Raw genomic sequence first — 50,653 nt, forward strand, 5'->3', positions numbered from 1 at the left:
AGTAGAGTCGTGGAAACACTTGTTTATTCCATATTTTTGACCTTAGCTCCATGGACCAATATGCTACTACTGAAACATGGAAGAATTTAAATCTTAGATCAAAACACTATGTATGGATGATATGAACTGCCTAAACAAGAATTCTTGAATGGCGAACAACCAGAGCCTATTACTCACTATATCCAAAAATTTCCATTAATGAAACTATGTAAATCCATCGGAAAAAAATACGCATGTCCGATGAAATGTGCTATCTGCTCCAATAACGAATCATTGGTTTAACTGAATCATTAAAGAAAATAGATAGACCTTTCTCTTCGTCTCAGGTCGATGCATCTTCTCAATTGGAAGATCTCCCATATGGATAATACACATTCCAGTTGACTGAGCCTAATTCTAATTGTTATGTTCCGAAGGAAAGATATCCGCGGGGGAGGAAGCAGAACCAAGTCAAGATGATACGGATCAACCCGTTCTTATTGCGCCAAAGATCTTACCATTTCCGAAGGAACTGTAGCTACATCTCTTTTCAATTTCCATTCAAGAGTTCTATGTATTTCCACACCCTTTTTTGAAACCTCACACAAAAATGAAATGGACTAATTCCTTTTCTTAGGAACACATACAAGATTCGTCACTACAAAAAAAGGATAATAGTAACCCCACCATTAAATTAACTACTTCATTTATGAATTTAATAGTAATATAAATACATGTCTTACCGAGACAGAATTTTTAAGTTGTTATCCTCTTGCCTAGCAGGCAAAAATAGACTTCCGTGGAAAGACTGATTAATTCAGATCGACATGGGGTCCAACTCCATTGCATTGCTAGAATCCATGTTGTATATTTTAAACAGGTTGACCTCCTTGCTTCTCTTCATGGTACAACCCTCTGCGGAGCCCCCTTTATCTTCGGTCCACAGAGAAAGAATATAGAACTGGTCCCAACAGTTCATCACGAAAAAAAGGACCCACCGAGCCGGGGTAACTAACTAATACTAATATAATAGAAAAGAATAGAAAAGAACTGTCTTTTCTGTATACTTTGCCCGGTTCCGTTGCTACCGTCCCGCGGGCCTTACGCAATGGATCGGATCATATAGATATCCCTTCAACACAACATAGGTCATCGAAAAGATCTCGGACGACTCACCAAAGCACGAAAGCCAGAATCTGTCAGAAAATGGATTCCTATTTGAAGAGTGCATAACCGCATGGATAAGCTCACACCAACCCGTTCATTTTTTTGGATCCAATTTGGGATTTTCCTTGGAAGGTATCGGGAAAGAATTGGAATGTAATAATATCGATTCATACAGAACAGAAGAAAAGGTTCTCTATTGATTCAAACGCTGTACCTATGGGATAGGGATAGAGGAAGAGTAAAAAAAACCGAAGATTTCACAAAGGTTCTGCAAGAACATTGCAGAACCTCCGGCTTCAAACAATTCAAAAAAATCTCAGGAAGACTGGTCAGTCAGGAAAAGGGGGCCAAGGACAAGGCGACTGGGATCAACTATGGCGGCGCAGCAGCTACGGATTGGGAATCCATGGATTCGGAACCATTAGGAGACTCAAACCTTTCCGGAAGCATAGTGCAGCACCTCGGGAATACTTATCTTTCAGATAACCTCCGGGTCAGGAGGCCGGGGCAAAGAAAGATTGCTATCCCAAGTCGGTACTGGAAAAACCCTTCTTTTAGATGGGGTAAAAGCGCGTCCCCTTAGGGCACATCAGCCACCCGACCTTGTGTAGCGCACCTCAATCTTCTACGTCTATGTCAAGATCAGGGGACGTATGTGCAAACTCATCATAGATAGCGGGAGCTGCAACAATGCAGTCTCCGAAGACACCGCGACCAAACTTGGCCTTGCTCTTACGCCACATCCAGCTCCATATAGCATCTAGCAGGTCAAGGAGCTCTTGGCCAAGGGCCTTATTCGAGAGAGTCTCAGCCTGTGCGTCATTCTCGCGTTACTCGCGCCGAAGGACAGCACCTGGCGCATGTGTTGCGATTCACGTGCCATTAAAAAGTTTACGATGAAATGCTGTTTTCTCATACCACGAGTGCACGACTTATTCAACCAAATGGCTACTACGACTATATTCTCGAAGATTGACTTGCGCAGTGGATACCATCAGGTTTGCATCCGACCAGGAGATGAGTGGAAAATGGCTTTCAAGATCAAGGATGGCTTGTACGAATGGAACGTCATGCCATTCGGGCTTTCCAATGCCCCGAGTACATTCCAGCGATTGATGAACGAAGTTTTACGCCCGTTCATTGGCAGATTTGTCATCGTCTACTTCGACGACATCCTCATCTTTAGTGGCTCCCGCGGGGACCACCTACAACATTTCTATGAGGTGTGCGCGGCATTACAACAGGAGAAAATCTACGCACACCCGAAGAAGTGCAGCTTCTTCATGATAGAGGTCTCCTTCCTTGGCTTTATCATATCCGCTCATGGAGTCTCCGCCGATATGGCCAAGAACGCGGCCATTAAGTCGTGGCCACAACCCAAGGACATTCACAAAGTACGAAGTTTCATAGGTTTAGCAACCTTTTACAAGAGATTCGTCCCCGGATTCAGCGGCATCACTGCCCCCATCAATGATCTCAGCGGACTGGACAAGTTCGAATGGACAAAGACGCCCGACAGGCCTTTAAAGAAGTCAAGCGATGCATGACCATAGCTCCCATGTTAACTTGACTTCAACAAAGTCTTTGAAGTCGCGTGCAATGCCTCAGGCGTAGGAATCGATGGCATCCTCAATCAGGACGGACACCCTGTAGAATATTTTAGTGAGAAACTCAAGGATACGAGATGTTGATATGACAACTACAATCGCAAACTCTATGCCCTAGTGTAGTCTCTATGCCACTGGCGCCACTATCTCCTACCCAAGGAATTCGTCCTCTTCTCCGACCATAGCGCGCTACGACACTTGCACAATCAGCAAAAAGTTAGCGACCGGCATGTTCGTTGGATCGCATATCTCCAGGACTACATATTTTTCATCTGGCACAAGAAGGGAAAACATAACGATGTCCCTGATGCTCTTAGCCGGAGACCAGCTGTCCTCGCCGTGATGAAGACTCACGTTTTGGGGTTTGAACAAGTCCCATAGGACTATGCTGATTGTCCCGACTTCGAAAAGATCTCCAATGCCATTCGTGATGGACCAAGGGCCGAGTATCGAGATTATTATTTCTCTGATGGTTACCTCTTCTATGGAAAGAGGCTTTGTGTACCCCGCACCTCGCTGCGGGATTTTCTTATTTAGGAGACGTACGTGGGTGGTCTAAGTGGACACTTCAGTGTTAATAAGACCATCCTATCTATAGAGCACCAATTTTACTGGCCGTCCTTGGAGAGAGACGTGGGGAAGATTATCTCCCGCTGCTTGGCAGGCTCCGAGGCTAAGATAACCAAGTAGAATGTGGGGCTCTATACACCATTACCGATGTCAACACACCCTTGGGATGATGTTAGTATTGATTTCGTACTTGGACTACCGAAGACCACCCAGCGACACGACTCCATCATGGTAGTCGACGACAGATTCTCCAAGATGGCTCATTTTATACCATGTTTGAAGACGTTTGATGCCATGCGAGTAGCGCGCCTATTCTTCGACAAGATTGTCCGCTTGCATGGAGTACCGCAGTCAATTGTGTCAGACCGTGAGATACGCTTCAGTAGTTATTTCTGGAAGACCTTATGGGTCCTCATTGGAATGAAACTTAAATTCTCTATGGCCTACCATCCGCAGACGGACGGACAGACAGAGGTAGTGAACCAGAATTTAGGAAATCTGCTCTACTCTATCGTGGGTGAAAACATCACCACCTAGGATTGTATCCTTCCTCGCGTAGAGTTAGCCTTCAACTCCTCCATGAATCGCACCACCAGCCACACTCCATTCGAGATCATATATAGCCAGGTACCTCGTAAAACCATAGATCTCATCATAGTGGAACCGCATTCTAGAGCATCCAAAGATGGAATCGCATTTGCTTAGCATATTAGGGACATACATCGTGACATTCATAATCACATCATCATGCAAAATGAGAAATACAAAGTTTCCGTTGATGTGGGTCGTAGGTCAGTTAGCTACACTGAGGGTGATCTAGTCATGGTCAGGTTGAGGCCCGAGTGATATTCGCCTGGGGTCGCTACGAAGCTTCACGCTCATAGTGCTGGCCTTTCCCGATAGTCTGTGTGGTCGACGAGAATGCTTACGTCGTGGGTACCCCCCCTAATTGGGGGATCTGTCCTACCTTCAACGTTAGGGATGTGGTCCGACACCATCCTATGTCACCCATTGTTGAGCCTCCCAGCCCCTCAAGCCTTCATAGTAATGTGAGAGAGAGTTCCCATCTACCCCCACCCGTATTGTCCCCAGAGAGGCATGAGCATGTCGAGTCGATACTGGAAGAATTAATTAACACTAGAGGGGATTTGGACATCTTCGAGGGGTTGGACGAGCTCTGGCCTTAATCGAAGAAGCTCCACCTCTGATATCCACGTGTCGTCGGACAATGGTCAACCCTGCCAATGCATAAGAAACTTCCGGTCCATCCACTCCTGACTCCTCCCGGTCGGGCCGCGGCCATTGACCCGGAGCGACATGCCTGATAAGTCCAAATTTAAGGAGTTTTATGTCGTTGTTTTGATTCAGACTTAGCCAACAATATTTATGAAAATTTCCACTTAAATACTCTATAATTAATATAGGGCAAGTAAGGGGTCAATCCACGGAGAGGCAGAAATTTAATTTCAGAATTCTTTCTCAAGCTTGGGATGAAGAAAATGATTTTAAACGTGAAAAATACTATATTTTTTTTTAGATTAAGAGATGTTTCTAGATTTGTTGGTAATTTTCAGAATTCCCTATGTTTTTAATTAAGCCAAAGTACAAGGAGAAACACAAAATTCAAATTTCTAAATTAATTTTTCTATTTTATCTTAGCAAATTAATCAGAAATAAATATTTTTAGAATTTTCTGGGATTAATTCACATAAAAAACACAACTATTAGCATTAAAATGAGAAATAGAGATTTTTTTTTTGAAATGTTTTAGGTGTTAAAATGACTTTAAATAGCTTATATTAATTTTCTAGATTTTTTTCAAATTTTTTCGGATTTTTTTAATGTAGAAGAAAAATTTTCCGATTTTGTAATTAATTTTAAATATGAAAAATGTGAAATTTACCTACTCCGGCGATCGCCGGAGTGGTGGCGGCGGCGGCGGCGACGGAGCGGCAGAATGGGCCGGTGGGCCTGGATTGGCCCGTAGAGGGCTGGCCTCCTTAGTCGGTCAGCCCACTAGGGTTAGCCCAATTTGGCTAAGTCAAGACTTCGCCAAATTGGGCTTAAGCTTATTGGGTTAACCCAATGGCCAGGACTTAGCCGAATTTGGCTAAGTCCTGCACAAGACAACCCTGTGTCCTGCGGTCTTGTGCGCTGGCTGCGCGCGGACCGGCGGGCAGAGGGCGGTCTCTGCCGCACAGGCACTGCACGGCGCCGCACGGCACCGCACGATGGCAGCTAGAGGACAAAAAATAAGTGCTTTGAGAGGATAAGAAATGATATTTCAATGCAATTTTTTTTGGGATTCGAAGTAGGGAATGCAAGAGGATCTAGAGAGATAAAGGGAGAAATTTTATAGTGAGAGACAAATGTTTCTAGAGAGATAAAAGGTCGAAATAAGAGGATAGAGAGAGAAAATGAAGAGATAGAGAGAGAAAATGAAGAGATAGTGTAGAGAGAGTTTGAGAGGGAATTTGAAGGTGTAGATGAAGGAGATTTTTTTTTGAAATTTTGTGGTGATGAACTGTGGATATGTATGGACGTCTAGAGAGAGAAATAAAAGATTCTAGAGAGAGAAAGGGCCGAAATGAGGAGATAGAGAGAGAAAATTAAGAGAGAGTGTAGAAGGAGTTTGAGATAGAATTTGGATGAGCAAATGAAGAAGATTTTTTATGAAATTTTTAGGGGAGTAACTATGGATATAGATGAAGGTCTAGTGAGAGAAAAAACCTATTTTAGAGAGATAAAGTGGAGAAAATTAGTGTTTAGAGTGAGAAAGTGATGGATTTTAAGGGTAAATGGATGGGAAATGATGGAGAGGGTAGAAATCTAAGATCCTAAAGCCTCAATGCAAGTTTACTGAGCCCTCAATGCTTCCTCTCAAGTATGGATCCTTATATTTTGCCAGGATCAGGCATTTTTCAATGCAAACAAGAGACGAGATTAAGAGAAAACTTCAATAAACTTACATTAAGCAGGTTGAACAACCTGGATTCTGAAAAATGCCTTGTCCTGCTGGCCAGCCACTTGCTAGAGTACATCCAGAATGAGGGAAAATGAGGGAGAAAAAGTCTATTTATACATTGTGAGAATTACTAAAAACACCCCTTTGGGCATTATCTATTCTCTTTTCTTGCCATTTTGCCTCTTTTTCTCCATGGGTTGAGAGCTTTGCCTTGTAATTTCCAGTTTGTTTCTTTTGTAATGTGTTTGCAGGCCCAATATGTAGGTCAGGTTGTGGTCCAAGCCCCTCTGGTCTCTCCTTTAAAATCCCACAATTGTGTTTCATCATTTGCAGCCCATTTTGATAATCACTAAGCTCCCAAAATCCTCCAATTTTTCTCATAATGATATCTTCTAATTCCTGTAAATTTCTGCACATTTGGAACTACAAAATACTCGTCAGAAATAAAACTGATTGACTTCATAGAAGTCAATGAAGTTAGTGAAAAATAATCATAATGTGCAAAAGTTGGAATTATTAGCTAATGCATAAATATTTGGTTAATTCAAACAATAACATGATAAATTATAAATTACTAATACTAAAAACATCTAAAATGTATGCAAATATAGGTTCATTTATCATGTTATCAATGCCCTTGTTGAATAAGCTAGCTGCTTGTCCCTCAGGATGTTTCCTTTCTGCTGACCAGGCTGACCTAGCATCTTCCTCCAGATTGATCCCTACCGCCATCAGCCATGCCTCCCAGACTCTTCTTCTCTATTGGATATCGCGAGCGTTCTGTTGTTGACCCAGCCTCGTGGGAGCACAGATAGTGTGAACCTGACACTATTTGTGCCCAAGCCTTCCAATAGCACCTATACCTACTGATACGATTTGCACCTGTCCGGCGACCTTGGCTGGAGACACCGATACTGATTCCTCCACCCTCTCCATCGATGGTCGATGAACAGCTAGGACGAACGGCCAACTTGTCGATTCTGGGTTGGTCGCGCTTCGTCGACGAGACCTAGGACACTGCCTTTCACAGGTCCTTTCCTTTCCCTCCTCCACTCCATTTTATTTCGCAGTATCATTACTCCCTCTAGTGCAATCTTTGTATGCTCCCCTGCCTTGAGAGATCCGTTGTCACGATATAGGACTAGCTCTCATCTTGTGTTAGATATCTTCTTGATGGCGTCAGACTAGTTTATTAACGACGACGGTGCGAACGTCGTCGGATGGTGAGCTGACCCTTGCTTCGTCGGTCTTTGAACTGATCTAACGGGTCATTGGGAGCATGGACAAGGCTCGACACCTCCCAACGTCGTCACCTGAATATCGCTCTAGATCAGTCGAGTGCAGCGTTTTCTCGTTGACGTTTTTCCATTAAATTTGCATACATTTTATGACATTGGTGTTTTGTTCAAAGTAAACCTTCCTAGTGGTGCGACACGACGGTTTGGCCCCGTCATGTTACATCAGAAAGTGTATCCATTTAATAGGATAATCACTAATACATGTTTATAGAGTAGATATCGCTATATTATGATCCCATCATAATTCACTAAGTCATTCCACATACTCATGGACTTCATTATAAACATCACATGAGAATATTAATAACTAAATAATTAATTTAGTGAAGTTAAAAGGACATGAAAGTATGATTGGATTGCTGGCCACATAAGAATGATTGGATTGATAGCCACATGATGTACGTTAGATTGAAGCCTAACTCTCACCACGCCTGATAGTATAATTCTTGAATTTTATCACTTCACTCAATAGAAGGCTTCCGATTACACGCAAATTACCATGTACATAGCATGCAAAATTAAGTAAATATTTTCATCAGATTGACTTTAGTTGCATCTTATCAAAGCTTAAATTTATGAAACTGGTTTCTAATGTGATTTTATGATTTATGATTTTTCCTAATTTTAGTGTGATTGGTATTTTACACATCTTTCTGACTTAAGATCCATTAAGAAATTAAGTTTATACGTCATAGAATAATATCAACGTTGAGGAGCGCAGCAAGTCGGGCTATCAAGCAGAAGGATGAGCTCTCCCACCTATAGCGCTCCATGCAATCCGCCACTTCCTCAGTCGCTCCTTTGATATTGTGCGACACGTGCGAAGCGTCGGCAAGCCAAGGTGTTCAACACGACAGCATCCATGAGTTGTTGAAGAGAGTTCCTGCCAAGAAAGGAAAAAGGAGGTAGGGATTCATGAGTGTAGCGCGTGATTGGCAAGGGCATCTGCTGTCTGATTTCCCTCGCGTAGCTGATGATGAACACTAGTTGTGCGAGGGGGCACCGCACGATGTCCTATCACACGTGCTCAAGCCACCACTCGGAGCATTTGCCTGCACGAAGCATGTCAACTAATACATGTGAGTTTGATTCTAAGACAATATTGTGAGGGTTTTGTTCCTCGTAGAAGAGTAAACCATCACGTATCGCCATAGCCTCGGATATTGTATTAGTCTGAATGTCATAAAAAACCGAAAATGCAAAGATAATACTCCATGTATGGTCAAGGAGGATACCACCTCCCTGGGCTGGCCCTAGGTTCCCTTTGGTCGCACCATCCACATTGAGTTTGAGGGTGCCGATTGGCAGTGGATGCCAACGAACAACCTGTAGCCAAATGTGAATGGAGGCAAGGGTCACCGCAATGCCCCAAGAGCGAAGAGGTCGCATGCGAGGGCTGAGCTGTGGGCATGAAGTGGTAGAAGATAGTGGGTGTGCAGTGTCCATTGCTTGACTCGTTGCATGATATCCAAGGCGTGCATGGGAGTTCCTACAAAACAAGATGAATTTTGCCCTTTCCATATCTTCCATAGTAAGTAAGCTATGATGACATGGAGGAAGGGGTTCCATTTAGAGCGTGTTGGCGAGAGATACATCTCCATGTAGAACGATGTCAGAGTAGAGGAGGTACCGAGGAGTGGATGCCAATGGTGTGTGATTTGGCGCCAATAGTCTAGGGCTATCTCACTACGGAAGAAAAGGTGGTCCATAGTCTCAACCGGGGGAAATGCGGGGCAACAATGATAGCGCGAACTGAGGGAGTGACGGATACGGGTCACTCGATCATCAGTTGGGAGGCCACAATGCAAGAGTCTCCAAAGAAAGAAGGTGACACAAGTATTGATCGTCGGATGCTAGATGCGGTCACCCCAGGGCTGGATGGGGGATTTCTCACAGAAATGCTCCCAAGAAGATCTACAAGAGTAGGACCCATCGAGGGTAAGCGTCCAATAGCACAATTGTGAGTGGTCCCAATGGGAGTACGTTGAGCCTAGGATAACATGTCTATTGGGAGGCCATGCTGCTCCTAGAGGTGGTGTGTGTTGCCCGTGAGCAACTACGTCACGGCTAGTCGCAGGTGATGTGATACAAAGTGGGGCTGATGGGCTAAAGGCTCGTCTACAAGCCATGTCATACCAGGCGCTAACCGCACCTCGGCCAAGATGCCAACGTGTGACCTAGCTATCTCTAGCCAATGTCGTTGCCAAGTCCGCCATCTGCTATGGCCACGGATATCCATCTCTCTACGAGCCCACTTGCCATACTTGGCTGAGATGAAACTTTCCAATGGGGAGTGCGTGGTACGTATACGCCACACGAGCTTCTTCTAAAGCATGTCTTGGACGTCCTGAAGGTGCCTGATCCCTAGACCCCCTCTTCCGTCGGCCGACAAGCTTTCTCCAAAGAAACCTAGTCATGGAGACTCTCTCCCTCGAGATGACCTGACCATAAGAAACGTGCACAAAGTCGCCCCACAGAGCGGAGGACTATGACCAATAGTGAATGAACCGCTAGGGTATGCAACGGGATACTCCTAAGGACATGTCGAATAAGTTGGATGCGTCCTCCAGGGGATAGAAAAGGAAGTTTACATCCCTCTAGTTTCTTTCTCATTTTTGCCAACAAGGCATCAAAATAATGATGCCTAGCCCGTCCGAGAAAGATAGGGCATCCAAGATAATCGAAAGGAAGGCATCCTCGTGTATATCAGGTATAGTGTTGGATAATCTGAGAGCGCTTTACATTGGTGGATGGACCGACTATAAAACTGGCTGAGGCATTGACGAGCTGGCCAGAAGACCTCTCGTACGTTGTGAGAACACTCATGAGTTCCTTAATTGATTTTTTAGATCCGTTAAGGAAAAAGATGGTGTCATCTGCTAATAAGGAGTACGAGAGGATCAGGCATCCCCTTTTTGTAAAATATGCTTGGATGAGGCCGCGGGCGATCGCTCGTGTGAGTGATCAGCTAAAGACCTCCTCCATCAATATTAAAAGGGTGGGTGAGATGGGATCACCTCGCCGTAGACCCCTCGTGGCCGTGAGGAAGCCAGTGGAGTTTTCGCCCACCAAGAGAGAGAAGTGATTCTCTCTAATGCATGCATCGATGAGAGCAATGAATGCATCGGTGAACCCAAAGTAACGTAACACTCCGGTAAGGAAACTTCACTCGACTCGATCAAAAGCCTTTTCCATATCCAATTTGATGATGACATTCGAACCTCGAATGTGAGTGTTTAAGGACTGGGCTAACTCATGAACTAGCATGATCCTGCCATGGATCTGTCAATCCTTGACAAAACCGCACTGTTCAGGTGAGATAAGTCTATCAAGGAAGGTCCCTAGTCGATTTGTAATGATCTTAGATGCAACTTTATGGCATACATTATAAAGACTGAAAGGACGAAAGTCTCTAAATGATGTTGGATCGTCCACTTTTGGTATAAGCGCCAAGAAAGTGGATTTCCAGCTTTGAGGTAAGACTAGCAATCCCATAGCTAACATAATTAGTTATGCCCACCTAGCTAGTATGTATCAAGTATATATTGTATGAAATAGGGAACGGCCCATCGGGGACGTGATGCCCTGGATGTGACGGAACGTGACGGACAGTGACGTGACAAAACTTTTGGCACATCACCATCCTGTCAAGTGTCCCATAATATATACAAAAAAACTGTCACATTCTGTCACGCGTCCTCCATAGGGCGTTTGTCACATCCAAGTCACTGTGACGGCGTCACCGCCACCAGTGACATGAATGAAACCCTTATATTTGCGATGTATTCTTCTTAGAGAACGGCACGGAATGTCAGAATACCCCGTACCACGGCGTGAACTTTGCTTCTGGAGGATCTGGCATCCTTGATGCAACAGTAAGTTTCTTCACCGAACTGTGCAATATTATTGCGCGACCCTAGACTGCATCTCGTATGTTCTTACACAAAGTATCCGGTCTATTCAGTCCCGGGACGTCTCCATCTCCTTTAAGTATCAAGAACTACAGAGAACTATTCTGTTCTTACACAAAGTATCGAGAACTACCGGAAGATGAGCAAGTGTTTGAAGAACCAACACGGTACCGAAGCAGGTAACCGTTTCCTCGCGGAATCTCTAATTGTGTTCAGCACCGGAAACAACGACCTGCTCGGTTACTTCGCTAGAAGCGGACTTCAAAATGCCACGGAGCAGGAGTTGTTCATCAGGCTGTTGGGAAGTCAGTTCCAACCCAGTTACAATGAATTTTTAACGACAAATCAATACCGATGAATCAATAACGATGAATTTTGGAAAAGCAGTTTATAGAAGATAGAGTACATACCATGCATTAAGGGTTATGTTTTTTGTATGTATTTTCTGTCCGTTTTAACTTTTCAAAAATTCCATCACGGCCTTCATCCGTGACCGCTGTTTTGTCACGTCACGCGTCCTGGGTACTGTCACTATCACGTCCCCGTCACAACCACTTCGTCATCTGTCACCGTATTACGTCATCAGTCATGTTTCGGTCACGGTGATGTGTGACGTGATGGATGACGCGTGCCGATCCCTGGTCCTATGAAAGTGAAGAATTATTTCAGCATCAAGGTTGACATTTCAGCATAAGCAACATTCCCTTCCTAAACACCTTAATGGAACTGTCCATTTGGGATCCAACGGTGGATATATATTGGCCTCTCCCACTGATGTTCTTCACCGACGCAGCTTTACTCTTCCCGGCGGACGTCGCCCTCGTCGGAGATCAGCAAAAGGAAGCAACTTTCTCCCTCACCATCTCATTCTACGACGTGGGTCCTCCGTTGATTTCCTCAAGAATCAAAGGAACGCCGATCTCCAGCTCCATTCTTCGGCGAAAATCGCTCGGATTCTCTTCTGTGTCGCCGTTTCGATCGACACAAAAGAAGAACAATGTCACTCCATCAAAGACAACAATCACAGCATCAACAACCGTTGGTGACTCCTGATCTATCATCCCGCCATGGCACGACTTCACCGCAGAGATCGTTCTCTCTTTATGGTCCTACTGGTATTACAATTCTCTTGTCTATGATCGTTGTTATGGGCGTGCTCTTCCCATGGATGCGCCCCCCAGCTGGGTTTCTTTTCAAGAACAATGAAGGATCTCTCTTAAGATGGAGGGATTATACTCTAGCGGAGGCTGCTGCATTTGTGGGGAAGAACGGAACGATTATACTTTGCGCGGTTAGTCAGCCGTATCTGCCATTTTTGAACAATTGGTTGATCAGCATCGCCAGACAGAAACATCAGGAGAAGGTGCTCGTCGTCGCTGAGGATTACGCCACGCTTTACAAAATCAATGAGAAGTGGCCCGGTCATGCTGTTCTTGTCCCGCCTGCTCCAGAGTCCCAAACTGCGCACAAATTTGGCTCCCAGGTACAGTAAAAATCACACCCAACATCTTTACTCGCATTCTGATTCTCTATTTATTTATCAATCAATCAATCTCTCTATGTTTTTATCCGTCTATCTATCTATCTATTTATTTATCAATGTATCTATCTGTCTATCTCATTATTTTTTTATTCATCCATCCATCCATCAATGTCTATGTATCAATCCATAAATCTTGACATCCTTATATATCTTTCTTTCAATCCTTCTATCTTACCATCTATATATCTATCTTTTAAACTTTTTCCAAAAAACTTTCGAGAAAACTGTTTTAATGGTTCCTTGTTAATATTCAATTGTCCCAGAATTTTTTCAATGTGGATTGGTATTAATGCATCGTGTTGTCCATCTATTGATTTCTCATCGTGTTGTCCATCTTAACTGTGGAGTTTCCTACTCCTGAAAATCACTCTGACAAGCCCAGCGGATGTGTATATCCTATTTATCCATCCATCTTTCTATGTATCTATTTATCTATCTATCCATCCATGGATAGATGTATCTGTCTGTACATCTTTCTTCTATCTATCTGTGATCCATGATCGCCTTTGTTCAGCTTGATTAAGTTTATCGGAGTGAAGTATGGGGATTGCTCGAGGTTCTTATACGTGTACACGGTTTTTGACAGGGGTTCTTCAACTTTACATCCCGCAGGCCCCGGCATCTTCTGCAAATCTTGGACCTGGGATACAATGTTTTATACAATGACGTTGACATGGTTTGGTTGGCTGATCCTTTCCCATACATGGAGGGAAACCACGATGTGTATTTTTCTGATGACATGGCAGCTGTAAGTTGGTCTAGTTCCCAAGGAAAAAGAAATTTAATTGGTCTAGTCCATGGATTGACCTTATTTGCATCGTTAAGTAGTTGAAATTCTGGGAAGAACCAAGATTCCATTTTTGATGTGGGACGATATAGCCTTTCATTGTTCATTGATTGGTTTTTTTTGTTCTTTGGTTAATTGTGAGAGGATAAATATTTTTATTTTCAATTTTCGGGTAATCATGAATTCCAGCTTTGGTAGTTTTATTAGGCTTGGTACCAATATGCTTGTTAGTCTTTGTACCAGCATCGATTTTTTTTTCTAAAACAAAACCAGAGAATTCTAGAATTAAAAAGTTTTGGGGGCTCTTTTCTGAAAATCAGGTGAAGCCCTTGGACCATTCCCACTCGCTGCCGCCACCCGGAAAGAAAGGCAGAACATACATCTGCAGCTGCCTTATCTTCCTGCGACCCACATCTGGCACAAAGAAGGTGATGATGAGATGGATAGAAGAAATGAAGCTCCAGCCGTGGTCAACGGCTAAAAAGTCAAACGATCAGCCGGCTTTCAACTGGGCTTTAAACAAAACCCACGGCGAGGTAATGACTCAAGCTAGATATTCTAAATATTATTTTTTATAATGGATTCACTGCTTGCTGTACGAATCTCAATTCCTCACTTGATAATTTTGCCCCTTGATCAAATTATTGACTGAGGAGTTGAGATGATAGTCACTCTTCTCTTCATTCGTCAGATGGGCTGGATCCTAATGGTGCCATGGGGCTGACATGATCATTACTGTAGCTTGATCAAGGATTGTTGATCTGATTGAACCGGTTCGATCAGATCGATCTGTCTGCAAGGGACAGCCGAGGTCCATTTTTATGCCAATCACGAGTTGATACCATCCTCAATTAGATTATGGACCAATCCGCTGCGGGTTGAATTGATCAAAGACCGAATCGGATCGGCGATATGATTTATCAGTCAATTGATCAATCTAATCCTTGAAAACTAATGTACGCTTGCTGACATGACTGACTACGTGTGACATTGCTGATGAATATAGTTCCGGATCGTCCCGGACGTCGTGGACGATGGATGGGAAAAAATTTTGTCTGACGGTACATAAACCGTCCCGTTCAGTTCTCCAGGTCGAATTTTCGTCCCGTCCGGGGAAAAAACCGTCCCATCCCTTGTCAGACAAAAAAAAACCATTTGATATTTTTAATATATTGATTTAGATTTTTCTAAGTTTTTTAGGGAAATATGGAGGAGAGAGATCCAAATGGACTTATGTACAATTATTTCTGAGCGGCATCAGTTTGCAGGAGCAAAAAATCACAGGGACTTTGATGCAAATTGTCATAACGAGGCCACGTGGCTACATCTCAACCGTCGGATGTGAATCCGGCGGTTTCTCGTCCACATTCGTCCGTCCATCCTCCGAGACCTCCGGACGGTTTTTTCGTCAGGGACCAAAACCGTCCGGTCTGGTGGTCCCCAGGACGATTTTTCGTCCCGAATTTCGTCCATACCCTTGCACGGGACGATTTTTTCGTCCCGGGACGAAAAAATTGTCCTGTCCGCATCCCTGAATTATACTGATGAATTTGGTGCAGGTGGATCTGTTCCTGCTTCCTCAAGTGGGTTTTCCTTCTGGAGGGCTCTACTTCAGGAACAAGACTTGGGTGGAGGAGACGATGGGACGACACGTGATCATCCACAACAACTACATCACTGGGTTTGAGAAGAAGATCAAACGGTTCCGCGAGTTCGGGCTCTGGCTCGCAGACGATCATGTCAACGAGTCACCCCTTGGTCGAATCTAGGCTCCATTTCTTTTCCCATGAGTTGTTTTTCTTGCGGAAAATTTTACTTCTCGGAGGAACAATTATTGTATTCTTTAGTGGCTTATTCTTGCCAGCCGTGAAAAATATAAATACGGGTTAGATTCTGTGTATTTTCCCTAGAGTAATTTTTTGCTGCGGAAAATTTTATTTATCCAAGGACCAATTCTTGTATTTTTTTATTTTCCTGATGTTTAAAAAATTTTCAAATATTAAAAAATGCGTGAAACTATTTCTGTCGTAGGAATTTTTAATTCCCTGAGCTCGGAATATTGTACTTTCTACTGGCTTACTGTCGGGCCCACCGCAAAAAAATTAACTGCGGAATAAAAAAAAATTATCCCACGAGTAATTTCTGTTGCCGAAAATGTAATTCTCTGAGGACCACGTTCTGTAGTTATTGGCGGATGATATTCGTTCATTTTAATTGCGTAAATTTTTTTAACTACTGGAGGAGGTCTTTAATTTCAAAATATGGAATATATTTTGGTTAATTTCGTTAATTTGCAAAAAAATAAATTATTTTGTCGTATTTTATCGTGGCTTATCTCGTGGAGAATAAATTCGGACAATTCGTGGTGACGCCAGATGCGTGCGTGAGTTATATCTGCATTTATAAAGAATTTAACGAATTTCTGAGTTATTTGCGGAATAGCCCCCATTAAAAAAAACATTCACAGATCTTCCCAAGGCGGGCTGAAAATAGCTCCGCGGCGGCGCCGCCAGAGAAGTTGATATCTTTAATCTCCCCGAAATTTCCTCTCTATCTCTTCTCTCTCTCTCTCTCTTGTTTCTCTCTCTTCTTTCTCTCTCTTCTCGCCGGAGACTTAGGAAGAAACTCCAGAGAAGAGCTCTGCGCAGCTCTCTTCAGCTCAATCTGCCACAAAAATCTCTCGTAATCGTCTTCAGTAGCGGAGTGAATCACTGTAGAAGAGATCGCTGCATTTCCGTTGAATTGATTGATTTGAGCTGAAGATTTGTTCTGTTCTTGCGAACTTGATCGATCTTCAGAGGTGCAAGCAGTAATGGTGGAGACGCCTTAGGGTTTTGGGGAGACTCCATGGGCTGCTGTTGCTGCTAGATGGGGTCTGTGGAGAATGGGGCTGTTCTTCCCAAGAGAGTTCCACTGCTCAAGGTCTCGTCTTTGGGAGAGGGGAGGTCGTTCTCGAGGTGTAGATCTCGGCTGACGCGGTTACTGTTGTTCGAGAAGGTTAATTACTTTCAATGGATTGGCATCGTGGCCGTTTTCTGGTTTGTTGTTATACTCTTCCAGGCGTTTTTGCCTGGATTCGTGCTGGAGAGATCTGGGAATTTCGGTGTTTCTAAGAGATTGGCTGCATTTCGAGAGCTTGGGATCTTTAGTGAGATTGGAGAGTTGGATTTTGGCGAGGGTATCAGATTTTTCCCGTCCAAGTTGTTGTTGAAGTTTGAGAAGGAGAATGAAGAAGAATCAGCCCCTTCTGGTTTGGTTAGGAGGCGTTCTGGTCTGGTTAATCCGCTGCTTGCGCTGGTTGGTTTTTTTCTTCTAATTTCTTGGATTTTTTCTCGTGAAATTATTGTTCATTGGCTGCGTGTTTGGTTTCTTCAGATCATTCCTGATCTGTCTGTAGACTCGAGGAACTTGCACATGATTAGCGTTGCCGTTGCACTGAGAGATATTGGCTATGATATGCATGTATGTGCCTTGTACCAATCATCTTCCCTCCGATATTTTCTTGTTGATTGAAACTTCGTTGATTGAATTTATGTATGATTGAAATGCGCTTCATTCTGATTGCTACTGATTCTAAAAGTAACATCATTGAAAGAAAATTTCTTCAAAAAAAATCATTAAAAGAAAATTATGCTGAAACGCCTTTGGAAGTATTGCAGTTGTATGTTCTTGAAGATGGCCCGGCTAAATCAGCGTGGCGCTCTGCGGGGTTTCCTATCAAAGTTCTTACAGTGAAAGAGAAAGTGGAGACGGCCATAGATTGGCTAAAGTAAGCCACGAATCGTATTTCCTTTCAAAAATTTTAGTCAATCAATTCAAAAAGGTCACATCTGAACTTGGACATTTCTTTCTATTGCAGGTATAACTGCATCCTGTTGACTTCCCTTGAGACCAAGTTTGTTCTCTCGCCGTAAGTATTTATTGTTTGCTTTAACTTGTTTAAATTTAAATAGCTTGAGCTCTTTGAAGGGCATTATCTATCAATGCCTCCCATGATCGATGGAAAACCAATCATCAATGGGAGAACGTCAATGCGATAGTCTTGTTTTCGTTAACTTAGTGGCATAAAACGGAATTATTATAAAATAACAAAAACAGACTGATTTCTTTCCAACTTCCCCTTCTCCTACCATTCTGCCTCAGAGATTTTTCTATTTCTCATCTGATATTCATCAAAATCTTTCGCAACAGAACTTTGTCACTTGTTTCCAAAAAATTTATGGTATACCAACTTGTTTACTACTCTTGAATGTTACTTGCTTATACACTTAGCAGTCTTTCGCAGGAGCCATTCAAATCGGTTCCCGTTGTATGGACTGTAGACGAAGATTCGCTGGCCCTTCGTGTAAGAAATTATCGAGATAATAACCAGACTCGCCTCCTTCATGATTGGAAGCAAACCTTCAAACGAGCTACCGTCGTCGTCTTTCCCAACCATGTACTTCCGGTAATAATCACTACCTCAAAACCCGAAAAACAAGTAATTGATGATCCGGTTAATTAATAGTAATTTTTTTAATTTTCAGTTAATGTATTCTGCATTTGATTCGGGTAACTTCTACGTTGTTCCTGGTTCTCCTGCTGAAGCCTGGGAAGTTCACCGCCGTGTGTCAGCAAATAATGGGCATGATCGACGGCTAGAGCTGGGATACAGCGAAGAGGATTTTCTAATTGGAATTCTATGCAGTCAATTTTCATACAGCGGGTTGTGGCTAGAGCTAGCCCTAGTTCTTCAAGCTGTAGCTCCTCTTCGCCAGGAATTTTCATCCGCATCTCACTTGAAGGTTTTCATCTTGAACGGAGACTTAACTGATTCCTACAAGTCTGCACTAGAGGTAAAGAAACAAACTTAATCTGTTGAATTAGAAATTTATTTAATGATTGTATTATCTGAAAATGGATCCTGGATTGTAAATTTTTGGATTAAACACGTTTCGCAGACATTCTCTCATAAAGTTGGATTCGTCAGCGGGAGTGTGATACATATCAATAGAGAGACAGATGCGACTGACTACCTAGGCATCGCAGATGTCGTCATTTATGGATCATTCATCGAAGAACAGTCATTCCCGCCTCTCCTGACAAGAGCAATGTGCCTCCGGAAACCGATAATTGCACCCAATCTCGCCGTGATCACAAAACACGTACAATTCTTACTAGATTCAGTATCTTGAATCTTTGTTCATGGCTGACAGTTCCTTTTGATATGAACAGATCGATGACGGGCAAAACGGTTACATTTTTCCCAAGAAAAACATTGCCATGATCACAGAAATCTTATCTCGCGCGGTCTACAACGGGCAATTATCTCCTGCGGCGGAGAACATTGGATCAAATGGAGAAGAACAAGGGAAAAACCTAATGGTCGCTGAAAGCGTTGAAGGGTATGCGTATTTGCTTGAGCGATTGATTAAATTACCGCCAGAAGTTGCTTCTCCGAAGACAGCTCAGGAAATTCTCTTGAAATTCAAGAAATCATGGCTCTGGCATCTCTTTGAGGACTTAACACCTGGAGATGGACGACGAAAACTTGGCCAAGTGTTAGACAGATTAGAAAGTCAGTGGAACGATTCTCATTATGAAGCTTCATCTGGTGCGCTTGCAGAGGCATTCTCGCCCATTGACTGGGCAGAGGAGAAGGAAATTTCGAAACAGAACACTCTGAAACGATTAGAAGACGATGAGGTGAGATTCAACCCGCTGTCAAAAATTTCCATATTTTGCCATTTTTTGACTTCATTAAAAAAATAATCTTCAGCTCAAGGACAGGACTGAGCAGTGGCATGGTACATGGGAAGAGGTGTATCGGAATGCTAAAAGGGCTGACAGGACGAGGAGCGACGCCCATGAAAGAGATGATAAAGAACTTGAACGAACAGGACAGCCGTTATGTATATATGAACCATACTTTGGAGAAGGAGCGTGGCCTTTCCTGCATAATAAGTCTCTTTACCGTGGTATAGGCTTGGTGAGATGCTAATCTTTGTCTCTCTCATGAACATCATCAGCATCAGCATCGTCATCATCTGTTCGTCATAACTTTCTTCACTTTCCTCTCTCATGGATTGATAACTTGTTGATTAACATTAATTTAGTGTAAATTGAAAATATTAAAACAGTGATTAGTATTGTCTAAATAATCACATTCATGTAATGTTTTGATTAATGTTTCATTCACTTAGTTTCAAAGATATTTACATTAGGAATGAGGTTTACATTTTGCATGCGGAACCCTACCACAGAGAGATCGAGAAGAGAGGGAGGACAAAGATAATGTCAGTGCTTCATCCTGCCACAGGGTGTCTCCTAGCGGGATGCAGCTTGGGAGATCCAAAGAACAACCAAATCCTTCATAGAAATCGTAATCATCCATTACATGTTACTTATAGCACAATAGAGAGATAGAGAGATACTGGACCTTTAGGCTGTGATAGGCCCAGATGTGCTCATTTACGATAAGTCCTCCAAAGGGTATTATCAGTATGATATTTTTGCTACATAATGACAAAGGGTAAAATTCATAAAACATCGTGCCTCTCATAAACATCGTCTCTTTGAATATTTTTGATGGACAGTCGAGCAAAGGGAGAAGACCGGGGGGAGATGACATTGACGCTTCTTCCCGCCTTCCACTCCTCGTCAATCCGTACTACAGAGACGTGCTTGCTGATCATGGAGCATTCTTCGCTTTAGCCAACAGGATAGATCGTGTGCACAAGAACGCTTGGATTGGATTCCAGTCATGGAGGGCTTCTGCTCAAAAGGTCTGCATTTGGTCTAATACTGATATTGTTTGACTTTGGTCAAATATTTATGATGTTTATTTTTCTCCGTCAGATTTCATTGTCTAAGAAGGCTGAAAGAGCTCTAATTGAAGCTGTCGAATCAAGGAAACACGGCGACACCGTTTACTTCTGGTCTCGAATCGATAAAGATCCTAGAAACACCTTCAAACAGGACTTTTGGTCCTTCTGCGACTCTCTCAATGCCGGCAACTGCAGGTCTGACCCGTTGACTTTCTCTATCAAAGTTCTCAAACTTGCCCTCTTAACCTTTGTTTTCTCGAAGGCGCGTGGTTTCTCAAGCTTTGCGGACAATGTACGGCGTGATCAGAGACGTCGACTTCGACACTCTACCGCCTATGCCGTCATCGGACGGCAGCGCCTGGTCTGCAGTCAACTGCTGGGCCCTCCCCACCCGATCATTTCTTGAATACGTCATGTTCTCGAGGTACCCAGAAATTTTAATTTCCTCCCCAATTTAAAAGAAAAGATTCTCTCATCACCCATTTCCTTGTCCTCCGCAGGATGTTTGCGGACGCTTTGGACGCCCAACTGTACGAAGAGCACCGCAAAAGCGGCCGCTGCCCGTTGACTTTGACCAAGGTGAAAAGTCAACCCCTCTATACCGACGACACAGAAAGAAGTCTAATCGTTTCTATCTCAGGAGCCCGGCTGCTACTCCCGCGTGCTGGAGCTGTTGGTCAATGTGTGGGCATACCACAGTGGGAGGAGGATGGTCTATGTTGACCCGGCGACGGGGGCCATGGAGGATCAGCACCCGTTGACTCAGCGCAGAGGCGTGATGAGGATACGGTGGTTCGGCTTTGCGACGCTGAAGAGCATGGATGAGGACTTGGCGGAGGAGTCGGACTCGGACCGGCCGGACGGGCCGGGGCGGCCATGGTTGTGGCCGTTGACAGGGGAGGTGTACTGGCAGGGGATCCGTGACCGAGAACGGAGTCAGCGGTTGCAGCAGAAGGAGAAGAAGAAGCAAGAGAGCAAAGACAAGATCAAGAGGATGAAGAGCAGAGCCCACCAGAAGACCCTTGGCAAGTACGTGAAGCCGCCACCCGAAGATGCAGACTCCAATTCAACGGTGGCTGCCGTCTTGTGACATTCTGTCAATTTTCCCCTGTTTTCCCCCCCTTCTCGTCTGCCCTTGAGTTGAGTCACCAGTTGTGAATTGTTATTTTTACTAATCATCATTCAATTTGTAGCTATTATTTTGATGAGGTGGTGGTAGAAAGAGAGATGGGTCGGATCCAGGTCAATGAAAAACCCATCATCTGATATTTCATTCATCGTACAAAAAAATAGAAGCTGAGATTTAGATTTACAGCTAAGTCAGCAATAAAATCTAATTGCATTCCTTTGGGGCAAAATTTTTAAGAGATGCGCCTACAAATAAAGAGGAAGATGGTCTATGCCTCCGCATCCAGTCTGAGAAAGATCCATGGCCATGGCTCTGTCCGATGTAGAAGAAGGGCCCTCACATTCTTGGTGCTGATAATAAAAGCCACAAAACCCATGACTCTCAGTAGAACAAATGAACTTCTCTGAGAGAGAAATGGACAGATTGAAAGAGAGAGAGAGAGATAGACAACAAAGAAAGAGAGACAGGTAGATAGAGAGAAGAAGACGCACACACATACAAAGAGAGAGAAAGAGAGAGCATACCTCCACCCATGGTGGCTTCAGGAAGGCGTTCGATGGAATACTTGTGCCGAGTGATATACATAATTGGTACTCCAGGAATCTATGAGAAAGACGGGAGGAAATCCAGATTAGCAATTTAGAAGAAAATTCAGAGTTCGGAGAATGATGATCAATTACCTTTCGGATCCTCCGCTTCAAGTCTCTGTCGCAGGTTGCTACGATGTAACATTTGTGCTGTTCATTCAGCAGACCAAGGATTACACCTCTTAATTCATTGCTGAGCCAGACGATTTTCCAAAAGAGCGCTAGAATTAAATGATTACCTGATTCACTCTGTCGACAATACAATCATCGGCATAAGTTCCTTTGTGCGTGCACGGCAATCTCTCAAACCGCGGATCCTTCGCAATCCTGGGATTATAAGACGGAAAATATTGCATAAGCCCTTCAATAGTTGATAGATTTTAAGATAGGTCTTGATGAAATAAATACCTCAGCGCAACTCGATACTTCTGACCTAACTTTTCGAGCTCTGCCATCACGCAATCAGTGATGCATGGAGTGCCTGAGGAAAAAATATGTAACTTGTCAGAGAGTTGATAGACGGTGAAAATTTCATACATAATAAGCTAAGAGTGTAAAATTAACTCTGAGAAACAGGGTTCTTCACATCTTACATTTTGCATACAAGCACTCGACCATAGCATCTTGCAAGTCCAACTGCATGAAAATAAGATATATTCACAGAGATGAAGAAAAGAAAGTCTATTGGAACAGGTTGTGAGTGGTTGGACACCACGCATATCCCTCTGTCAGCAAGAACTGAAGCATGGCATTGTCGTCTGTATTATGAATTATTAAATAATAAATGCAACCAACAATCAATCATTGCCCCTTGAAACACTTGAGATGTTTGCGAGGGAAAAAGAATTCAAATCGGTAAACCAAATTCATACAGGTTATCTCAGACCATACTAGTTAATTCCCGAGAAATGACCATTAGGAGGGTTCCCTTTAAAATAGGGTTTCATCAGGGCAAATTAACAATCCAATCATTAGAGGAGATAAAATGAGATAATAAAAGAATCAGAATATAAGCAACAGCAATCAGCAACATGTTCCAGATTTAGGCGGTATTGCTTTGTTCATTTATGTTCCACGATCAAGTTTCCAGATTGATTGGGGGATAATGGCAGATCTAATCGTCGGGAATGACGTTTAAGGGTAGTTCGATACTACAATGATGTATTTGGAAGTCATTTGTGTGGCTTAAAAGATGGACTAATCTGATTAATTTTGAATCTCATGCTTCATAAGAAACCCTTCCGTCTCATTCCCCTAGTCATTTTCATTTATATGCATCCATCTGTCTTCTATTGCATAACGTCTTGTAATCACAGTGCTCAAAATAGGATCACAGACAATAGCAAAACGCGGTTCCATGAACTCAAGAAGGTAATGCGGATGCCTTCACATTTAAAAGGAATGAACTGATCAGCGATTCGTAAAATGCTTCTAATAAATCCATCTTATCTCCTCAATCCAACATCACACTCCATCTCGCCAATGAAAAACAGAGCAAAGATTATGCAAAAATCACGTCGAAATAACGATCAATTAGACGCGTTTAGGAAAACACACCTTGTTCCGTATCGAGAAGTTGATGAAGTTAGTATCGACAATAACTCGATAGGGAGGGCCCAAAGCCGTATTATACTTGAAGAACATAGCCGATGAGACGGCCGGTCTTGGAACCAAAAAAATGAATCCACTTTAGACAGAGAACAGCACAAACAGAATACAGACGAAACTCCCGAAAAGTAACACAAGAGAAGACCTACACATTGTGAGGGAGCTTCTCCTTTTCAAGATCTTTCTTTTTCGGGTTAAGAACCTCCTCCTTGTACCTGAAACGATCAATCAGGACAAAAAACCTCACAGATTAAACACTCAACAAGAGGCCTACAAACCAAAACACGAGTAACAATAGAAGAACATGCACCGAATTAACCCACTTTTGGATGGTTTTCGAGCTGACAATCTTCTTCATGACCGCAAATTTCCGGGTTTTCTTCGCCTTCCCCATCTTCCTCTCTACAGAACTGAACCCAAATCGTTCTGTACGAAGACCTAGAACAAGAACATTGTGAAAGTCCCCTTTAATAATTTAACAAAAAACTCGTATTTTTAATAATCCAGACAAGTAGCATAGGACGAGAATTCCACGTCATCCGTCATCCATAACATTTCGTGCATTTTTAAAAGGGTTTAGGGTTTAGTTAAGGGTATAATGGTAATTTACTAGGAGGGAGAGTGAGGATTGTCATCTACTTCGAGCCTTCGATACGATCGAAGAAGATACTCTCTCGCGACGAGACCGACCGACGCGTGGAGAGGAGCTGGCGCTATATAGCAGCGAAGATCCTTGATTTGATCTCGTCTTCGATCTCTCCGCTTACATCTGAAAACTTCCTACTCCATTTCTTTCGCTGTTTAGAGTTTCTGATCGTTTCGGAGAGAGAGAAGCATGGCACAGGTGGTTGGATCTGCTCATACAACTTCGATTCTGTCTTGCAATAGCGCCGGATCTGGAAAACGTGAAGATTGTCTGCGCAAAATTCTCAAGCCGGCCACGGCGGCGCCCTTCTTTTCTAGGTGGATTTCCCTGAATACACGTGAGCGGAGAGGTCGGCGTTCATCAGTCGTTGCGGTGCTGAAGAAGCTGCCTAGAGTTGACATGGAGGTTCTCCCGGTGTCCCCCGAGGATGTGATGGTGGTATGAAAGCCTCTCTTCATATATTTTTCTTTTATTTAACGGAAACTTTGACAATGTAGTTGTTTTATTCCCCTCCAGAACTTATGATTGCTACTGTATTTGTTGAGAGTTTTGATATCGTAGTTATGCTTACTATTAAATTAATCGGGGAAATTTTGACAATGTAGCTGTTTAATTCATCTCCAGAAGTTATGCTTGCTACTGAAGTAGTCGGAAATTTTGACAATGTAGCTGTTTAATTCATCTCCAGAAGTTATGCTTGCTACTGAAGTAATCGGAAATTTTGACAATGTAGCTGTTTAATTCATCTCCAGAAGTTACGCTTGCTACTGTAGTAATCGGAAATGTTGACAGTGTAGCTTTTTATTTCGTCTCCAGAAGTTATGCTCGATATTGAATTAATCGGAAATTTTGACAATGTTGATGTTTTTTTCATCTCTAGAAGTTACGTTTGCCATTAAGTTAATCGAAAATTTTGACAATGAAGCTGTTTAGTAAATCTCCAGAAGTTATAATTAATATAAGATTAACCGAAATTTTGACAATGTTGCTTTTTAATTTATCTCCAAAAATTATGGTTGCAAATATGTTAGCTGGAAATTTTGACTAAGTAGCTGATTAATTCATCTCCAAAAGTTATAATAATTATTAATTATATATTTTCTGTGTAATAGGAGGAAGAGAAATTTCATCATCTGAAGGGTATCCAGCAGCTTACTGATGCGTCACAGGGCATGTGGACTAAACCATCTGTAAGGCGCAAGACAAAGATTGTCTGCACAATCGGCCCCTCCACCGACTCACGTGAAATGATATGGAAGTTAGCAGAGGCGGGTATGAACGTTGCCAGATTGAATATGTCTCATGGAGACCATGCTTCTCACCAAAAGGTCATCGATCTTGTTAAGGAGTACAATGCCCAGTCAAAAGACAATGTGATTGCCATAATGCTTGATACTAAGGCAAGTTATCTCACAAATTTTATTTTTAAGTTATTCTTTCGTTTTACGTTTTTAGGCAAGAGTAATTTGTAACCGACGTTCTATAAATACCCTTGTTTTATTTGCAGATTTTATGTTACCTTTACAGCGGGTCAATGTTTTGCGTCTGAAGTTTTAATAATGATTCATAAACTCTGTTTGCAAAGTGAAAGAATGAGACTTTGAATAGAAACTTCTTTGCGATTTAATTAGCTATTTTACAACATGTTTTTATCGTAACTTTGGATACTGTTAGATCATCAAGGCCCAATAAGGGAAATTAAGCTAACTAATGGGCCCGAGGCCTTGTAAATGTAATAGATTAACCCTAGGGTGATTAATAAAATACTAACCTAAAATGAACATTAATAAGGGCCAAATGAAGGCCCATTAATTACCCACTAAGGGCCCATTAAGGGCCCAATAGTGAGGTGGCTGATTAAGGCCAATATTAGGCCCATAAAAGGCCTAATATTCACTGGGCCTGAAATACTTCAGGCCCAGGCTCCAACGGTCAGGAATCTGACCGTTGGACAGCCAGCTACAAAAAGAGGCAGCTGGCTGGTTGACTTTTCTTCCCTCTTCAACGGTCATATTTTTCTAAAAAATATGACCGTTAAAAGGGGACTCTCTCTCTCTCCTGTTTTTAAAGTGTATAAAAAGGGGGCCTGCTGAAGTGGAAAAATGTGAATTCTCTCCTTTTTTCACAGATACCATTGAGCTATTTCAAATTAACTGACAAGCAACTCATGGCGATCTGTTTATGGTATTTATGTTCAGTGGAGACAGATGTCTCCAGTTCTTGATTGTGAATCTCTTCTCTTCTAGGAACAATAGGAGACTGAGAGTAGGTATTGAATAATAACAACGTTTCATTTTGATAGGATCCCAGCCGGGATTGTATCGAAGACGGTTGAACCTTGGCGGAGTGGACGTCGCCGAAGGGTCAAGAGCGGTTGGAGGGACGGCTGAGTGGACGTCGTCGAGGGAGAGAGGAGAGACTACTAGAGGGAAACAACTCAATAATTCAAGTCCTGCCCTCCAATGAGGAGGGCTACATATTTAAAGGAAAAGTCGAGGAAATGCATAAAGATGATTATGCCCCTAGCGGGCTTAGTGGATCGTAACACATTTTCACCAAACAATCCTGGTTTAAAAACTAGGATATGGTATACACGTACTGGGCTAGTAATATAAACAGCCCAAGACTGGAAATAACAGAAATGGGAAACATAAGGGAATAGGAAACGGAAATAGAAGGTAAAATTAGTGGTGAACACCCCCCTCAAGGTGGTGTAGATGTCCTGCATTTGCAGCTTGGAATACAGCTGGTGGAGTACTCCTGTAACCCCTTTGGTAGGTAGGTCTGCCACCTGGTAAGCTGACTGGATATACTTCATTTGAACAACTTCAGCATTGATCTTCTCTCAAATGAAGTGCATGTGAATCTCAATCATGTTGGACTGGATTATTAGCAATGTCAATGGCCGACATGTGGCCAGATGATGGATAGGCTGGATTGACTTCCCCTTCTTCCAACAGTTTGACGGAAAAGTCGGATTGGCTTCACCTATCTCCCCCAGAAGGAAAGAGTATATCTCGCTCCTGACTGACTCCAAGAAATGCTAAAATGGATACCCATCCTGGATGCAATCCCTTTTATTTATTGCTTCTACTTTTCCTGTCTTCGTGATTTTGAATTCAAATGTGTGTCCCATGTGAACCCCTATCCCTTCGTTTCTTAGTATGATACGTCATAGCTGGGACCTTATCATAAATCATGTCCTTTTAAGGTGTTGAGTGTAGTATAAAACTTTATTCTCGTTAAATTAATTTTATTTTTCTTTTTTCTGAGTATTCATGTTTCTTTGCAGGGCCCCGAGGTAAGGAGCGGGGACCTGCCACAGCCCATTAATTTATCTCCGGGGCAAGAATTTTCGTTTACAATAAAGAGGGGAGTCAGCACTGAGAACAGCGTCAGTGTAAACTATGATGACTTTGTCAATGATGTAGAAGTGGGTGACATGCTACTAGTGGACGGTGCGGTGTAACATGTAACCTGTAACATAAAAGCATTTGGAGTTCTTATTTTCTTCAACCTGAAAATGCTGTTATTTGCGTTCAGGTGGGATGATGTCCTTGATGGTTAAGTCAAAAACTGATGATACGGTGAAGTGTGAAGTTGTTGACGGGGGTGAATTAAAGTCCAGACGACATCTAAATGTCCGTGGAAAAAGTGCCACTCTGCCATCCATTACAGGTTTAAATCGCAACTTACTTTCTAAGTTTCAGATACAATTTTCTTAATCACATTCTCCTTATCTTATCAAAGATTTCAGTACCCGTCAACATCAGTGTTGGTGCCGACGCTGACATTGCAGACATCAACGTTGATGAATTTTTGGGTGGTTGACATTGACATAGACAAGACTTCCGTTGATCGTTGACTAGATACCACAGACAGTTGATTCCAGCCATTGATGTCAGCCATCGACTTAGGAAAATTCTAGTTAAAAAATCTTCAACCCGTACTTGACAATGTCATTGATGGAAATTCTCTTAAAGAACAGATGGTTAAATTGGTGACGACTTCGTTGACAAACCTTTAATCGACATCAACTTCATGTCACTCGTCAACATCATTGGCATGTGCCAAATCCTAGGCTAATGTAGTCTAATGCCAGCACTTTCTTAGAAGAGTCCATTGATGATATTATGCCTTACTTTTTGTTTTTTGGGCGGAAATTTCTTACGTTTTTTGTTTTGTGCCTTGTGAAAATTTGCATTTGTATGGGTGATAATCGTTTTTCACTCAGTTATTCAGTGATGAAATTCTTGACTTTTATTAAAGGAAAGATCCTTCATGCATGCTGTAATTTTTTGCCCCAAACGATGCAGATAAAGATTGGGACGACATCAAATTTGGTGTGGAGAATAAAGTTGACTTCTATGCTGTTTCATTCGTTAAGAGTGCACAAGTTGTGCACGAGTTGAAGGATTACCTTCGAAGTGAGAACAATTTCTTTTTTGTTGAATACTTTCAGTTCTTTCCTAAAAAAAAGGAATACGTTCAGTTATTTTAGGGCTGTCTCATTCTCTGTTTTTTTCTTTTCAAAGGCTGTAATGCTGATATTCATGTCATCGTCAAAATTGAAAGCGCTGATTCTATTCCGAACCTGCACTCTATCATTTCTGCGTCAGACGGGGTAATCAATCTATCCTTGTATTCCTAATCAGTATCAAAGTGATTGTTTTTCATGGTAGACTTTTAAAAAATGGCCATACTTTAAAAAACATTGGCATTAATGTTGATTTTCATCTCCACGAAACACAGGACATGTAATTTGTGGGATTTCCTTTGCAATATATTTTTTCTTTTAATGCATTTTTTTGTTTTCACAGGCTATGGTTGCAAGGGGAGATCTTGGAGCCGAGCTACCCATTGAGGAAGTCCCACTGCTGCAGGTATTTTTCTTATTTAATACAGTACGTCGAGGAAATGCGGATCTCTGATTGGCTTGCCCTCCAACGTAAATTTAAAATAATCTGACACGGTTCCAGGAAAGCTGAATGCGTCACCCATTTCTTACGGTGGCCTGCTTTTAGAATGTTTCGCCTTCTGTGTATTATTATGAATGGGAAAGCTACAAGTACCTGACTCTAAGCATATCGGTTAATCTTTCCTGAATGTTCTTAATGTTTTACTGAATCGCGAGAATTTATAGTTTAACCAAACGGACAGGGCCTAGTTATATTAGTTAAAGATGCTCTTTTTATTTTCTCCCGCTCACAAATGATTACAACTTCTGTGCAAGACATCTTTTTCCTGTGGTATTTATCCCGTTTCAAACTTTATTTTCATGGATTTATCTTCTTAAAGGTTTCTTTGTGGGGAAAATTTTTAATAATTTCGAAAGGTTTAACCTTACAGGAAGAAATCATCCGGACCTGTCGAAGCATGGGGAAAGCTGTCATTGTGGCAACTAATATGTTGGAGAGCATGATCGTTCATCCGACGCCGACTCGGGCAGAGGTCTCCGACATTGCGATTGCCGTTCGTGAGGGCACTGATGCAGTGATGCTATCTGGAGAGACTGCACACGGGAAGTATGATATCTCTCTTTCCTCGTCCATTGTTCTTTATGTTCTCTTATTTTTATTTCCCAAGAAAGGAGTAGGTTAGAACCCAAATTATGGATCACTACATTTTAAGCTTGTTGATGGGTGGCCTTCTCAAAAAGAAAATTTTAACTCTCTTTTTTATGCTATAATCTTTTAATATTTTCTCGTTTATCTCGCCAGGTTTCCTCTGAAAGCAGCCAAAGTGATGCATACAGTTGCTCTGCGGACTGAAGCCACGATATCAGGAGGGGAGAAACCGGTGAACCTCGGCCAGGCGTTCAAGGTTTTCCCTCAATCATTTCTATCTAATTAAAGTCAGGAAATAGAATTATTGAAATTCTTTTCTCGGTGTTTTACTTTGTAACAATTCATTTCATAATTTTAAAACAAACCAATTTCTGCAGAACCACACAAGTGAAATGTTCGCCTTCCACGCGACGATGATGTCCAACACGCTCGGCACATCGATCGTCGTTTTCACAAGGACCGGTTTCATGGCTATATTACTTAGCCATTATCGTCCGTCAGGCACCATCTTTGCCTTCACCAACGAGTAAGCACTCGGCCCCTTTGACAATTCCTCTTCTTTACTTTCCCCAAATCAAAGATTTTCAAATTAGAGATCGAAATGACCAATTGATGCATTTGCAGAGAAAGAGTGAGACAGAGATTGGCTCTCTACCAAGGCGTGTGCCCCATTTATATGAAGTTCTTGGATGATGCTGAACAATCCTTCTCGGCGGCTTTGGCCTACTTGAAGGTTGAGTTAACCCTCGATTATTGCCAAAATATATATATATATATATGTTTATTAATTGTTTTTGTAATGTATTTTGTTGTTATCAGAAACATGGGATGGTCAATGAAGGGGAGGAAGTCGCCCTGGTCCAGAGTGGCAGGCAGCCCATCTGGCGGATCCAGTCAACGCACAACATCCATGTCAGGAAGGTCTAGCGGCGGTCAAAGTCAACGGCTCTGCTCCTGCCAATTATGGTTTTAGTTTCCCTTGATCATCGTAATTAGCTTCTAATGATGGTTTACCCAACTTTAGTGAAGGGCAGTTATGTCCATCCAATACACCAATGTCTGCATCATCATAGTCATCATCAGCATTACATTCGTGAGATCAAACTTTGGACAGGCACGCGTTTCAGATGCTGGAAATCAATCTGACCTCCTCCCAATATCTGAAACTGCCGTTGAAATCTGTAGGCTTCTGATACGACCCAAACGTATCTAGGCCTTTTTCATCATTTAGCCCAATAGGGTGATACGAACCTAGATCTAAGCTCGTATCAGAGGGACGGTAGAAGACGAGGCAAGGTAGAAATTCCCGGGGTAGAGAGATGAAACAGGGATCGGCCGATGACGAGCCACCTGAAGACACGGCGAGGTAGAGACGATCACGAAGGATGGGGATCGTAGGAGAGAGAGAAACCAGACCTAGACGAGGAGAAGGGGGACAAGAACACTTCTTCTTTCTTCTTGGCTGCCCTAAAGGAAGGGCATCCCTATTTAAAGGAAATACAATAATATCCAAATGACTAAAATGCCCCTGTGGGCTGACATGACGAGACTAACCCTAGATAGGTTGAGTATCCTCCCTAGGATCCTATCATAGGAGCATTTTGGTCATTTCGCCGTTTTGTAATCCCTTTAAATAGAGCAGCCCTCCCTTGACGAGGGCAGCCAAGAAGTATCACAAGAATGCGTTTGGCTCTTTCCGGCGACGTCTATTCTGCCAGGCCCCTCTCATACGTGATGTCCATTCTGCCTGCCCTCATCCTGCCATAGTTCATCCCGACACGCCGATGACCATACCGGCGACGTCTCCCTCCCTTCTCATCTTCTCCCCGATACGAACCAGCAGGTTCGTATCAGCTTCTTTGTAGTGTGATTGTGCGGTTTGGTGTGAATTTTTACAAGTGAAATTTTCAAAAATTCCACCTGTGTGGTGGGCATGGCTCTGTGCTTCCTGCCGCGTGGATGTTCCTGGCCCAGGAGACCAGAGACACCAAGAAGGCCAATGGAGAGCCCAACAAGGAGAAATGGGCCCAGCCCAATAACGTAGCAGTCGTCTCTCTCATGGTTTATTGATAAAAATTGGAAATTTAAAATCAGCTGCCTTGGTCTGACTGACATGATATGTACACCGCCGAAGATGTGGTCGAGGTAATCACTCTTGATGAACGGGTTGTGACCATTTTTTCTTCTTTTTTTTGGAATTTTAGTGAAGGAGGGGATGACTAGGCTTCTGACCTGGCAGCGCCGGTGGAAAAAGAGGAGAGAAGACCGACAGCCGGCCCGGGGAGCATCTCGCCCAATCGAGATGTGCTTTCTCCAAATTTGCTCCCCACCTGATTATGAGAAGAAATCAGTGTTTTCTTCATATTTTATTATGATCTGATCTTGATTTGCTCATCACATTTACTCAGCAAGAAAGAACAGCCATAAAGATAACTAAAAGATATTTAATTGAATCTTAAACTATGAGCCTTACACTATTTGGATGAATGTTATCAATGGTATGGGGTGATATTATTACCTGGGTCATGAAGGACTTGAACAGCGGCGTAGCAGCAGCAAAGCCGAGAGATTCATCGAACTCTGCCGACGTGGAAGAACGCACACCGTTGGCGTAGTAGGCCTGCCGGGATCCTCGTAAGGAGTCTTCCGAAAAACCAGCAAGCTGTGATCTTGCTGTTCCTTTGGATGTCTGAAGTGGTCCACTGGCAAAACAATAACTGTTTAGCAGGAGCATCAAACATAAGCACACAACTGTTACTAATCTAGTTTTTTTTTGTTCTCAAATGTTTGTTCAAGAAAGAGTTTATGGCAGGAGGAGACCACGTAGTTCATTGAAGTTTAATTCAATCAGAGAGGCATGCTAGATGAAGCAGATTCAATTCACAAGTAAACTAGAGAGAGAAGGGATGGAGGAGAGGGAGGGAGAGTGTTTGGTGAGGGAGTGGGAGGGTGAAAAGAGTAAGGGAGAGCGAGTGTGTGAGGATAGCAGAGCAGGGCAATGTATGATAGAGAATGGCAAGAGAGAGAGAGAGAGAGAGAATAAAAGAACAGGAGAGAGGGTGAAAGAAAGGGTCAGAGAGAGAGAGAGAGACCTAGAGAGAAGGATTGAGACAAGCGAGACATGGAGAAAGGACGAGATAGATAAGAACACAGATAAAGGCCAAAACAGACATAAATGGATATACTTCCAACACCCTAAAATATTAACAATACAGCCAAGATATTAAAGTAATAATATGAAGATGGCGCACCTTATTGGGAGATATTTAAACCTGGGAACAGGGTACCCACGGAGAATATTTGACTCAGTGTTTGACCTTGTCGGCAGCTTCTGAACGACATCAGCGTGCATTCGGTTCAACTGAACGAAAAAGCCGAAAAGAACAGCGTATCGCTTATACGACTGCTTCTCATTCTCCCAGAGAAAGGGTTCATACCTGTCATCCATTTTTTTGAAAAAGAAGTTAAAACAGTCTCCAGAATTAAAATCCAACAAACGGCATTATAATGTAATCTTACGTAGCCCAGTCTATAGGGTCCAGAATCTGTGAGAGCGAGCTTATCAGACTCATTAACCGTTCAGAGGCAGCTGACTTTGGCTGAAGTTTAGACTGACTTTGCCTGAACGATGGCCGTATGATCTTCCCCTTAGATTGACCTTCTTCCTGGCCATCAGAACGGTCATATTTGCCCCCAGAAAGAACATCAGCCGCAAACTTAATGTCAAACAACATCTGAAGAGCCCCTTTCTCTGAAATCTCCGGGAACCCATCTCTCCCAGCAGAGGAGCTGAATTTCCCGTACAAGCTCAATACCTGCCACCGACAGATGTTTAGGGTTTTGGGTTCTGGGTTTAGGGTTTGATGTCTCCGGAAAGACCCAGATTTTGGTACCTTTCGTAGCAGTTCCCACGCAAAATTTTGCAATGTGGTCTTGTCGAGGACATGTCCCCCAACGCTATGGACTTCTCGGCATGCTTGAAAGAGATAAGATATGACGTAGGCCGAGGGCATAGAAGGAAGTGAAACTTGCATTTCTTGAGATCCTTCAGTGGACTCTTCTTGATTGATAGTCATCACTTCCCATCCCTGCATTGTTATTATGTGTAGAAATTAATGTAAGAATCGATTTCAATGCACGATCAAGAAGATAAAACATACTGCAAAAAAATGGGTTTACTTACAGGCAGAGAAGTTCTCAAAGACAATGCATCATCTTTTCTAAGGTCCTCAAAAAGAATACTTGACAGTCCATCTGACACCCATGATACCCACAAGCTATGCGCTTTGACACAGAGATCACGCATGGACTTCATTAAGGCATCAAGTTTGTCTTTCATACTGTCATCTAGTGGAAATAAAGCAGCCGCAAGCGAAATCTTTTGCCTTCTTGGGCTAAGGGCATTCTCATTCCGTCTGATTTTTGGGCTCTGAGGCACAGTGGAATTAATCCCCATTGTAGAATGTTTGAAACCAAAACCCGAACTGCCAGTTTCTTTGACCCACTTACGTGGAGAACCCAGTAAGAGTGATAACTGACTTGAGTGGTTTCGGATTGCAAATAAAAGTCTTCCGATGAACAGAGCTCTTCTCACAACACTGTTGTCTACCAAAAGAGTAGATAGTTCTTTCAACTCATCTTCTGCGACCTTTAAAAAGGCTGATATCGTAGAGAAACACTTTTGCTGAAGGAATGGCGCCAGCTCTTTCAATCTTGTTTCAGAATTATAAGAGTCTATGAAACTGAGAAGGTCCTCTAAAATAAAACCGCACTTAGTATCCAAGTTATCCTTGATCGCACTAACTTCTGATCCTAAATAGACATTTAAAGAGTAGTTGAAATCACTGTCATCGTTTGTTTGCTTCATCCCCAGGACAACTCCAGCTTTTCTTAGATTAACCTCAGAAAACTTAAACCAAATCCCACCCCCTGTCGATGGCCTGTCCAAGTAAGCTCGGAAATCATCCTCTTCTTCATTTTTCACACCAATCGACTGCACAGACTTTTTCAGATCAATGTTTCCGCTAATCTCCTCAAATCCTTGATTCACAATGTCTTTCATCTTCCTTACCAGAGCGTCTTCGAGCGCATTTTCCAAAATATCTCTCTGATCTTTCAGAATTACCCCACGGATCAAATCCCAAGGAGACTCAACCTCAGAACCGAGAGCGTTCTTTAACCAAAGCTCTAGTGTTGATTCCAAGTCTTCCCGGCAATTCAAACTCTCCCTGATAATTTTTTCAGCAAATGCAAGCTCTTCTCCTCTCACAAACCCATCAATCAAATTCTTCTTCCCTGACCCAGAGCCGAAAATGTCAGAGCAACACTTCCTCAACCACAAAGAACACGATTCTGTCACGTACGACGAATCTAGAGATTCCATGATAGATTCCAGATTATCCCTGTGCATCTTCCACTGTTTAACCTCCTTCTCAGGATTTGGGATCCCACCAAACAACTGTGACCCAGGAGGAGTTCCCAACACGGTCTTGTAGAACAGCGGAAGATCATTGGAAACTTGAAGAAAGAGTTCACCCACCTGGCCAAGAGTAGACCGGACGATCCTTACAACGGCAGAGATTGTAGAGAAGAGATGATCGCGGTCAGCTGTAAACGACCCACCAATTTTCTGCCAGATCCATGATCTCCTCGAGTCCAAGAAAATGCTTAGAGCGGCCTTCGGATCTTGATTATCTATCACCGCAACAGCCGCCAAGGCATTAGCATAAGCATCAATGGAAAGCCCTTGATCAATCAACCTCTCCCTGCTCCGACGCGATATCTGACCCTTCAAGCTCTCCACATTCGCCCAGATCTGCCGAAGCAGAGGGAACTTAGAAATCACTTCATCCTTGGAATCCTTGATCAACCCATGAACCGCACTCGCACGCAAGTACCTCCCAGAAGCTTCCAAGAACATGGACTCGTCGAGGCAGCCCCAGATGTTCTCGGAGGTATCCACCAAGTACTTCACCCGACTGGCGATCCCGTAAACCCTAATCCGGCCAGGATCGGCGATTCCGGCGTCGCGCAGGGGCGATCCCGACTCGGCGAGGTCGGAAAGGGATCGAATTGAGGTCTCGATCGCGTTGAGGTTGGAGGAGATGGACTGGCAGGAGGTGTTCATGAGGAGAATGGTGTCGGCAGAGTCGATGAGATCGCGGTAGCTCTTGCCCACGAGTTGGCGGAGCTCCTCCTTCTTCTGCTCGATCTCCTGAGAAGTGGCCGATTCCACGGTTCGGATCTCGGGGATCTTCTTCGTTCTGAAGAGAAGCTCGGCGTCGCGGGCGGCCATGGCGGTGGAGGGCTCCGCCGACGAGAGAGACATCGCAAGCTCAGGGGCAGAGCAGCATCTGTAGATCGAAATCGGCGACTGCGACGAGCTCTCCCGTCTGGAGGTAGACGACGACCATTAAAATTGGCTGTTTTGGGTTTTTGGGCTTTTTGGGCCGGCCCAATTAGTATAACCATGTTAGTAGTAAACTAGGTTTTGGCACGCGTCATCCGTCAAGTCACTCGTCACTCGTCACCTTGACGAAAATGAGACGGATGAAGTGATGGTGACGGTTTAAGGGGTCCGTGACGGTAACGGTGATGGAAATGTGAAGGTGACGGTGACAGTTTTAGGGGTCCGTGACATGATGGCGACAGATGACGAACTGGTCGTGATGGGAACGTGACGGTGACGGGGTGCCCCAGAAGCGTGACGTGATGGAATGGCCGTCATGGATGACGGCTGAGAGGGAAGTTTTTGAAAAGTTAAGTGGACAGAAAATACATATAAAAATCATTATTTTTAATCTTTTCTGACGGCTGAGATTTCGCCACGCGACATGGCCATTTTGATTTCCTGGCATTCTGCACAGAAGTCCCTTTTTTTTGGCGCGCAAACTGACGCCGTCTATAAAAATTGGAGATATACCCCTCTGTTCAAGTAGGGTTTTATTCACGTCACCGGTGGCGGTGACGCCGTGACAATGATGGGGACGTGACGGGGCGCCCTATGGAGGACGATGATGGGAACGTGATGGTTTGTTTTGCATATGCTGGGACGCATGACGGGACGGTGACGGGACTAAAGTTTTGACATGTCACCGTTCGTCACGTTTCGTCATCCGTTCTGTCACGTCCGGGGCGTCTCATCCCAGACGTGGCGTTCCCTACATGTTACTTTGTAGAATGGGCTCTTTGCTGCTTGGCTTGAATCTGGCTTTGTGTCTCGGTCCAAAGGAATCTGGCTTTGCTGTGGAATCTGGCTTGGCTTGAATCTGGCTTTGCTGTTGAGTTGGCCAAATTGGCCTAATTTGAGCAGTGGACTTATTCAACCTGGTCTCGAAGAAGCCAATTAAGTTTTTTTTTATTTTCCCACATTTTCTTGTTGCACTTGTACATTTTTTTAAATGGGCTGATGATTTTAGTGAAAAAAAACTACCTTATTAGGTCAGTTTGATTGGATAAACTGAACATATTGATCAACTCAGACAATTCCTGAACATATTGATCAACTCAGACAATTCTTTTTCTATTGGCGAAGCACACTCGACTCATAGTTTATAATGTAAATTTGATAGAATGATTTATCCGATCTGATATTTGAACAGGATATTTTGCCCATTGGTTAAATTGTATCCTTAAACTGTCGATCGAAATCTATCCCAAATCCCTGCTTTGGTAGAATTATTACTTAAATCTCTATTATGTCATTTTACTTGAGGTTAAATAAGTAACCCAAAATTTCATGTATTATGACCTAGTGGGGATCAAAATCTAGTAGGGATTGGAATCTCAACATATGTATTACGACCTAGAGTTTACCCCCACCAAGGATAATATATATTATTGAACACCATTGCAGGGAACTTGCAACTCATTGTCATATATTGCAGTTTGGTTCCCAACACTCATCTATTCTTGAGTATACCCTCACCAACCACTGAATTTAATCTGAGAAATACCCTCTTCACTAGAGTCTAATCCTGGAGAGTACCCCTGCCAAACTACACAGATCCTCTATCCCCAAATTGTGTCGTACACTAGTTCTTAGTTCATCGTCTATTGGGCTTAGAATGGACTCCAATGACCTAGCTTAAAAAGGGAATTAGATCCTAAGACTATAACGAAGGAGGTCCACACTTGAGTTCATCACTTTTGTGTTACGGCTCAGATTTTAATGGTGGAATCACCCTAAAATATTACATATTGGCACATGCCTAAACTTGTGTGTTATACGACTGTGGTGTGTGTGTGCATGTGAGTTCACTATCTTAGATAATCAATCCCATGGTCCCATCTTATTGGTTGACTAACTTGGGGAACCATTGTTGAGTATCTCTGTGTTTTTTATATCGCCATGCATTCATCGCACCGCATATTACTATTGAAATAAAACACAATAATTAAAATATTTAGTAATTTGATAAATAAATGTGTCATTCATGATGTTATTTTTGAGAATGATTAATTTAAAATTTTTAAAACAACTCATGGAATTTTATTGTAGCCCAAAATAATTTAACTCCTAAATTGTTCCATTCAGTAAATACATAAAATTATATTTAATAATTATACCAACCTCAAATAATTTTATTTGATTTATTTGAATCAACAAAATTATTATATCTTTGTCTCTAAAAAATTCAGAAATTTTTATGATAGAATTTATTAATTTCTAAGAAATTTATTAATTTAATGAATCAGGAGGAGAGTATTTCAATTTAGCACATTCATATGTTATCAAAAGCATAGGGGTGGCTCAATAGTAGGGCCCTCCTCTCTTTAGGAGTTAAATAAAAACATTTTTTTTGAATTCAATCTGATATGATCTAATCCGACGAGATCTGACAGGATATTATTGAATGAGATCAGATCAAGGTGATCTATTTGACTCAAAGGACCCATTTCTGTCTTGATCGACCTAGGTCAAATCAAAACAGTGGGCACCAACTTAGTGGCAACCAACATTGGAATGGGTCTGAACCAGTCTGGGGCCACCTGGTGGGCATCTAGAGCACGCCCGGCGTGGGTAACCACCGAAAGCCGCTAGCTGTTTCCAACAATTGCCTGTGATTGTTTGTGACGACAACTGGTGGGTGCTTGTGGCGACGAGTGGCGACGAGTTGCTTACGGTTACGCACCAGGTTGACAACAATTATGTGCACATGTGTGTGGCAAATTCATGTTTCTCCATGCCTCTTCACCCAATGCTGCGGCTGGTGCTGGCCAGTGTTGTTGCTACTGCTGAGATGGTGACAATTGGGGCATAAAACACCCCAAATGGCATCCAAAATAAAAATTTTGGACTCAATTATGGTCTTTTTCTTTTTCTTTTGAATCTAAATACTAGGGAACTTGACTCTAATACCACTTCTGGGTTCTTCTACTTTGATTGAAGGCTAGAAAAGCATTTTTTGTGCAAGACAAGCAATGTTTGATTCAAAAACTGCTTCTAAAACACTACACACGAAGTGTACCTTGTAAAGTTTTATTTCCACCCTTGACATGCTCCCTTGGAGATTTTTCTCTGAATTCATTAACATGTACGATCTCTATAAGTATTCGCACCATCAAGGTGCTGTTGGATCTCCACTTCTTCTTCTCCAACTCTTCTTGAAGACCTTATAGATCTTCTCACCATGAATACATTCTTCTTGGATGAATAGAGAAAGTGAGACAAAAGAAGGGTGCAACTCTGGCTGGCATGGGTGCCTAAAATTTTGTCATCTCCCTTATTTATAAAAATGTTTTGACATTTGTGCCCTTTCAAATAGTTTAAAGTGAAGCCGAGTCAATAATTGTCCAAACACATTTTTTAAAAACTTAGATCAAGAAGCTAAATTCAATTATTTGAACAGACCATAAGTCATATATCACGGTTGTTTAAGATGGCTGATTAAAAATAGAATAACTGAGTTGATTGGTCATTTAGGTCTAGTTAGCCTATAAAGCCTACTAAATTTTTTTGTCTTATATTTTCTCATGGTAATCAGCCCATTATGTAAAAATGTATAATGTTGCAGTGTTTTGTGATCTGCATAGATTGATGTGTCGGAGGCTAAGTTTAAAGTGATTATCTAATAAGCCTATTCAGATATCAAATCTCCCAAGTCAATCAATCAAATACATTTCTGACGTTTGTGCCCTTTCAAATAGTTTAAAGTGAAGCCGAGTCAATAATTGTCCAAACACATTTTTTAAAAACTTAGATCAAGAAGCTAAATTCAATTATTTGAACAGACCATAAGTCATATATCACGGTTGTTTAAGATGGCTGATTAAAAATAGAATAACTGAGTTGATTGGTCATTTAGGTCTAGTTAGCCTATAAAGCCTACTAAATTTTTTTGTCTTATATTTTCTCGCCAAGGTAATCAGCCCATTATGTAAAAATGTATAATGTTGCAGTGTTTTGTGATCTGCATAGATTGATGTGTCGGAGGCTAAGTTTAAAGTGATTATCTAATAAGCCTATTCAGATATCAAATCTCCCAAGTCAATCAATCAAATACATTTCTGACGTTTGTGCCCTTTCAAATAGTTTAAAGTGAAGCCGAGTCAATAATTGTCCAAACACATTTTTTAAAAACTTAGATCAAGAAGCTAAATTCAATTATTTGAACAGACCATAAGTCATATATCACGGTTGTTTAAGATGGCTGATTAAAAATAGAATAACTGAGTTGATTGGTCATTTAGGTCTAGTTAGCCTATAAAGCCTACTAAATTTTTTGTCTTATATTTTCTCAAGGTAATCAGCCCATTATGTAAAAATGTATAATGTTGCAGTGTTTTGTGATCTGCATAGATTGATGTGTCGGAGGCTAAGTTTAAAGTGATTATCTAATAAGCCTATTCAGATATCAAATCTCCCAAGTCAATCAATCAAATACATTTCTGACGTTTGTGCCCTTTCAAATAGTTTAAAGTGAAGCCGAGTCAATAATTGTCCAAACACATTTTTAAAAACTTAGATCAAGAAGCTAAATTCAATTATTTGAACAGACCATAAGTCATATATCACGGTTGTTTAAGATGGCTGATTAAAAATAGAATAACTGAGTTGATTGGTCATTTAGGTCTAGTTAGCCTATAAAGCCTACTAAATTTTTGTCTTATATTTTCTCAAGGTAATCAGCCCATTATGTAAAAATGTATAATGTTGCAGTGTTTTGTGATCTGCATAGATTGATGTGTCGGAGGCTAAGTTTAAAGTGATTATCTAATAAGCCTATTCAGATATCAAATCTCCCAAGTCAATCAATCAAATACATTTCTGACGTTTGTGCCCTTTCAAATAGTTTAAAGTGAAGCCGAGTCAATAATTGTCGAGCCACGTGTTTTAAAAAAGTGTAGCTCTCAGCGGACTTCAATTATTTGAACAGACCATAAGTCATATATCACGGTTGTTTAAGATGGCTGATTAAAAATAGAATAACTGAGTTGATTGGTCATTTAGGTCTAGTTAGCCTATAAAGCCTACTAAATTTTTTTGTCTTATATTTTCTCGCCAAGGTAATCAGCCCATTATGTAAAAATGTATAATGTTGCAGTGTTTTGTGATCTGCATAGATTGATGTGTCGGAGGCTAAGTTTAAAGTGATTATCTAATAAGCCTATTCAGATATCAAATCTCCCAAGTCAATCAATCAAATACATTTCTGACGTTTGTGCCCTTTCAAATAGTTTAAAGTGAAGCCGAGTCAATAATTGTCCAAACACATTTTTTAAAAACTTAGATCAAGAAGCTAAATTCAATTATTTGAACAGACCATAAGTCATATATCGCGGTTGTTTAAGATGGCTGATTAAAAATAGAATAACTGAGTGGATTGGTCATTTAGGTCTAGTTAGCCTATAAAGCCTACTAAATTTTTTTGTCTTATATTTTTCTCGCCAAGGTAATTAGCCCATTATGTAAAAATGTATAATGTTGCAGTGTTTTGTGATCTGCATAGATTGATGTGTCGGAGGCTAAGTTTAAAGTGATTATCTAATAAGCCTATTCAGATATCAAATCTCCCAAGTCAATCAATCAAATACATTTCTGACGTTTGTGCCCTTTCAAATAGTTTAAAGTGAAGCCGAGTCAATAATTGTCCAAACACATTTTTTAAAAACTTAGATCAAGAAGCTAAATTCAATTATTTGAACAGACCATAAGTCATATATCACGGTTGTTTAAGATGGCTGATTAAAAATAGAATAACTGAGTTGATTGGTCATTTAGGTCTAGTTAGCCTATAAAGCCTACTAAATTTTTTTGTCTTATATTTTCTCGCCAAGGTAATCAGCCCATTATGTAAAAATGTATAATGTTGCAGTGTTTTGTGATCTGCATAGATTGATGTGTCGGAGGCTAAGTTTAAAGTGATTATCTAATAAGCCTATTCAGATATCAAATCTCCCAAGTCAATCAATCAAATACATTTCTGACGTTTGTGCCCTTTCAAATAGTTTAAAGTGAAGCCAGTCAATAATTGTCCAAACACATTTTTAAAAACTTAGATCAAGAAGCTAAATTCAATTATTTGAACAGACCATAAGTCATATATCACGGTTGTTTAAGATGGCTGATTAAAAATAGAATAACTGAGTTGATTGGTCATTTAGGTCTAGTTAGCCTATAAAGCCTACTAAATTTTTTTGTCTTATATTTTCTCGCCAAGGTAATCAGCCCATTATGTAAAAATGTATAATGTTGCAGTGTTTGTGATCTGCATAGATTGATGTGTCGGAGGCTAAGTTTAAAGTGATTATCTAATAAGCCTATTCAGATATCAAATCTCCCAAGTCAATCAATCAAATACATTTCTGACGTTTGTGCCCTTTCAAATAGTTTAAAGTGAAGCCAGTCAATAATTGTCCAAACACATTTTTAAAAACTTAGATCAAGAAGCTAAATTCAATTATTTGAACAGACCATAAGTCATATATCACGGTTGTTTAAGATGGCTGATTAAAAATAGAATAACTGAGTTGATTGGTCATTTAGGTCTAGTTAGCCTATAAAGCCTACTAAATTTTTGTCTTATATTTTAGGTAATCAGCCCATTATGTAAAAATGTATAATGTTGCAGTGTTTTGTGATCTGCATAGATTGATGTGTCGGAGGCTAAGTTTAAAGTGATTATCTAATAAGCCTATTCAGATATCAAATCTCCCAAGTCAATCAATCAAATACATTTCTGACGTTTGTGCCCTTTCAAATAGTTTAAAGTGAAGCGAGTCAATAATTGTCCAAACACATTTTTAAAAACTTAGATCAAGAAGCTAAATTCAATTATTTGAACAGACCATAAGTCATATATCACGGTTGTTTAAGATGGCTGATTAAAAATAGAATAACTGAGTTGATTGGTCATTTAGGTCTAGTTAGCCTATAAAGCCTACTAAATTTTTGTCTTATATTTTCTCAAGGTAATCAGCCCATTATGTAAAAATGTATAATGTTGCAGTGTTTTGTGATCTGCATAGATTGATGTGTCGGAGGCTAAGTTTAAAGTGATTATCTAATAAGCCTATTCAGATATCAAATCTCCCAAGTCAATCAATCAAATACATTTCTGACGTTTGTGCCCTTTCAAATAGTTTAAAGTGAAGCCGAGTCAATAATTGTCCAAACACGATCTGTAGAAACTCGGGTCGGGAAGCTGAGTACATCTCTTTGGACAGCCCATCAGTCATAAATCACGGTTGTTTAAGATGGCTGATTAAAAATAGAATACCTGAGTTGATTGGTCATTTAGGTCTAGTTAGCCTATAAAGCCTACTAAATTTTTTTGTCTTATATTTTCTCAAGGTAATCAGCCCATTATGTAAAAATGTATAATGTTGCAGTGTTTTGTGATCTGCATAGATTGATGTGTCGGAGGCTAAGTTTAAAGTGATTATCTAATAAGCCTATTCAGATATCAAATCTCCCAAGTCAATCAATCAAATACATTTCTGACGTTTGTGCCCTTTCAAATAGTTTAAAGTGAAGCCGAGTCAATAATTGTCCAAACACATTTTTAAAAACTTAGATCAAGAAGCTAAATTCAATTATTTGAACAGACCATAAGTCATATATCACGGTTGTTTAAGATGGCTGATTAAAAATAGAATAACTGAGTTGATTGGTCATTTAGGTCTAGTTAGCCTATAAAGCCTACTAAATTTTTGTCTTATATTTTCTGCCAAGGTAATCAGCCCATTATGTAAAAATGTATACTGTTGCAGTGTTTTGTGATCTGCATAGATTGATGTGTCGGAGGCTAAGTTTAAAGTGATTATCTAATAAGCCTATTCAGATATCAAATCTCCCAAGTCAATCAATCAAATACATTTCTGACGTTTGTGCCCTTTCAAATAGTTTAAAGTGAAGCCGAGTCAATAATTGTCCAAACACATTTTTAAAAACTTAGATCAAGAAGCTAAATTCAATTATTTGAACAGACCATAAGTCATATATCACGGTTGTTTAAGATGGCTGATTAAAAATAGAATAACTGAGTTGATTGGTCATTTAGGTCTAGTTAGCCTATAAAGCCTACTAAATTTTTGTCTTATATTTTCTCGCCAAGGTAATCAGCCCATTATGTAAAGATGTATACTGTTGCAGTGTTTTGTGATCTGCATAGTTTGTTGTGTCGGAGGCTAAGTTTAAAGTGATTATTTAATATGCCTATTCAGATATCAAATCTCCCAAGTCAATCAATCAAATACATTTCTGACGTTTGTGCCCTTTCAAATAGTTTAAAGTGAAGCCGAGTCAATAATTGTCCAAACACATTTTTAACAAACTTAGATAAAGAAGCTAAATTCAATTATTTGAACAGACCATAAGTCATATATCACGGTTGTTTAAGATGGCTGATTAAAAATAGAATAACTGAGTTGATTGGTCATTTAGGTCTAGTTAGCCTATAAAGCCTACTAAATTTTTTTGTCTTATATTTTCTCGCCAAGGTAATTAGCCCATTATGTAAAAATGTATAATGTTGCAGTGTTTTGTGATCTGCATAGATTGATGTGTCGGAGGCTTTGTTTAAAGTGATTATCTAATAAGCCTATTCAGATATCAAATCTCCCAAGTCAATCAATCAAATACATTTCTGACGTTTGTGCCCTTTCAAATAGTTTAAAGTGAAGCCGAGTCAATAATTGTCCAAACACATTTTTAAAAACTTAGATCAAGAAGCTAAATTCAATTATTTGAACAGACCATAAGTCATATATCACGGTTGTTTAAGATGGCTGATTAAAAATAGAATAACTGAGTTGATTGGTCATTTAGGTCTAGTTAGCCTATAAAGCCTACTAAATTTTTTGTCTTATATTTTCTCATAAGGTAATCAGCCCATTATGTAAAAATGTATACTGTTGCAGTGTTTTGTGATCTGCATAGATTGATGTGTCGGAGGCTAAGTTTAAAGTGATTATCTAATAAGCCTATTCAGATATCAAATCTCCCAAGTCAATCAATCAAATACATTTCTGACGTTTGTGCCCTTTCAAATAGTTTAAAGTGAAGCGAGTCAATAATTGTCCAAACACATTTTTAAAAACTTAGATCAAGAAGCTAAATTCAATTATTTGAACAGACCATAAGTCATATATCACGGTTGTTTAAGATGGCTGATTAAAAATAGAATAACTGAGTTGATTGGTCATTTAGGTCTAGTTAGCCTATAAAGCCTACTAAATTTTTTTGTCTTATATTTTCTCGCCAAGGTAATCAGCCCATTATGTAAAAATGTATAATGTTGCAGTGTTTTGTGATCTGCATAGATTGATGTGTCGGAGGCTAAGTTTAAAGTGATTATCTAATAAGCCTATTCAGATATCAAATCTCCCAAGTCAATCAATCAAATACATTTCTGACGTTTGTGCCCTTTCAAATAGTTTAAAGTGAAGCGAGTCAATAATTGCCCAAACACATTTTTTAAAAACTTAGATCAAGAAGCTAAATTCAATTATTTGAACAGACCATAAGTCATATATCACGGTTGTTTAAGATGGCTGATTAAAAATAGAATAACTGAGTTGATTGGTCATTTAGGTCTAGTTAGCCTATAAAGCCTACTAAATTTTTTGTCTTATATTTTCTCGCAAGGTAATCAGCCCATTATGTAAAAATGTATACTGTTGCAGTGTTTTGTGATCTGCATAGATTGATGTGTCGGAGGCTAAGTTTAAAGTGATTATCTAATAAGCCTATTCAGATATCAAATCTCCCAAGTCAATCAATCAAATACATTTCTGACGTTTGTGCCCTTTCAAATAGTTTAAAGTGAAGCGAGTCAATAATTGTCCAAACACATTTTTAAAAAACTTAGATCAAGAAGCTAAATTCAATTATTTGAACACACCATAAGTCATATATCACGGTTGTTTAAGATGGCTGATTAAAAATAGAATAACTGAGTTGATTGGTCATTTAGGTCTAGTTAGCCTATAAAGCCTACTAAATTTTTTTGTCTTATATTTTCTCGCCAAGGTAATCAGCCCATTATGTAAAAATGTATACTGTTGCAGTGTTTTGTGATCTGCATAGATTGATGTGTCGGAGGCTAAGTTTAAAGTGATTATCTAATAAGCCTATTCAGATATCAAATCTCCCAAGTCAATCAATCAAATACATTTCTGACGTTTGTGCCCTTTCAAATAGTTTAAAGTGAAGCCGAGTCAATAATTGTCCAAACACATTTTTAAAAACTTAGATCAAGAAGCTAAATTCAATTATTTGAACAGACCATAAGTCATATATCACGGTTGTTTAAGATGGCTGATTAAAAATAGAATAACTGAGTTGATTGGTCATTTAGGTCTAGTTAGCCTATAAAGCCTACTAAATTTTTTTGTCTTATATTTTCTCGGTAATCAGCCCATTATGTAAAAATGTATAATGTTGCAGTGTTTTGTGATCTGCATAGATTGATGTGTCGGAGGCTAAGTTTAAAGTGATTATCTAATAAGCCTATTCAGATATCAAATCTCCCAAGTCAATCAATCAAATACATTTCTGACGTTTGTGCCCTTTCAAATAGTTTAAAGTGAAGCAGTCAATAATTGTCCAAACACATTTTTTAAAAACTTAGATCAAGAAGCTAAATTCAATTATTTGAACAGACCATAAGTCATATATCACGGTTGTTTAAGATGGCTGATTAAAAATAGAATAACTGAGTTGATTGGTCATTTAGGTCTAGTTAGCCTATAAAGCCTACTAAATTTTTTTGTCTTATATTTTCTGTAATCAGCCCATTATGTAAAAATGTATAATGTTGCAGTGTTTTGTGATCTGCATAGATTGATGTGTCGGAGGCTAAGTTTAAAGTGATTATCTAATAAGCCTATTCAGATATCAAATCTCCCAAGTCAATCAATCAAATACATTTCTGACGTTTGTGCCCTTTCAAATAGTTTAAAGTGAAGCCGAGTCAATAATTGTCCAAACACATTTTTAAAAACTTAGATCAAGAAGCTAAATTCAATTATTTGAACAGACCATAAGTCATATATCACGGTTGTTTAAGATGGCTGATTAAAAATAGAATAACTGAGTTGATTGGTCATTTAGGTCTAGTTAGCCTATAAAGCCTACTAAATTTTTTGGTCTTATGTTTTCTCGCCAAGGTAATCAGCCCATTATGTAAAAATGTATACTGTTGCAGTGTTTTGTGATCTGCATAGATTGATGTGTCGGAGGCTAAGTTTAAAGTGATTATCTAATAAGCCTATTCAGATATCAAATCTCCCAAGTCAATCAATCAAATACATTTCTGACGTTTGTGCCCTTTCAAATAGTTTAAAGTGAAGCCGAGTCAATAATTGTCCAAACACATTTTAAAAACTTAGATCAAGAAGCTAAATTCAATTATTTGAACAGACCATAAGTCATATATCACGGTTGTTTAAGATGGCTGATTAAAAATAGAATAACTGAGTTGATTGGTCATTTAGGTCTAGTTAGCCTATAAAGCCTACTAAATTTTTGTCTTATATTTTCGCCAAGGTAATCAGCCCATTATGTAAAAATGTATACTGTTGCAGTGTTTTGTGATCTGCATAGATTGATGTGTCGGAGGCTAAGTTTAAAGTGATTATCTAATAAGCCTATTCAGATATCAAATCTCCCAAGTCAATCAATCAAATACATTTCTGACGTTTGTGCCCTTTCAAATAGTTTAAAGTGAAGCCGAGTCAATAATTGTCCAAACACATTTTTAAAAACTTAGATCAAGAAGCTAAATTCAATTATTTGAACAGACCATAAGTCATATATCACGGTTGTTTAAGATGGCTGATTAAAAATAGAATAACTGAGTTGATTGGTCATTTAGGTCTAGTTAGCCTATAAAGCCTACTAAATTTTTTTGTCTTATATTTTCGCCAAGGTAATCAGCCCATTATGTAAAAATGTATACTGTTGCAGTGTTTTGTGATCTGCATAGATTGATGTGTCGGAGGCTAAGTTTAAAGTGATTATCTAATAAGCCTATTCAGATATCAAATCTCCCAAGTCAATCAATCAAATACATTTCTGACGTTTGTGCCCTTTCAAATAGTTTAAAGTGAAGCCGAGTCAATAATTGTCCAAACACATTTTAAAAACTTAGATCAAGAAGCTAAATTCAATTATTTGAACAGACCATAAGTCATATATCACGGTTGTTTAAGATGGCTGATTAAAAATAGAATAACTGAGTTGATTGGTCATTTAGGTCTAGTTAGCCTATAAAGCCTACTAAATTTTTTTGTCTTATATTTTCTCGCCAAGGTAATCAGCCCATTATGTAAAAATGTATAATGTTGCAGTGTTTTGTGATCTGCATAGATTGATGTGTCGGAGGCTAAGTTTAAAGTGATTATCTAATAAGCCTATTCAGATATCAAATCTCCCAAGTCAATCAATCAAATACATTTCTGACGTTTGTGCCCTTTCAAATAGTTTAAAGTGAAGCCGAGTCAATAATTGTCCAAACACATTTTTTAAAAACTTAGATCAAGAAGCTAAATTCAATTATTTGAACAGACCATAAGTCATATATCACGGTTGTTTAAGATGGCTGATTAAAAATAGAATAACTGAGTTGATTGGTCATTTAGGTCTAGTTAGCCTATAAAGCCTACTAAATTTTTGTCTTATATTTTCTCGCCAAGGTAATCAGCCCATTATGTAAAAATGTATAATGTTGCAGTGTTTTGTGATCTGCATAGATTGATGTGTCGGAGGCTAAGTTTAAAGTGATTATCTAATAAGCCTATTCAGATATCAAATCTCCCAAGTCAATCAATCAAATACATTTCTGACGTTTGTGCCCTTTCAAATAGTTTAAAGTGAAGCCGAGTCAATAATTGTCCAAACACATTTTTTAAAAACTTAGATCAAGAAGCTAAATTCAATTATTTGAACAGACCATAAGTCATATATCACGGTTGTTTAAGATGGCTGATTAAAAATAGAATAACTGAGTTGATTGGTCATTTAGGTCTAGTTAGCCTATAAAGCCTACTAAATTTTTTTGTCTTATATTTTCTCGCCAAGGTAATCAGCCCATTATGTAAAAATGTATAATGTTGCAGTGTTTTGTGATCTGCATAGATTGATGTGTCGGAGGCTAAGTTTAAAGTGATTATCTAATAAGCCTATTCAGATATCAAATCTCCCAAGTCAATCAATCAAATACATTTCTGACGTTTGTGCCCTTTCAAATAGTTTAAAGTGAAGCCGAGTCAATAATTGTCCAAACACATTTTTTAAAAACTTAGATCAAGAAGCTAAATTCAATTATTTGAACAGACCATAAGTCATATATCACGGTTGTTTAAGATGGCTGATTAAAAATAGAATAACTGAGTTGATTGGTCATTTAGGTCTAGTTAGCCTATAAAGCCTACTAAATTTTTTGTCTTATATTTTCTCGCCAAGGTAATCAGCCCATTATGTAAAAATGTATAATGTTGCAGTGTTTTGTGATCTGCATAGATTGATGTGTCGGAGGCTAAGTTTAAAGTGATTATCTAATAAGCCTATTCAGATATCAAATCTCCCAAGTCAATCAATCAAATACATTTCTGACGTTTGTGCCCTTTCAAATAGTTTAAAGTGAAGCCGAGTCAATAATTGTCCAAACACATTTTTAAAAACTTAGATCAAGAAGCTAAATTCAATTATTTGAACAGACCATAAGTCATATATCACGGTTGTTTAAGATGGCTGATTAAAAATAGAATAACTGAGTTGATTGGTCATTTAGGTCTAGTTAGCCTATAAAGCCTACTAAATTTTTTTGTCTTATATTTTCTCGCCAAGGTAATCAGCCCATTATGTAAAATGTATAATGTTGCAGTGTTTTGTGATCTGCATAGATTGATGTGTCGGAGGCTAAGTTTAAAGTGATTATCTAATAAGCCTATTCAGATATCAAATCTCCCAAGTCAATCAATCAAATACATTTCTGACGTTTGTGCCCTTTCAAATAGTTTAAAGTGAAGCCGAGTCA

At 40.5% G+C, this 50,653-nt stretch overlaps 5 protein-coding genes across 5 annotated transcripts; 3 read left to right on the top strand and 2 right to left on the bottom strand.

Moving 5' to 3' along the window:
* Positions 1-12,267: 12,267 nt before the first annotated feature.
* LOC144701177 (UDP-D-xylose:L-fucose alpha-1,3-D-xylosyltransferase MGP4-like) lies at positions 12,268-15,727 on the top strand. Its single transcript, XM_078572914.1, has 4 exons — positions 12,268-12,980; positions 13,627-13,788; positions 14,148-14,363; positions 15,387-15,727. Exons 1-4 carry the CDS (start codon positions 12,495-12,497, stop codon positions 15,594-15,596), a joined length of 1,074 nt encoding a protein of 357 aa, XP_078429040.1. The 5' UTR covers positions 12,268-12,494; the 3' UTR covers positions 15,597-15,727.
* Positions 15,728-16,349: 622 nt separating this feature from the next.
* LOC144701179 (glycosyl transferase family 1 protein) lies at positions 16,350-21,829 on the top strand. Its single transcript, XM_078572915.1, has 14 exons — positions 16,350-17,124; positions 17,203-17,289; positions 17,487-17,596; positions 17,687-17,737; positions 18,103-18,274; positions 18,354-18,662; positions 18,768-18,971; positions 19,042-19,512; positions 19,586-19,795; positions 20,403-20,591; positions 20,665-20,828; positions 20,896-21,057; positions 21,134-21,212; positions 21,274-21,829. Exons 1-14 carry the CDS (start codon positions 16,696-16,698, stop codon positions 21,721-21,723), a joined length of 3,087 nt encoding a protein of 1,028 aa, XP_078429041.1. The 5' UTR covers positions 16,350-16,695; the 3' UTR covers positions 21,724-21,829.
* Positions 21,830-21,876: 47 nt separating this feature from the next.
* Positions 21,877-24,412, bottom strand: LOC144701180 (PIN domain-like family protein). Its single transcript, XM_078572916.1, has 9 exons — positions 24,281-24,412; positions 24,107-24,172; positions 23,907-24,012; positions 22,943-22,985; positions 22,758-22,830; positions 22,589-22,676; positions 22,443-22,499; positions 22,287-22,365; positions 21,877-22,112 (listed from the first exon to the last, which is right to left on the bottom strand). Exons 1-9 carry the CDS (start codon positions 24,349-24,351, stop codon positions 22,099-22,101), a joined length of 597 nt encoding a protein of 198 aa, XP_078429042.1. The 5' UTR covers positions 24,352-24,412; the 3' UTR covers positions 21,877-22,098.
* Positions 24,413-24,621: 209 nt separating this feature from the next.
* PKP-BETA1 (plastidic pyruvate kinase beta subunit 1) lies at positions 24,622-31,246 on the top strand. The gene is made up of 12 exons (XM_078572918.1): positions 24,622-25,041; positions 25,716-26,003; positions 27,896-28,061; positions 28,147-28,281; positions 28,920-29,030; positions 29,139-29,227; positions 29,424-29,486; positions 29,953-30,128; positions 30,324-30,426; positions 30,548-30,696; positions 30,795-30,903; positions 30,990-31,246. Exons 1-12 carry the CDS (start codon positions 24,793-24,795, stop codon positions 31,095-31,097), a joined length of 1,746 nt encoding a protein of 581 aa, XP_078429044.1. The 5' UTR covers positions 24,622-24,792; the 3' UTR covers positions 31,098-31,246.
* Positions 31,247-32,232: 986 nt separating this feature from the next.
* On the bottom strand, positions 32,233-36,572 carry LOC144701181 (Vps51/Vps67 family (components of vesicular transport) protein). The gene is made up of 6 exons (XM_078572917.1): positions 34,354-36,572; positions 34,064-34,258; positions 33,690-33,985; positions 33,422-33,607; positions 32,689-32,872; positions 32,233-32,500 (listed from the first exon to the last, which is right to left on the bottom strand). Exons 1-6 carry the CDS (start codon positions 36,496-36,498, stop codon positions 32,390-32,392), a joined length of 3,117 nt encoding a protein of 1,038 aa, XP_078429043.1. The 5' UTR covers positions 36,499-36,572; the 3' UTR covers positions 32,233-32,389.
* Positions 36,573-50,653: the final 14,081 nt, after the last annotated feature.

The sequence above is a fragment of the Wolffia australiana genome, chromosome 3 (genome assembly GCF_029677425.1).
Source record: "Wolffia australiana isolate 7733 chromosome 3, ASM2967742v1".
NCBI classification, from domain to species: Eukaryota; Viridiplantae; Streptophyta; class Magnoliopsida; order Alismatales; family Araceae; genus Wolffia; species Wolffia australiana.

Excerpts from the sequence above, each read along its gene's own strand:
- PKP-BETA1 (XM_078572918.1), top strand. The coding sequence starts at position 24,793 with ATGGCACAGGTGGTTGGATCTGCTCATACAACTTCGATTCTGTCTTGC. Across the intron at positions 28,062-28,146 it reads TGACATGCTACTAGTGGACG|GTGGGATGATGTCCTTGATG; the intron begins GTGCGGTGTAAC and ends ATTTGCGTTCAG. Across the intron at positions 30,427-30,547 it reads ACCTCGGCCAGGCGTTCAAG|AACCACACAAGTGAAATGTT; the intron begins GTTTTCCCTCAA and ends CAATTTCTGCAG.
- LOC144701180 (XM_078572916.1), bottom strand. The coding sequence starts at position 24,351 with ATGGGGAAGGCGAAGAAAACCCGGAAATTTGCGGTCATGAAGAAGATT. Across the intron at positions 24,173-24,280 it reads AGCTCGAAAACCATCCAAAA|GTACAAGGAGGAGGTTCTTA; the intron begins GTGGGTTAATTC and ends TGATCGTTTCAG. Across the intron at positions 24,013-24,106 it reads GAGAAGCTCCCTCACAATGT|ACCGGCCGTCTCATCGGCTA; the intron begins GTAGGTCTTCTC and ends TTTGGTTCCAAG.
- LOC144701181 (XM_078572917.1), bottom strand. The coding sequence starts at position 36,498 with ATGTCTCTCTCGTCGGCGGAGCCCTCCACCGCCATGGCCGCCCGCGAC. Across the intron at positions 34,259-34,353 it reads CTTTGAGAACTTCTCTGCCT|GGATGGGAAGTGATGACTAT; the intron begins GTAAGTAAACCC and ends ATAACAATGCAG. Across the intron at positions 32,501-32,688 it reads TCAAGTCCTTCATGACCCAG|GTGGGGAGCAAATTTGGAGA; the intron begins GTAATAATATCA and ends TCTCATAATCAG.
- LOC144701179 (XM_078572915.1), top strand. The coding sequence starts at position 16,696 with ATGGGGTCTGTGGAGAATGGGGCTGTTCTTCCCAAGAGAGTTCCACTG. Across the intron at positions 18,972-19,041 it reads TCGCCGTGATCACAAAACAC|ATCGATGACGGGCAAAACGG; the intron begins GTACAATTCTTA and ends TGATATGAACAG. Across the intron at positions 20,829-20,895 it reads CTCAATGCCGGCAACTGCAG|GCGCGTGGTTTCTCAAGCTT; the intron begins GTCTGACCCGTT and ends GTTTTCTCGAAG.
- LOC144701177 (XM_078572914.1), top strand. The coding sequence starts at position 12,495 with ATGTCACTCCATCAAAGACAACAATCACAGCATCAACAACCGTTGGTG. Across the intron at positions 12,981-13,626 it reads CGCACAAATTTGGCTCCCAG|GGGTTCTTCAACTTTACATC; the intron begins GTACAGTAAAAA and ends GGTTTTTGACAG. Across the intron at positions 14,364-15,386 it reads TAAACAAAACCCACGGCGAG|GTGGATCTGTTCCTGCTTCC; the intron begins GTAATGACTCAA and ends AATTTGGTGCAG.